Source organism: Marmota flaviventris, chromosome X (genome assembly GCF_047511675.1).
Source record: "Marmota flaviventris isolate mMarFla1 chromosome X, mMarFla1.hap1, whole genome shotgun sequence".
Classification (NCBI taxonomy): Eukaryota; Metazoa; Chordata; class Mammalia; order Rodentia; family Sciuridae; genus Marmota; species Marmota flaviventris.
The window spans coordinates 98,128,987-98,201,075 of NC_092518.1; the positions used below are offsets into that span (position 1 = coordinate 98,128,987).

A 72,089-nucleotide genomic window follows, 5' to 3' on the forward strand; every position below is an offset into this window, starting at 1 on the left:
AAAGAACAATAACTTGGAGGTCAAGAGCTAGAATGGAGAATCTTCTAAAAGCACACTGTGTAATATCCCAGATTGAAGGATTCTGTTGCTAAGGAGCTTGACACCATACCATTCTTTCTTCTTCATCTCAGTGCCTGCTAAATGGTAGGCATTGCACTTAGAGTGGATACTATAGAGCTAAGGGTAGGGGCAAGCTAAAGTGGGAGTGAGACAACTTAAAGAATGACATACAACCCTTGAGGATTGGAGAAGGAAGGCAGACAGGAAAAGGTCAGGATAAAATGAGGAAAATAGTCTAATTAAGGATGCTGTAATCTCAATAGTAACTGATATAAGTGCTCATTATCTTTCAGGCCTGATGTCAGTGTTTTACATATATTAACTCATTTAATCCTGCTAACTGTGTTATGAAGTATATATTAATATTATACTCATTTTTACAAATGAGGGGACTTAGAATCAAGAAGGTTAAATGACAGATCTCAGGTAGTTGGGAAGAGACAATACCCAGAGTCATACCCAAGTAATTTGTGTTGGGACCTTTTACCTCCTTTGGGACCGTGGCCATTATTGGGTGTTGGCTAAGGTGGCCTCATGGGTTCTTCCAGAGCATTTCCATATACGTGACCTGGCTGGATTGGCCCACGCGGGCTTTTGACCTTAGCCCTGCCTAATGGTTTAATCTGAAATCTGCCTAGGCCCCTTAGTGATAGTGGCGTAACTGCCCCTTATTAGTTCTTGCTACTGTCTCTTCTTACCCCCTCCTATCACTATATAACCTTGTCCCTGACACAATAAAGTTGAGATTGCTGCACCTCTATGGTTGACTCAACTCCCGACTCAGTGTGATTCTTGGCCAGGCTGGGTGGCGAGCCAGGTCGCGATGCTCATCATCTCGCTCAGCCCCGAGACACTAGCTGATTTAGTGAGCTTCACTACCTCTGTCGGAGGGCGGTTCCGACAATTTGGATCCAAATCTCATGGGCTTAGTTTTTCCAGGGATCATTATTTTACAATTATGTTAGCCAGCTTTTTGTCACTGTGATTTTTAAAAATGCCCAAGAAAAGTAACTTACAGGAGAAAAGATTTATTTTGGCTCATGGTTTCAGAGGTTTCAGTCAATGGTCAGCTGGCTTTATTGCACTGGGACTGAGGTGAGGCAGAACATCATGGTAGAAGGGCAGGGTGGAATAAAGCTGGTCAGCTCATGGCAGCCATGAAGCAGAAAAAGCGAGAGAAAGAATAAGAGGAAGGGGCCAGGAACAAGATATAGTTCCCAAGGGCACAGCCCAAAAATCCATTCCCTTCAACTAGGACCTACCTTCTACAATTTCCTTCACCTCCAAATGGTCCTCTCAAATCATGAATCCCTCAATGGATTAACCCATTGATAAGATTAGAGCCCTCATGATCCAATCACCTGTCAAAAGCTCCATATCTGAGCATTGCTGCATTGATGACCAAGCCCTCAACACATAAATCTTTGGAGGACACTTCAGATCTAAATCATGACAATGATTATACATTATATATACTGGATGTACATTATACACAGAGTAAACATTTTGGTAAGATTTGATTACAGCAGGGAAAGAAGAATTAGAGTGCCCCAGTTGGAGAAGAAGTGGAAAGGAATGACAGGCTAAGGGAATAAGTACACATAGTATGATCCACAAAGTGGTCTACACACGAGTTACTGAAGGCAGCTCATGGGACAGGGGGAGTTTTAGAATTTTCTAGAATGAGGCCTGGTTGTGATAGGCCTTCTCCGCAAACAGGGAAAATAAGCAGTAGAGATTTAGACATAAGTCACAGCATAGGTGATAGAAAGTGGTCATCCTTAGAGTAGAAACAAAACTCAAGTAGACAGAGGACTTCAACTTTGTTGATAATGTTTGCACTCAAATGCATTTAAAGTATTGTATGTGTGTATAACAATAAATAAAAAAATAGAATAAAAAGAAAAGCTAAGATTCAGTTAAGCGATAGCTACAAACAAGCTTCATGTAACTCTTGTTTTACCATAAATATCACTTTCTTATATTCAGTTGTTAAATAATCTGCACTGCTTCTTTCAAAAAATATTTTTAAAGGAAAGTAAAAGCACTAAGTATGAACTATATTTCTAAGTTTTAAAATTTGTTGGTTTTGGTTTTTAATAGATAAACACTTGAGCATATGCAAACTTATAACTCTACCTAGTGCCAGAAGGTTGACACTCAACATGAAGGCAGAGTGCCTGAATGGAAATATTCAGACACTAAAAGCTGACTTTGACAATGTAAAGTAATGGTAGATGTGAGTGACATGGAAACAGAAACTCAGTTGTAGGATCCATTTAGTTAAAGATAATTGACAGAAAGCTATACAGCTTTTTAAGCTAGTTGTCTTCTTCTCAAGAGATTGGCCAATCTTTGGTCAAATGTCAAGTAAGCAAAATTGATATTTTGACATCACTTGAAACCTCACTAACACCCTCATCTTTTTCTGGTTTCTTCTCCTCCCTTTCCCTGAATCCTAAGATTGCTCTGGTAGTTAATGAAACTTTTGATTAAATCTTTCATTTAGCAAACTTGCTTGTCTACTATAATTCAAGCAGAAAATACATGCTGGCAATAGATAAGTGAATAGTTCATATCCTCTTCTGTCAAATAGTTGTAGCCTATTGGAGGTTTAGACATAAAACTAAATCATCTAATGAGAGAAGTTGTTTAGAAACACAGATTTAGAAGTAACAGGCATGTTAGTGACCTGAAATCATGAATGTAGGTGAGCTCAGAACCATATGACCAAAACCTACTTTGGATAACAACACGTGATTTGGATATTTACTTTTTCCTTGTTTCCTATCAAAACTATCTGGAGTTACAGTCCATTCTTAACAGACTTATTTTTCATTAGGGTTAATTTGATAAGCAAATCAAGATTAAGATTGATAATGACTTTATATGTATCCTTATCTCAATGGGATATTCTAATATCTGCAAGACTTCCTTGATCTCACCATCTTCATTTGATTTGTGAGAAGAAGCTGTTCTGATCATTGATAAAGATTAGAGTTAAGCAGCTAAAATACTCAGTCTATTCATGGTTCACAAGAATTGGCCTCCATAGGGAAACATGTTCAGACAAGAACGAATATCTCAGCTAAGAAGAGCTGCCCCAAATTTTGTCTGGCCCAATTACATTTTCTGTTTTAGAATTTAGAATTTGTACCTGGAGAGAGATCAGTGAGCATCACGCATTGGATTGATAATGTAATGTTTGTGATGAAGTGGCAATGAGAGTTTTTGAGTAGAGAAGAGAAAGCATGGTTGCTAGAGAGATGGGGAGCAGGCAGAAAGAAGAGTCAAATGCCAATTGATCCTATAGTTTCAGACAGACAGGGAATGACAAAGAAGCTGCCCTTTTACTTGAAATTGAAATTCCTGATGCTATTTCCCCATAAGGCCTGATTGCTTCTGTATCTGATGGAATAAGATGGACGTGTACCTGCTTCCTGTTTGAGAAGTACTTCCCTGGTCTTTGGTTTGTCGAACAAGAGAAATGTTTGGTCCAGATGAAAGAAAATATTTAAGTGTTTAAGAGACAATGTTTTTAAAAAATGAGCTCATTTTCTGTGTACTCTCTTTTCCATAAATCATCTTGAAGCCAAGCTCCTGTCCCTGAGCTGTGGAATAGCAGTGCCAGTGAGCAGTGAGCATGGGCCAGGGATGCATGAAGCCTGTCATGCTAGTGCACACCTGAGTGAAGCACAGCAAACCAAGGTATGGCAAACCAGGGTACTTGGAGGCAGCCCTCCCTGACTATCCAGGTGCAGAAACCTGCTTTGCACTTTATATGTATCCTTATCTCAATGGGATATTCTAATATCTGCAAGACTTCCTTGATCTCACCATCTTCATTTGATTTGTGAGAAGAAGCTGCTCTGATCATTGATAAAGATTAGAGTTAAGCAGCTAAAATACTCAGTCTCTTCATCCTCAGCATCCATGATTCCACGACCTTAACCTCTTGCTTCCCAAAAAGCAGTGAGAAAATGGAAGTGGGGAAGACCTGAATGGAAGTTCAGACTTGAGGATTAACCAACAGTATTAGTACTTTTCCTGAACCTAATTAGCATAAATTTCAAACAATAACATTGGTACTTTTCCAAATCCTGATTACCATGAATTTGGACCAATAGCATTGACCTAAGTGTTTCACAAACCCCTAGACTAGCACACTTAAGCACCAACTTGCTATTAGGTCCCCTCATGCCCTGATTAGAGTTCTGCTTCTATTCTTCACACTTGAACAAATCATACTCCTTTCACTCACCCCTCCTTTTTTTGTGGTGCTGGGGATTGAACCCAGGGCCTTGTGCATGCAAGACAAGCACTCTACCAACTGAGCTATATCCCCAGCCCTCACTCTTCCCTTCTGTTGTCCTATGAACTTCATTCTTTGAATTTGTAAGACAAGAACCTGGAAAAAAGTTGGTAGTGAGCTTCTGGAGTCTATTGCAACACTGGAGAGCATACCCACATTTAGAGCTGTAACACACCACTAGATAGTAGTGGATAGTAGTGGAGAAGAATCCAGAGCTCATGCCAGTAGGCATCTCCTGCTGTGATTATTTGGTAACATTAAAATGAGCTTTCTCAGCTATAAAAGAACAGCTTACACAGACCTCACTCACCAGCAGAAGCAGAGAATTTTCATTTCAAACTTCAGTTTTATCTTTTACTGTCAGTATTATGATACTGTCAAGACAAAGGCTGTGGGAGAAATGATCAAGGAACTGATTTTAGACTGTCTCTCATTCAGGCCCTTAGCTGGAGGGCAGAAAGAAACTTGAACTCACATGTAGACCAGGCAGGTTCATCAGGATTATACCTGATAGTGTTTTAGGGACAAAGCCAGGAATATAAATAAAATATATTTGTCTAAATTATTCACACTGTGCTGCAAATGTCCCAAGGGAATGCATTATGATGTCTATGGTCACTAAGATTTGGGATCTTAGCCAACTCTTTGTACATCAGAAACTATTCTCTGTAGATAATCTTGTTCCTTTGCCTTAATAAAACTATATTTGAAGTACTGCATCCTTGAAAAACAATAAAGACAAACTAGATTGTTCCACAAAGAGCTACCAAGATGTTAAAGATGTTCATCTTAGAAGAAATAAGAAGTATGAAGGATATAAAATTGACAAATGTGTGGGGTCACAATATACCTCCCAGTATCAAATGGGACAACATATTGTATGCTTATATCTAGGCCAGAAAGCACTTTTTCCCCAAATATATTGAGCAGAATCTTAAATTCATTCCAATTGGACCACCTTTGCCAAAGGCAATTGACTTAACTAGGGTAGGCCAATCAGAGGGGCTATGTGGAGGATAAACAATTAGAGAGAGGAAATGAACATTTGAAAATATCCACCAAGAACTATTCTTTTGGCTATGTAGCCTGAATGCATACTCTCTTTTTTATAAAGTTATATAAAGTGTGCATGAAAAACATTCACATCCCCTCTCCAAGGGAAACTATCCAATATCTTATACAGTTACTGAAAACACAACCTGGATCTGAGTTATTACTGTCCTCACTATCCAGTCCAGAGGTAGTTACTTCATAGTGTGCTGACATATCCTAAAATTGACAATTTATTAATTCCTAGTGCTTTCAATATAGCAAAATATTGGGATAAGTAATAAAAAAATTCCCACTCACTCAGAAAAGAAGGGAATGGTAAACAACATATTGGTTCATGTCCTATATCATTTCTCATTGGCTAAATACTGAGGGTTCAATATCCTGACAAATGTCATAAATCCATTCATCAGACAATCTTGCACCTTATGCCTTAGGAGACTTTCCATGTCTATTGTCCTTCCTACTTTTTGTTTTACCTTTGTGAGAGAACTTTCTCTGTCCATTGTACTTCATAGGAGTGTCTATAATGGCCATTAGGAAGAAGTCACATTGGCAGGGGATAGGGGTGGGGAGGTTTGTACATCCTGTTGCCTTGTAGCTACTCTGAGGAGTGGGAAAATAGAGATTTACTTAGGGGTTGATGAGGTGATAATCAGAGTCAAAAATTATTTAAACCTGAGATTAGTTTCTGTCTCTTAAACATAACTCTGTATTCTGCTCACCCCGCAGTCAACCTGCAATCTTAGATTTAATGGTGTTGGTTTACATCTTGGCTTCCTTCTTCTCAAACATATTAGGACCCTTTTATTTGGAAAGCTCTTAGAATGCTATGAGGGATTTGCTACTAAGAATTCTCTCAGATATAGGTAGAATAACTAGACAAAAACTTAGTAAGAACATAGATGACATGAATCATGTTATCTTTCACTTGACTTCATTTACATTTATAGATCACTATACCCAAAAATTGCAGAATACACATTATTTTTAAGGGCACATGTTACATTCAACAAGATAGGTCATACTCTAGACAACAAGACAAGTTTCAATAAATTCTAAAGAGTTAGAATCCCTTGAGTATATTCTCTGACCATAAAGGAATCACATCAAACCTAAATAACAACATATCGAGGAAAATCTTGCATACTTGGATATTATACAATGCTCTTCTAAGATATATATATATATATATCCCAAGAGAAAATAGAAAAAAAAGTTTTATAATGAGTAAAATTATTAAATTGCTAAACAACAGCAACTTGTAGAATATTACTAAAGAAGTGTCTACAAAAGAATATGCAGATTTCAATACTTATACTAGAAAAAGAAGACCAATCTCAAAGAAAAAACATAAAGCAACAGTTAACAAATTACAGCCTATATGCCTACCCAAGCTTATCACCTATTTTGGTAAATAAAGTTTTATCAGAATGCAATTACCCATATGTTGTTTATGGCTACTTTTGTGCTACAGTGGGAGAGTTGAGTACCTGCAGCACAAACCGTATGGTCTTCAAAGCCTACAATACATAATATAAGTCCCTTTCAGAAAAAAAATGGTAATCTCTGACCTAAAGTTCTACCTTAATAAACTAGATAAAGAAGACCAAAATAAATACAAAGTAAGTAGAAGGAAGGGATTAAATATAAGAGCAGATCAGAACAAAATAGAAATCAGAGAAAGAAAAGAGAATTATCAAAAGAGTGACTAAATATTTGAACACTCAAGTCTGAAAGATTAATTTTGACAAGGTACAGGGGGCTGATACCCAAGTAAAATTCTTGGGTACCACTTGAGTTTATGTCCAGAAAACAATAACTGAGTCTGTTATAGAAAAAAAAATCCAGATGATTTCAATAGTTAATTCCTTCAATCTCTAAAATAAAAATAACACTAATCTTACACAAAAACTTAAAGAAAACACAGATAGAGAAATTCTCCCCAATTGATTTTGGGAGTCCACCATAAAACTAAAATAAAAAATCAACAAAGGTATTACCAAAATGAAATTGCATGCCAATATTTCTCATAAACATAGATGTAAAAATCTTCAAAATATTAGCAAATTTAATTCAGCGGTGTATAAAAAGAACAATATGTTGTGGCCAAGTCTGTTTTATCCAGGAATGCAAAACTGTCTTTTTCCCCCTGTTACATACTTTTTAAATTTTGTATTTCTTATTTTTAGTTATACATGACAGTAGAATGTATTTTGACATATCATACATACATGGAGTATAACTTCCTGCTTTTGTGGTTGTACATGATGTGGAGTTACACTGGTTGTGTATTTATATATGAACGTAGGAAAGTTAAGTCCAGTTCATTCTACTGTCTTTCCCATTCCCATCCCCCCTTCCCCCGACTTCTCCCTGTCCAATCCAGTGAATCTCCACACACTCCCACCACCACCTATTGTAAGTCAAAATCTGCAAATCAGAGAGAACATTCAGCCTTTGGTTTTTTGGGGATTGACTTATTTCACATAACATGATACTTTCCAGTTACCTCCATTTACTGGCAAATGCCGTAATTTCAATCCATTGTGTATATATACCACATTTTCTTTATCCATTCATCTGTTGAGGGCAGCTATGTTGATTCCATAGCTTAGCTATTGTGAGTTGAGCTGCTATAAACATTGATGTGGCTGCATCACTGTAGTATGCTTATTTTAAGTAACTTGGGTGTATATGGAGGAGTGAGACAGCTAGGGCAAATGGTGGTTCCATTCCAAGTTTTCTGAGGAATCTCCAAACTGTTTTTTCAGATTGGTTACACCAATTTGCAGTCCTACCAATAATGTATGAGTGTAACTTTTTCCCCTCATCCTTGCCAACATTTATTGTTACTTATATTTTATTTTATTTTATTAGAGAGAGAGAGAATTTTTTAATATTTATTTTTAGTTTTCGGTGGACACAGCATCTTTATTTTATTTTTATGTGGTGCTGAGGATCGAACCCAGCGCCCCGTGCATGCCAGGCGAGCACGCTACTGCTTGAGCCACATCTCCAGCCCAGTTACTTATATTTTAGATAATTGCCATCTTGACTGAAGTGAGATGAAATCTCAGTGTAGTTTCTAATTTGCATTTCTCTAACTGCTAGACATGTTGAACATTTTTTCATATATTTGTTGACCAATCATATTTCTTCTTTTTGAGTTCTTTATATATTCTGGAGATTGATGCTCTAACTAAAGTGAGGTGGCAAAGATTCTGCCATTCTGTAGACTCTCTTTTCACATTCAATTTGTTTCATTTGCTGTGAAGTAGCTTTTAAATTTAATTCCATCCCATTTGTTGAATCTTCATTTTACTTCTTGCACTTTGGGAGTCTTGCTAAGGAAGTCAGTTCCTAAGCCAAATGATTTAGATTTGAGCCTACTTTTTTCTTCTATTAGGAGCAGAGTCTCTGACCTAATGCCTAATTCCTTGATCTACTTTGAGTTTTGCGCAGGTGAGAGTAAGGGTTAAATTTCATTCTATTACATATAGATTTCAGCATCATTTGTTGAAGAAGTTATCTTTTCTCCAATGTATGTTTTTGGTGCCTTTGACTAGTATGAGATAACTGTATTTATGAGAGTTTGTCTCTGTGTCTTCTATTCTGTACCATTGTTCTACATGTCTGATTTTGTGACAATACTATGCTGTTTTTGTTATTATCACTCTGTAGTATCATTTAAGGTCTGGTATTGTGATGCCTCCTTGCTTCACTTTTCTCACTGAGGATTGCTTTGGCTAATCTGGGTCTTTTATTTGTCCAATTTACTTTTTCTATTTCTGAGAAATGTCATTGGGATTTTGAGCTTTAGGTGTCTTGTTAAGGAAGTAAGGACCTAATCTGACATGATGAAGATTTGGGTCTACTTTTTCTTCTATTAGGCACTTCCTTAACAAGACTCCTAAAGCTCAAGAAATAAAATCAAGAATTGTTGAGGGCCACAGCCAAAAAACCAAACTTCCAGCTGCCAGCAAACTTCCAGCTGCCAGCTGATGATTGGCTCACAGCGGCCCCAGCAAACTTCTAGCTGCCAACTGATTGGCTCCTCTGTGGTGATGCTCATTGGGTTGTTTCCCCGCCCTTTCAGACCACGGAGGTGCTCATTGTGCCCTCAACAAAGAATCAACAAATGGAAAGGATTCAATTTAAAAAGTTTCTTCTCAGCAAAAGAAACAATCAGTGAGGTGAATAGAGAGCCTACAGAATGGGAGCAAATTTTTATCACACACACACATTACATAGAGCACTAATCTCCAGGATATATAAAGAATCCAAATAACACTAAAAAAATAGCCCAATCAATAAATGAACTAAGTAACTGAACAGACACTTCTCAGAAGATATACAATCAATGAACAAATATATGAAAAAATGTTCTATAGCTTTAGCAATTAGAGAAATACAAATCAAAACTACTCTAAGATTTTATCTCACTTCAGTCAGAATGGCAGTTATTAAGAATATAAGCAAAAATACATGTTGGTGAGGATGTAGGGGGAAAAGTTACACTCTTACATTGCTGGTGGGACTTCAAATTGGTATAATCAATCTGGAAAGCAGTATGGAGATTCCTTGGAAAACTTAGAATGGAACCACCATTTGACCTAGCTATCCCACTCCTCAGTTTATACCCAAAGGACTTAAAAACTGCATACTACAGTGATGCAGCCACATCAATGTTTATAGCAGCACAATTCACAATAGTTAAATTGTGGAACCAACCTAAATGACCTTCAGTAGATGAATGGATAAAGAAACTGTGGTATATATACACAATGGAATATTACTCAGCATTAAAAGAGAATAAAATCATGGCATTCGTAGGTAAATGAATGGAGTTGGAGAATATGATGCTAAATGAAGTAAGTCAATCCCGAAAAACCAAAGGCTGAATGATTTCTCTGGTAAGTGGATGCTGATCCATAATGGGGGTTGGGGGGGAGCATGTGAGGAATGGAGGAAATTTGGATAGGGCAGAGGGGAGGGACGGGAAGAGAGGGGGCATTTGGGTAGGAAAGATGGTGGAATGAGATGGACATCATTACCCTAATACATGTATAAAGAAATGAATGGTGTGACTCTACTTTGTATACAACCAGAGAAATGAAAATTTGTGCTCCATTTGTGTACTATGAACTGAAATGCATTCTGCTGTCATATACAACAAAGTAGAACAAATAAATTAATTAATTAATAAAAAATGTTTAAAAATCAGTAGAAAGAAAAAGTGAAACTCTCTTTACTGACATATGAAATGATTCCTTGAGTAGATAATTCTAAGGAATTTAGCAAGGTCAAGGGATACCAAGTCAATAAATAAATATAAATTTAAGTATAAAAAATTATGCCATTCAAAAATTAAAAACACAAGATGCCTAAGAATTGACTGGAAATATTTTGTGTGTAGTCTTTATCCTGAAAGTAGTAATATGTTAAGAACAAATTATAGAAGATCTTAATAAATGAAATTATAACATTATTCATGGACTGAAAGTCTAATTTTTTATAAGAAACCAATTTTTCTCCTATCATAGATTCTACAGAATCCTAAATCCCAATTTTTAAGACATTTTTATAGAAATCTTTATTATCAATTCTGCATGGAAATTGAAAGAATAAAGAACATCAAAAAAATTTTGATAAAGCAATGCAACTAAACATGTAGATACTAGCCCAAGGACCTATGCATAAAGCCACTTATTTACTTCTGTGGTTGATTTATTGGGCACAGAAAATTCTACACCCACTCTATGCAAATTTATAATTATAATTTATAAGTAATTATAGCTTTTCAATTATACTATGCCTCCTTTGTATCTTCCTTTTGTCCTAGGAAGCAGAATACATCATATCTTCAGTCCCTTAGTTATTGTGAAAGATCTTTGTTCATTTTGGTTTTGGTTTTGTTTTAAAGAAAAGTATTGTTTCTCAGTGACATAAGGAAGGAGAGAGGGACTGATGCATTTGACAATATGGCAGAGAAGGCTAGACACTGAAAGTGGAACAGAAATAGACAGGAAAGCATAAGAACACTTGAAAATGCTAATGATAAATATTGCCTCGTTCAAAATTGTATTGAAGCCTAACCCTTGAAATGGGAGGAGAAATTTTGACCCTAAACAGTGAAACTTTCTGAAAATCCTCTTTGAACATCACTGTTCCTAGAATTGCACTCATCAGAACAGCTACTCAGAAAACTGTGTTGGGTGAAAAGATAGGCTTACTTACAGTTTATTTTTCTCCATTATCATCTGAATCTTTTTAAGTACTAAGTGCTAGGAAAATATTTATAGAAAAAAAATTGAAAGTCATCCTAAGATTCTTTTTGATTTAGAACTGTGGTCCTGAGAAACAATTAATTTTGTAAAAACACATTTCTGTCTTTTGACATTTATGCAATGACTTCTAGGTCAGTATCATGTTTTAGAAGACAAATCTATTCTGTTACACTACTACCTAAATCTGACAAAGATGAACACATACTGTGAAATAAAACACAAGGACTAAATATTTAATTGTACTGCATTTGTGTTAACCTTCCCAACTCTTTCATTTAGTATGGGATGAAATTTCAGTGTTTGAAAGTCCCCAATGTAATCTTATTTCATTTCCTTTTAGCAATATGTCTGGGTCTTGAATAAATAAAGCAAATTATAAGAATATAAGCATTTTGATGAGTGTGCCTCTAAATTTCAAAAATAGAGATGGCCATCTATAAGAATTACTTGATATTTCCCTATAAGAGTATCAGGGTAATGTTAATTAGTTTATCAGCCTAAAAAAAGACCTCTTTGGATGCTACATTCTGTTATGTTGAGAGGAAATTAGTGAGACTATTAAAATCATGGCAAATTTTTTTTTTTACCAAATACAATGTTTTTATTCATTTGAAAAAATATTTTCCTTCCTTATGCCTAATTTTAATTTATTAAAATTAATGTAATATCTTTATTACCTTTATGTTGAAAATAGATGTCATATATAATCATTTAAGATTTTACATCTTATAGGGCTAAAACTTATACTCCAAAAAGTGTTTAATAATAATTTAAAAAATTAACCAAACAAAATGGCACACACCTGTAGTCCCAGATACAAAGAAGACTTAGGAAGCAGTACTATTTGAACCCAGAAACTTGAGGCCAGCCTGGGGAACATTGAGGAGGCAGGGGGATGAAAGATTAGACTGAGTAATTTTTGTGTTTATTATAACTACATTTTTTTCTTCTCTGAATTTATATCCCTTGGCTTTTTCCTTGTCTTGTGTTTTGTCTCTTTCTTTTTTTTTAATTTTTAATTTTTTTGATACCAGGGATTGAACACAGAACACAGGGTGTTTAACCACTGAGCCAGATCCCCAGCCCATTTTATTTTTTATTGTTAGACTGGTCTCACTAAGTTGCTTACAGCCTCGCTAATTTGCTAAAGCTAACTTTGAACCTGTGATCCTGCTGCCTCAGCCTCCTGAGTTGCTGGAATTATAGGGATGGGCCACCATGCCCAGCTTTTCATTAGTTTTTAAGGAATTTTGTTTTACATTAGACATTTCTTTAGGTTCTTTTTGGAAGGGGCATAATATTTATGCAAAATTGCTGGTAAATAAATCTTCTGAAAAATTTTAAAATTTTGGTTAAACAAATGGTCCAAATTTGTGAATAAAAATCGTGTAGCATGAAATTGTAGATAATTTTATAAGAGGGAAATCAACTTTATTTTCCTTGGATGTCTGCTTTGTTTTAGAAACTGTTATGTGTTGTTGTATACATTTTCTGTGTAAATCCTTTCAAGAACCTAATGAGGTGGTTATTTTTATTCTCTAATTTTATAAGTGAGAAAACATCCAAATAATGTAGGCAAACTGCTCAAGGACAAATAGCAAGTAAGTAAAACTGGGAATTTAACCTGAGTCTTTCTTATTCTAAAATCCATGTGTTTAAGAGTCAACCATGATTAATTACCTTAACTATACCTTGCTCATAGAAGGTGATCAATGAACATTGCTTGAAAAACACCATGAATATTAAGAATATTGTCAAGTTGATCAGCTTGACTAAAAGTCAGCAATGAGTCTACTGCCAAGCATATGGACCATCTCTGAGACAACATGGAGCCAGCCACTGCCAAGCATTTCTATCCACTCCACCAAGTATGGTGAAAGGAGAGCCAAGGGAATTAACCACACTAAGGGACAAATTCACCACTGGAATTATCTAAGTTTTTTTCTAGTTTCACTGAGGCATAATTGACAAAAATTGTATACATTTATGGCACACAGTGTGATCTTTGAGTTATATATATACATACACACACACACACACATTATGAAATGAATGATTACCACAACCTCATTAATATCCATCATCTCCCATATTTACCTTTTTTGTGGTAAGAACATTTAACTCCTCTCAGTAAATTTCAAGTATACAATGCGTCATTATTAACAGGAGTTAGCGAGCTCTATACTGGCTGTTCAGAAACTATTCATCCTGCTAACTTTAACCCTGTGCACTTTGATCAACATCTCCCCATTTCCCCAATTATACAGGTCCTGGCAACCACCAATCCACTCTTTGCTTCTCCAATTATGACTTTTTTACATTCCAACTGTAAGTCAGATCATGCAGTACTCCCTGCCATTTCTTACCATAATGTCTTCTAGTTCATCCATGTTTTTGCAAATGGCAGAATTTTCTTCTCTTATTATGGGTGAATAATCCTCCAATACATTTTTAACCTATTCATCCATCCATGGACTCTTTGGTTGACTTCATATTGTGGCTATTGCGAATCATGCTACAGTAAACATAGAAGAGCAGATGCCTCTTCAAGATATTGATTTCAGGGCTAGGGTTGTGGCTCAGCAGTAGAGTGCTTGCCTCCCACCACATAAAAATAAATAAAGGTATTGTGTCCAACTATAACTAAAAGATATTGATTTGGAGGCCTTCTATTTCATATACCTGGACTTGTTTTTGTTTTGATGTTTGTCATTACTGATTCAGTCTCCTTGTTCAGGTTTACTATTTCTTCATGATTCATTCTTGGTTGGGTTAATGTATCTATTGAAATTTAATTATTCATAGTGCTCCCATGATCCTGTGTATTTCTGGGACATTAATATTTCCTCTTTTATTTATAATTTTATTTAGTTGGGCCTTCTCTTTTTCTTAGTCTAATTAAAACTTTATTTTTATTTACCATTTTAAGAAACCAACTAATTGTTTCATTGACCTTTCCTATGGCTTTGCTAATCTCTATTTCTACTCTTCCCTCTGTTACCTTTGGGCATAGTTCCTTTTCTTTTTCTAGTGCCTGGAGTTATAAAGTCAGGTTTTTATTTGATATATTTTTATTTATGTAAACAATTATCACTATAAACTTCTTCTTAAAAGTGCTTTTGTTGCATCCCGTAAGTTTTTGTATGTTATGTTTCCATTTTCATTTGTCTCAAGATTTTAAAAATTTCCCTTATAATTTCTTCTTTATCTCATTGGTTGTTCAGAAGAATGTTGTTTAATTCCCATGTACTTCTAAATTTTCCAATTTTCCTTTTGTTGTTAATTTTTAATTTCTTTCCATGGTGATCAGAAAAGATACTTTATTTGATTTCAATCTTCAATTTGCTAAGACTTTTTGTTTGCTAACATGCTATACACTGGAGAATATTCTGTGTGCACTTTAAAAGAATGTGTATTATGCTTCTGGTGGATAGAATGTTCTGTATATGTCTGTTAGGTACATTTGGTCTATAATGTTATTCAAGTGCACTGTTACCTTATTGATTTTCTGTCTGGATGATCTATCCATTGCTGAAAGTTGGGTATTAAAGTCCTTACTATTGTTGTATTGCAATCTGTTTCTTCCTTTCAAATCTGTTGACATTTATTTTATATATTTAGGTACTTCCATGTTGAGTTTATATATATTTATAATTGGTATAACATCTTGATTAATTGATTCCTTTTTTGTTCCTTTTTTAAATTTTTGTTTGTGCAGTATTGGAGATTGAACCCAGGGCCTTGAGCTTGCAAGGCAAGTGTTCTAATACTAAGTTACATACCCTGCCCTTTTATTATTTATTATGGATGATTGAACTCAGGGATGCTCTACCACTGAGCTACATCTCCAGCCTCCTATCTTTTTTAAAATTTGAGACAGGGTTTCACTAAGTTGCTGAGGCTGTCCTTGAACTTGTAATCTTCCTGCCTCAAACTGCTGAGTACCTGGGATGACAGGCATGAACAACTGAGCTGATCTTCTAATGATAATTTATCACTTAAAGTCTATTTTGCCTAATATGAATATTATTTTTATTACTCACTTTTGTTTTCTTTTGTTCAGCATTTGCTTGAAGTATCTTTTTCTAACCTTTTACTTTCAGCTATGTGTCCTTACAGCTAAAGTGAGTCTCTTATAAACAACATATAGTTAGATATTGGTTATTTTCTTTTTCCTTAGAAAATCTAATCCATTAAAGTGATTTTGAAAGGTAAGAATTTATTACTATCATTTTGCTCATTGTTTTCTGAGTGTTTTGTGGATTCTTTGTTTCTTCCTCCTAGGTGTCTTCCTTTGTGACATGATGATTTTTAGTACTGGTATGCTCTGTTTCTTTTTATTTTCTTTTGCATCTACTATACATTTTTTTTCATAGTATCATGAGTCTCACACTAAACATTTTATAGTTATAATAATATTTTAAGTTAACAACTAAATTTGACTACAAATAGAAACTACACTTTAACTTCCCCATCCTCATTTTATGTTGTTGACATCACAGTTTACAACTGGATAACTTCAAATGACCTCTTTGCAAACTCACTGATTCTTTTTTCTGCTTAAGTCTGCTTCTATGATTTAAGTCTCTTTGTTGAACTTCTAATTTTGTTCATGTATTGTTTTTCTGATATGATTTAGTTGTTTATCTGTTTTCCTATACTTCATCAAGTTTCTTTAAGAGGATCATTTTGAATTCTTTGTCAGGCAGTTCTTAAATCTCCATTTCTCCAGGATCAGTTATTGGTGCTTCATTTTATTCTTTTGGTAGGGTTATGTTTCACTGGTAATTTGTGATGCTTGCGGCCTTTGTGCTTGTGTCTACATATCTGGATTAGTTGTCATTTCTCTAATCTTTATAGACTGGCTTTAGGAGGGAAAGTCCTTTACCAGTCAGCATGTTCAGAGGTTCCAAGTGAGCTAACTAGTGAGATCCATGGAAAGGCTTTTTGTTGGAGTCTTCAGTCATGGTGGATGGGTCAGGCTTGGTACCTGGGATCACAGAGGAAGCCTGGAACATAAATATGTGGTGAAAAGCCTGAAACCTAGATTCATCAGGACAGGACTTGATCCTGGGTCTGCTAGAGCTGACATAGTGCCAAAATCCACTGAATTGGGCCTGCCACCTGGATCTATGGAGATAAGCCTGGAGCCTGGAACCTTGTAGGAGTGTTTCAAGACTGTGTCCATGGGGCTAACTTTGTGCTTTGGTCCACAGGAGCCATTTGGCAATGAGGTGGGCCTGTAGGCTGGGTCTATGGGTCCTGTCCTGAAGTCAGGTACTCTAGTGCCTAGGCTGTCAGGCCATGAAGGACAACATAGTAGTGGAACAGGCCTGGAGTCTTGGATCACTGGGACCAGCTTAGAACCTGGGGCTCTAGGGGCTGTCTTAGTGCCAGGATTCATTGGTGCCAGGGTTCTCAGGAACAAACTTGATGTGGGTGCCTACAGTGATGTTGGATTCTCATTTTACTCTCCTTTCTCCCACAAAAAGGATATTTCTCTTCACATTATGCTGTCAGGCTTCAGGGAGGCATGATGTGGTTAATGTGAAACAGTCCCTCCTGTCCTTTCCAATACATTTTTTATTTTGATGTTCTATTCACGTGCTATAATCTCTCATCTGGATTCCTCAAATCTTGAGAAGGTATTTTCTTGTGGATATAGATGTTAAAGTTGAATTCTATTCCCCATCCTGCTGACATCAATCCTGAAGTTGTCTATGAAAAAGAACTGCATTGACAGCATGTTTACAACATTTGGGGGAAGTTTTGGCTGTATTACAGCATAAAATGTTTATTTAGTACATTCAGTGCACTATCCTCCTGAGTAGGTTGTTGAACATTGATAAATACAGTTGTATTTATTTCAGTACCACTGACAAGTCTATCCATTAGTTTTGTAATAGAGAGACAGAGTCATGTCATTTACACATAAAAGAAGGCAGACTAATGTTTTCTTACTAAATTACCATAAAGTTGGCAGGTCATTGTATTCCTATCCTCATAATGTAACAGATAATCCTCACTTTTCTGCTCTTGCTATACTTTATTCCTGGCTCATACAAATTACATAAAGTATACCAGCAGATGTTTCTCTCGTTTTTCTTCCAAATGAAAATCCTTTGAAGAATGTTGTATGGGCTTGGAAACCAGGTACTACTTATTCCTCTTTTCTGTCTTTATTGTTTGACTTTCTGTAAAATGCTATTTATCTTTCATTCCAATTAGTAATAATTTCTTATTCATCAACTCCTTTTTGATGGTTTTCTCATGTACTGTCTACTGGTTCCAGATGGAGGGGTACAGAAGACACCATGAAGCACAAGATAGTTTTCCCTCCATGATGAAAGATCATATATAAAAACCACTGACATACCACATGTGCAATTAAGAACACATAGGCTGTTGATGAGCGAGATATCACAGAGGGGTAGCATTTTCCCAAGGTAACAACACTCATGCCATTATCAAGATAACCCATCTGGATCTATCTTTTCTGAACAGTTAGTGTCCTATAAAACTGGCAAATTTTATAACGAGTGGGCACCATGCCAAACAAACATATGGACAAAAAAAATGTAGATAAGCCAAAGATGTGCAACAAATAATTTGTTTAATAAGTCTGGATTTCTGCCAGAATTTCTAATACAATTGCCTTCTACTAGTTTATGCTTCCAAATGAAAAGAATGGTAGTCACGTAGTCTCAGAATTCAAGTTTGAACTCAGAGATGATAAAAGTTAATGGAAGGGGTGTGTGTGTGTGGGGGGGGGTACACTTAAAGGTGATAACACAGTTACATTTCTCTGTGGCTGCCAATTTAAATCAAAGCAGACAAAGTCTAGGATCACATGGAAGGAAAAAATGCTTTTGTCATACATGGTGAACAATTTTTCTTCATAGACAATGACCTAAACATTCAAATGCTTCTTTGAAATTTCAATTTAAGTGCAATATTTAGATAAAATTATCTGTCTACTCACTCAATCCTAAACTAAAAAGGAAAATAGGCTGCTTTTAGAAAACTATTCAATTTGAAAAATTAATTATACACAATAAAAATTTTATAGAGTCATAAAATGCAGGGTCACAGAGAGGAAGAGTCATGCCATATAATCTCCCAAAAATGATAAACTCAAGATTATGGTTTCCTGCTTTCAAATCCATCCTAAGCTAATCTCCGTCCCCCACATGCATAAATTGATGAATAGCATATTGAAAATTCACCTTCTGAAATTGTTAAAATAATTATTTATTATCATCACCAATCAAATATTTTGATTCATTTGGTACAGATGGGAATAATTATATTATTATGTTGCAGGAAATTTCATTGTTTACACATTCCTATTATTGTGAAGCCCATTGAGGACTATTATCAAATAAGATTGATCTCAATCATTATACCAAAAATTGTTTATTTGCTGTTTCTCACTATCTCTTCAGTAGCAAATCCAATAATAGTATTTGACCCTTTTAAAAAGAATTTTCCATGTTATTTGTCTTCCTTTGTCAAGAGTCTGATAAAGATGAAGGGGATGAAAATAATTTTTATCTTTGGTCTGTACACACATGCAAAACACAATTTAATTAATTTCTCCTTTACAGAAGTCCCAATTTGTCTTTTCTGGGCTCTGTGACTTCAAATAAATATTTTATGCCAAATTGTTTATTCTTCAATTTATTATTTTATTGTGGTTCTAAATTAGGATTAATGGGAAAGAAAAATCCACAGACATCATTCATATAGTTTGTATAAAGATAGGAGCATCAGAATCTGATCTTATGTTCTCTAGAATCATTCAATCTGAAGGAATAGACCATGAAATCTTTGATCGACATTCTATTTGCTTGTAGCACAAACATAGAAGAAATGGAACAGACAGTAAAATGATGGTTTAGACACATTTAAAACATCATAGAGTGTACATTTTTTAAAATAATATTAAATGACATATTTCTAAGATTTGTTAAAACTTTTCACCATAACATTGAGAATATAAATTATAAAACATAAATGATCTCATCAATCACAATAGATCAATACTATAATTGCTCCCAATTACTGGCTGGTAAATGATAATGCAATCATACATTTTGAGTGATAACTTTATATTTGTCTTCCTGACTTTTTTGTATCAACTCAGAGTTTTGGGGTTTTATTTTTTATATTAAATTTGACATGTACCTCTCAGAGTTCAAATTTTGTCTGAGACATGTCTTTGAGAAATGAAAGATTTGGCAAAGCAAAATGAAATTATTATACTTGTGAAACTATGTGAATTAAGCATTCAGCAGAAAAAATAAAAACAAAAAGAGAAGGGTCAAGATCGTTTTTCTCCTATTATGTAGATATTCTATGCCAAAACTCAGAAGCTAAGATGTACTTTAAGCTTGATTGTTTGCTTTTTAATATCTTCTTCAGAAGCCACACTTTGAATATATCATTTCATCAGGTATTGTGAATTTACTTGGTATCTAGCAAATTTCCTTCAGAGATCTCAAACAGCTTGACATTTTGTGTTATAATTGGTATAACAAATAAATACGGGTCAGGGATAGCATTAGGGTCTTTGAGGGAAATTTTGGAATTGCCCTCTTGAGATGTACCAGATATATTGTAGGAATGTTTATTACACTTGTTCTTCAAATTATAGTTATTTACAGTACTTTTAGCCTGTTATGTTCTCTCTCCTGCCATTAATTCCTTCCCTATCCAGGTTAGTTTCCATGCACTATCACTCTATTATCTTTACAATATCCTTGACTCCCCTTTTCACTCTATTCACCTGGCAAGAAGCCAATATTGCTAAAACTACCAGGTGTGCATATGAAAGTTGTTCAAGTCTCATGAAAGTTAGACTACAATGTGATTGTGATTGTTTTTCTTTAGGGTAGTTCAATGAACAACTTGCACAACCATTTACTATTGCCATACCTTGGTCTAACATACTATTCTCTGACTTATTTTCTGATTGCTAGACGTGAGAGAAAATTCACACTACTATCTGTTGTGGATACAGATTTAGTCTGCAACATAAACTAAGCCATAATGGTACTGAACGAATCTCCTTTCTTTATCAACTCTCTGTCCCACATTCTTCACACAGTGGGTATCCTCTATTCTCCTCAAATTTCTACTCCACTATCTGTTTCCTTCTCTTTGATTAGATAAATATGAATTCTTCCTCACTGAGAACATAGAAGAAATATATTTCATAAAGGGGCTGCTATTAGTTCCAAAATATTATCTGTGTATTTTCCTCTTCCCATTTTTAGAATCAAACAATCTTTCCAACTATAATGTGTCTCCTATTCTCTCCTTCACTTTCAACAGTCCTCTAAGTCCTCTGTTCACTCTGCCTAGTCTCTCTGAGCCATCTCACCCACTTTCATGCCTTCAGTATACTGATAATGCCCAAAGCTTAACACTACCCTACGTGCCTTTCCTCATTTATAGAGACAAGCATGCATCTCTCAATTGGACATACTCACTTGAGTGTTCCCTCTGCAGATGCATAATACTTAGTATGCTCCAAATTAAAGTACTTTAACTCTTATTTACCATTATGTTCCTCCTTTTCTGTAACACAAACAATAGCATTTTAATCCACCCCATAGGAAACCTGAATTCTTTGTCTTTCTTACTTTTCTCCCACAATGGTTAACCAAGCAGTCATCTTCCTTTTTGCTATCTACATAGTCTCATATTTTCTTCTATCATCCCCACTGCCTTCATTTATCTTGTTTTACCCCCAAATTATCCCAGGAGTCTTTTTCCCTACATGTACATTTTTTTTTCAAGACAGGGTCTACACTAAGTTGCTTAGGGCCTCTCCAAGTTGCTGAGGCTGGCTTTGAGCTTGCGATCCTTCTGCCACAGCCTCCTAAGTCACAAGGATTACAGGAGTGCACCACCAAGCCCAGCCCTACAAGTACTTATTGCCTCCAACTTTCTCCCCGCTGTTAGTGAGGTCCAGCATTTGACATCAGCATTTTAATAAAGCCATCCCTAGTTTTCTTTGTCGTAGCCACTCATATCTTCTTTCATTTCCCTGTTTTTATCTTCATCACATTTATGATAATTTAAAGTTGCATGCATCTAATTGGATTTGTCTATATGCTCCACAAAACTTTAAGCTCCAACATATGTCTAGTGTCCATCATGCAAATTGGTTAATTAATTAGTAACTAAATATATGCTTAGTTTACAGAAAACCTCAGTTAAATAAGTAAACATTATCAAATAAAGATGACATGTTAACTTCCAATCAAGTATAGATACTTTGATGCAGATTAATATATCACTGTTGAAAAATGAACATGCTCCTGAGATAATGAACAGAACCAAAACATTTGAATAGAAGTAGGAAAGACAACAAGAGAATCCAGGTCATAGATAACTTTATCAGTGGGAATTTGGTACAGATGGGAATAATTATAATAATACAATTGATATTGTATTAATTGCCTTGCTTTTCATTTATTATAATGACCACTTCTTGGAGTGGTCATCAGGAGGTAGGGCATCAAAGTGTGTTTTCTCTTTTGTAAAGTGGGAATTTTGCTAGTACCTATCTCAGAGGATAGCTGTGGAGATTAATGAATGCTTGGTAAAAAGCATGTAATTAAGTAAGCAATCAGTAAGTGTTATGCACTCAATTTCTTTCAATGAATATGAATTGTAGTGAGTTGAACAACATAATGGAATCAGACACTCAAGGTAAGTGAAGAGGAAGCTCCAAAGTATAAGAGAATGCTGGATATAAATCCTGTCCTTGGACTTTGGTCTCATTTTGAATAGTAAAAGCAGATCCTGGGCCCTAGATCATTCCCTCAAAATGCTGCTATGCTTTTAGATGTGGTTAACTTGTAATTTTGTTCATTCATAAAAAGCAGGTTAAATAGTTGATATTTCCGCTTACTCATTGTAGGGTCTTCCAGTTCCCCCTAACTTTCTTTCTGTCTCCTAACTAAAAATAGAGTTTCTTACCTGCTGTATGACCCAGCCAATTGCAGGTTTTTCCAAGCAAGCCTGAGTCCCAGCTAGGGCCCCAAACATTCCCAGGCACTGATAAAGTTATTTAGGTTGTTGCCCAAAACAATGAAAGAATCTGGCCTCAGCCCTGATCCCAAATTCCTGAAACCCTCATGTAAACTCCATCCACTAGCCCACTGTTGGCAAACTGCACCTAGGTAGAACATCGTTTTTTCCACCTGTCAAGAAGACAAGCTGCAGCACTCTGTAAGTTCCCCTAATAAGTGCTTTAGACTATCACTCTGGCATTTAGAGCTTCCCAACTGACCTCATCTAGGGAAATTTGGGGACACTCCTTTATGGGAAATCCCCTGCCACCACTTTTAGGGTGACTCCCACCACAAGTTAAACAGGATGAAATCCTCCTTGTTTTTAGCATAATTCAAATGGAAGAAGGACTAAGGTTCAAGCTTTGTTAAAACAGGCTTTGAAGATCTTTAAGAATTTCATAATCTTGCTCAATAGGTCTTTGCTTTGGCTGTACTTCTTGCATTTTTATACAACCTCCAGCAATAGGAAATTATCTTAACAAATGTCTGACACCATACACTTATATTTGTATGTGTGTACATACTTAATGTGGATAAAATTGATATTGTATTAATTTCTTTGCTTTTCATTTATTATAATGACCCACTTTCTATGCCAGCACACAGAACTCAGCTTCATCCTTTTTAAAGGATGCATACTATTCCATTGTAGTGATTGATTTTAATTTCATTTCCTTTCAGTTAGCTTAACCTGACCAATATGGATGGATTACATACAGTCTTTCACTATTTTTAAACAATGTTGCAAAATATAAGAGAATTATATCTTGTCATACTGGGTCAATATAATCAAAGAGTAGATTCTGGGCTCAGATTGTGGCTCAGTGGCAGAGTGCTTGCCTAACATGTGTGGGGCACTGGGTTTGATATTAGTACCACATATAAATAATAAATAAATAAATGTTCATCTACAACTAAATAATATGTATTTTTCTTAAAAAAGAGTACTAATAAATAAATAAATGTTCATCTACAACTAAATTATATGTATTTTTCTTAAAAAAGAGTACATTCTAAGCAATGGATTTATTGGGTCAAGGCATATATATTTCAAGTTTTTATTTTGAAGTGCATTCAGTAGCTTTGTAATCAAATGTCTAGTGATAAATGATTTGGGAATATATATAACAATTTTTGATGTAGAGTAGAAGGACTTCTGCATTTATCTCATTTTATGGTATGTTTTCTTTTAATTGTTTGTAAATTTTTGTAAATGGATGTGCAATTGACTACCTAGAAATTGTTCAAGCTCAATATTGGTTGATAGGCTGAGTATGGTAGTGCATGCCTGTAACCCCAGTGGCTTGGGAGGCTGAGGCAGGAGGATTGCGAGTTCAAAGCCAGCCTCAGCAACAGCAAGGTGCTGAGCAACTCAGTGAGACCCTGTCTCTAAATAAAATACAAAATAGGGCTGGAGATGTGGCTCAGTGGTCAAGTGCCCATGAGTTCAATCCCCAGTACCAAATATATACATATACATATTTATATATATATATATATATATATATATATATATATATATATATATATATATAAAATAAATGTGCAGTTATTGAAAGTATTTCACTACTCCTAGCTTCACTCACTTTTTAATATAATCTTCATTCTCCCTTAGGTCTGCAAGTCTGAAGGCAAAATAAAATTTCTGATGAATTTGAACATCAGTTTAGCTCTTAACATTTTTCATAATTTATTTTTGTAACAATGTTCATCTGCCACCACATACTCCATCCCTATATTTCCTAACCTCCAAAAATATGAGCATGTCCATTGTATGTATTTAGAGAAAATTTCTTGTGTAATTTTCATGGTTCACATTTTCCAAAATTATGTGTTATTTGAGTAGGTTGGGATAATTTGTTTAAAAAAATAGCAGATGGAAAGTTATCAAATTTATCTAATTCTAAGGAACAGTAAATATGGGCAACTGTGCTTTTCTAATTTGTAAAAAATGAATTCAGACTTTCAGGAGGGAAAAAAGAAGAAACTTTATGAAAAGGTAAGTAAAACATCTGGGATTCATATTAAAACAATCATCCAATAAACACGTCTACTGTAAAGTAACTGACGTAACATCCTGCTATGATTTGAATATGTCTCTTCCAAAATTCAGGCATTGCCAGTGTAATGATATTAAAAGGTGGGGCTTTGAAGAAGTAAATTAGGCCATGAGGGTCCATCCCTGTAGAATGAGATTAAAGCCATTATAAACGAGGCTTCATTCAGCATTGATTAGCTTGCCCTGCTACCTTCTGCCACATGAGGACACAACACTCCTTCCCTTCAAGGGTGCAGCAACAAGATGCCATCTTGGAAGGAGAAAGCAGACTTCACCAGACAACCAAGTCTGCTGATACCTTGATCTTGGACTTCTCAGCCTCCAGAACTGTGAGAAAATTTATTTCTGCTCTTTGTTTGTAGCCTACCTTGTCTCAGGTTTTCTGTTACAGCAACACAGACTAAGACAGCTTCCCTCCTTCCACATATAACACCTTGGTGCCCTTGATGATTTGTTTTGCAGTCCAATGTTGAACTTAATTTTCCTTTGAATCTAATTCATAGAGAGCAGTGTGTATTTGGGAGATAGGGATGATAGAGTAAAATGGTTGGAGAAAAGCTTTGTATAGTTTTCTCTGAGCTCTACCTCCCATTTGGGCAGATTTTTCTCCTAAATGAACATGGATACATTCCGTGAAGCAAATTTACCCATTCCTACTGAGTATTACTGACAGGTTTTACGTTCCACCTTCAGGGAAAAAAAGGCTCCAAATGTCCTCCACCAATTGGAGAAAGGGCGTGAGTCTGCAATTTCCAACTTTAGCCACTAGATGGCAAATGTGCAACAGTAAGCCATGAGGCTGCTGGGTTTTCAGAACCCCCCAAAGGAATTCTAATAGGATTCTAGGATTAAGGCAGCAAGAAGCGAAATATAGCTGTTTTAAGACATAATGCAATAGCCGTATCAGTGAGTTAAGAGGTAAATTGAACATAACCCAAAGAAAACGATGAAGACATCTCTGGCAATTTGTGAATTAACTGCTTTGACAAAAACAACCTCAATTTCAAAGTCAGAGTGCAATTAGTGGTTCAGAACAAAAGCCATATACTGCAAGTGAGTGACGGAGTTACTGTTGGATATTTCAAGGTTCATGTCATGAAGTTCTTGTGTGGATTTAAAATGGTATCATTGGCTAGATATCTTTAGAAGGCTTAAAGGTTAAGAATGTCTACCTTGCCTGTATGTTTTCAATTCTATTTGACCAACACCTGAGAGACTATCCTAATCAAAAATTGTCAAATACAGAAAAAAATATTTACAATTAGTTCTTTAAAGTGTCATATCTGAACACCACAAACAATTGAAATATCTAATGATAGGGTAAAAGTTCAGAAAATGTTGATGTCTGTTATGGAATATTATGCCTCTTAAATGTTAATTAAAATTCTATAAAAACACAGAAAATCTTTATCATATAAGGTGTTAGAAAGTATTTAAACTGTCTATCTGGTATATTTAAAAATATACCTTAGAAGAATGACTAGAAGAAAATATAACACTATGAATTACCTTTGAGGGGTAAATCTGGGGATTATTTTTTTCTTCCTATTTTTCCTTACTTCTCAAATGATCTAGCATCTTTCTAAAAGGTCTATCGTGAACATTTATTATTTTATTATCTGAATAATAAAGCCTATATTTAAGAAAGGAAAAAGTGTATTACTAGACAAAGGTAGTTCAGCAAATTGAAGATAGAATCAAAATAGATAGGAATTGCATATTTTAATTTTTCTCACATGACCCACTTTTAGGATCATATTTAGGCTGATAATTGGGGAATGAAGAGGACATAAAGTAATGGCATCTTGAGGTAACTAATTTGCACCTTTTCAAGTAAAACTGATTCTTCTGTTTGCATGAGTAGTCATTCACTCCAGATACATGGGAATTGATTTCTAGATAAACCTAAGTTGGGATAGAGTAAGAGGTAAATTATCACCACTCTGAATTATTGTTTTAAACCTATACTTTTATTGAAGATGGGTAAAAATTGTATTTGTTTCCTTTGCTGTATCTTCTTTTTATGCTCTTTTCTCATTTATTGGTTAATTCAAAAATAATTATGAAGCACCTACAGCTAATCAGACATTGTGTCACACACTAAGGGTATAGTAGCAAATGAAATGGCTCTAAAGGGACAATAATCATATACAAGTAACCAAATAAATATGCAATTTCAGATAAAAAGAGTTACTTATGTATCTTTTAAAAACTCACATTAATTATTTCCCAAAAGGAAAAAATAAATTATTTCATGCAATTTCAGAATTCTAAGCAACCATTCAACCAAATTCCTATTCATATCAATTAGGTAGAGTTGATAAAGTTTAAGGTAGTTACTCAGTATAGTTGATCTAGTATAAGCAGTTTGTTCTTATGATTTTTAATGGAAATTTTCCTTGAATTTTTTATGATTCTCTTAAAGCTTTATTGAATAATACCCAGATTTAATGAATTACAGGTTGATAGTCTGTTATTCACAATTCCAAAATCGGCGGGGCAGAGGGGTGGGGGGTCTCTGAAAACTAAAAAGTGTAGTCTTAAAGCATTTAGTGGCAAAATCTGATACTATTGAAACTAATATGACCAAAAAATCTGACCTGAGCTGTTATAAAGGTACTTAATGGTTTTTATTTATCCCATCAGGCATATTCACAAGTTCTGCTCCAGAAATATTTATGTATTTGATTATGTCGTACTGTTCCATGGATGATGGATGTCATTACATTATATTACATAGCATGTGCACCTATTACCTTTCTAAAATTCAAAAAGGTCTCAACTGTGAGAAACACATGTCCCTAGGAGTTTCAGACAAGCAACTGAAGACTTAATTGAAAGTTATGTTAGTAAATCCACTTGAACTTACTTCCTCTTATTTAAGTCATGCAAGACTCAAGTCACAGTACCCTAGGATCAGTATAAGTTGCTGAGCATTAGCCTAATAAATTTAATCAACTCCTAATACTTTTTAAATTTTATTGTCTTGGACAATTAAAAAGTGAGATCACAGATAAAGGGCTGGTCTCATAATATAAAATTGAGAAAAACCACAAAAAAAAAAAATAAAAACAGTACAAAAGGCATGAACAAACAATTCTTAAAATGATATCCCAGATAGCCTTAAATATAAGAAAAGAATTGCTAAACTCCACTTATAACAAGTGAAATGTAAATCGGAACTCTACTGAATACCATTTTTCACATCTCAGTTTGGCAAAAATTCAAAAACTTCGTAGTATGCTTGTTGGAATTTGTGGATAAATATTTTGCCCTCGTGCATTGCCAATGGGAATGCAAAACAGTACAAACTCTAGGGTGGAAAAGTCATCAATGTCTAACAAAATTTTAAATATGCATTTACCCTTTAAATTAACAATCCTACCTCCAGGCAATTCTTGACTAATTTGGAAGGGAAAGTCATATGCACATTTTACTCATGGTGGCATTATTTACAATCACAACATATTGGAAACTACCTAATTGTCCACATTTTGGCAGAATATTTAAATAACATCTGCTACACATAAACCATGAAGAATAAGGAAAATATCAATTGGTAAACATTGGGTAATTTTCAGAATATTAAGTGAAAAAAACAAGTTGCAAAAGATTATGAAATAATATGTTACATTTTGTGTAAGCAAAAACGAAAAGTATGTGTGTATCTATATGTGTTCTTATTTTTGCTAAAGGAGACACAGGAAAGATAAACTAGAAATTAATTAAATAAACATCTACAGCAGGTAGGTGGTGATGAAGTAAGAGTAGTAGAGAAGACAGTGAGACTTTTAAGAGTATCATGTTTGTATATAATTTTGCTTTATAAACCATACTATTTTACATACTCAAAAAGGTAACATTTAATTAGCAAGAGTAAAGAAAGCTAAAATTGAATATTAGGGCAAATATATAGTTAATTACTAATCATATTCATAACCAAACCACAAAACACATAGAATTAATCCAAGTAACACTTGAACATATTATTATAACTGTAATCCTCCCTAAGATATATAAAGACACAAAGAACTACATAGACATCAACAACTTTACTTAGTAGTTTTGTTATTATAGTATTCAGTAGTAATTATGAAATCATTTTGTGTGAACTATAAAACTGAGAAAATGAGTAAATATATTGGTAAATTGGTAAAAAATATACATGGAATCAAGTTTCAAAAGGAACAGGAAAAGACAAATATGGAAAGGGCAAAGAACCACCTCTGGCATTAGATTAGAATTACAGTTATCAGTGTGAACTCAGGAATTCAAAGCTTTGCCCAATGAAATGTCCTAGAAGCAGTGACATCCCAGGAACAATAAGAACATCTAGTTACAGGTCTTGGTCCCTAAATGTTTTCTTCACTGGAAAGAACCATGAGTCCTTAGAGAAATGGCTGATTTCAGGTCTGGAGAGGGAAAGTGTAAGATTAGCTAGGAGTATCATATTGAGTTAGAATGCAAGAAACTACTCGAATGTTGAAAAAGATATGTCAAAAACCATGAGAACCAGCTTGAGGAAGAACCCACTTGATCATTTAAAAAATTGATTATTAAAAATAATAATGAGGGCTGGGGATGTGGCTCAAGCGGTAGCTTGCTCGCCTGGCATGCGTGCCGCCCGGGTTCAATCCTCAGCACCACATACAAACAAAGATGTGGTGTCTGCCAATAACTAAAAAATAAATATTAAAATTCTCTCTCTCTCTTTAAAAAAATAATAATAATAGCATGCTGTGGAGATAGCTCAGTTGGTAGAGTGCTTGCCTTGCATGCACAGGGTCCTGGGTTCAATCACCAGAATAATAATAATAATAATAATAATAATAATAATAATAATAGCAGTGGGTTAAAGCACATTGAATAAAACATAACCCATGAGTACATGGTAATATTAAAAAGGTGTGTATGAAGTTCTTTATAGAAAATTCTATCTAATGAAAAAAAAACTGATGGAATTGGAAAAACAGCATTTTACAAATACCATAATAATAATTAATTCAACCAAGGATATAAAAAATCATCAATGGACAAAGGTTTAGAAACAAGACATTCACATAGTCTAAAAGTATTGATTGACATACAATTTACTAATTACAAAGGAGAAAGTTGCCTTTTACAATAGAAATCTGTTAAGTACCACATTAACCAAATAAAACATAGTCTATGTGACATTTTTGTCACAGATGTTTAACCTAAATCCAATTATAAAGATCAATCAGACTTGCCCAAATTTATAGCCATTACACAAAACAGCTGGCCTAGCTTTCTCAAAAATGTCAAGTTTCATGAAAAACAAATAAAAAGAGAGAATGGCAAGAGAGCTATTCTAGATTAAAGAGGCCGAACAGGTATGAGAAAGATGTGTAATTTGAGGTCTTTAATTGGACACTGGATCAGGAAGTGAAGATCTATAAATAACATTAATGGGACAATTGAAGAAAATATGGGTAATGGAGTGTATATTAGATAATTGTATCACATCATTGTTAAAGTTTTTGAATGTGTTAAGTATATTGCTTAGATGTATGAGGATATCTTTTTCCTACAACATTTATGGTAAAGAATATAGGAGTGTATTGTAATGAAATATACTAGTTATACTCAGCCTTAAAGAAGAATGAATTTATGGCATTTTCTGGTAAATGGATGGTGCTGAAGAACATCATGCTAAGCGAAATAAGCCCATCTTAAAAAACCAAAGGTCTAATGTTTTCTCTGATATGCAGATGCTAATTCACAATGGGGTGGGGGGTGGGTAGGGGGACTAGGGAAAAATAGAGCTACTTAAGATTAGACAGAGGGGAGTGAAGGGAGGGGAGGGGGATTAGGGTAGAAAGGATAGTAGAATGAATCAGACATTATTACCCTATGTACATATATAACTATATGACTGGTGTGATTCTACATCATGTACAACCAAAAGAATGAGAAATTATACTCCATTATATATCATGTATCAAAGTGCATTCTACTGTCACGTATAACTAATTAAATTCTAAAAAAAATTTTAAAAATAAGCACTAAATACATATAGTAAGAGAAGAAAGACCATTTACTTTTTTTGTATGTGTCTTTTTATGTTAATAATTAGTAGCTCTAGGTAACGGGTACATGGTAGTTCATTACATTTTGAGTAGGTTTGAAACTTTTTAAAATAAAAAGTTGTGGAAGGAAAATATAGGTAGGAACTATATGCATTCTGCTTGTATATATACCAGATGGTATATTACAACGAAAGCAAGTCTCCGGCTGCATTCCGCCACATTTAAAACATTAACGATCAGGCAAAAAATGTCATACAACCTGTTCTTCTATGTTCTTTGAATTCATCATCTATCCTTGGCACTTTGCGTGAACATTTCATTCGGAAATGGGTGCACCAACATTCTGATGGCAAGATCAGCAACTCTTATAATTACAACAGACAGCAGATTCCCATATTAAGAATGGAGGCTGGGGGTGGAAGGTTGGCATCAGTCCCAACAGTGTCTTGAATCTGGGAGTTTCTTTGAAGCTGTTAGTTGGCTGAGCTTACCAGATCCCTGTATACAAGGGTGAAGTTTCCTGTACAACTTTCTAGCCGACCATAAAATTTGAACTATTCTAAATTTACAAGTGAAGTATTGTTTCTTACTCTAATTTAAAACCTCTATTCTGTATGTTTAGAACCAAAAATTTTCATAGGCGCAGACTGGCATGTCCTTGAGCTACAAAGTGGGACATCCAGCTTCTGATTGGGAACCTTCTTTGCACTACTGATGAAAGAACAAATTAAAAATGGGTGATGTTGGGGCTGGGTTTGTGGCTTAGTGGTACAGCGCCCACCTCACATGTGTGAGGCAATGTGTTCGATCCTCAGCACCACATAAAAATAAATAAAGATGTAGAGTCCAACTACAGCTGAAAAAAAATGGGTGATGTTGAGAAAGGCAAGAAGATTTTTGTTCAGAAGTGTGCCCAGTGCCACACCGTGGAAAAGGGAGACAAGCACAAGACTGGGCCAAATTTCCACGGAGTGTTTGGGCGGAAGACAGGCTGCTGGATTCTCTTATACAGATGCCAACAAGAACAAAGGCAGCACCTGGGGAGTGGATACACTGATGGAGTATTTGGAGAATCCCAAAAAGTACATCTCTGGAACAAAAATGATCTTTGCTGGCATTAAGAAGAAAGGAGAAAGGGCAGACCTAATAGCTTACCTCAAAAAAAAAAAAAAAAAAAAAAGCCACTAATGAGTAATAGCTACTGCCTTATTTATTACCAAACAGAAATGTCTCTTGGCTTTTTTATGTGCACCATAATTTAATTGATGTGATACACCAGAAATCAGATCATGAATGACTGATAAAATTATTTCTGTTGGACAATCCTGATGTAAGTAAAACTGACTTGTAGTTAAATTAATATTTTGGTTATATTCCCACTTCAGTAAATTCTATCACTGTTTCCACTTTTTAAAGTTATGGTTGGACTTAATTAGTAATGTTCAGTATTTCACAAAAATGGTGAATGACATCTGAAAACTGGTTTTATATTTAGGTTTATAGAACTTATTATGTGAATATGTTTAAATATGGGGGAAATCCTTTCACTCAGAACCAAGCATGATTCACATTTGTTTCAATTTGTGTTCACTAGCCTATTAAAGGCAGTGGTTGAAGATAAGGAAGCAGTGTCTACTATATATTTTTGTTGACCATGCCAATTTAATTAGAATTCCCTGTATCTAAAATGCTGTTCTTTCCTTATGGAAAGGGATTTTAGTGTGGTTTATATATGATATTAAATAAAGAATATTTAACACTTCTCACATTTTATCATTGATCTATAAGTTCAGATGCTTTTAAGTCAGCATAATACAATAACAAGTTAGACTTTACTTTTTAATTCTTTATTTTGTAAGACTAAATTATCATTCAGGATTGTTTTTAAACAACTATTCAGAAACAATACTATGGAACATCTTGATGGTTGGTAGTGGTGCTTTTTGCCAACTTATTAGATGGAAAGATTAAGGTAAAAGAGATATACCCATCAGTACAAATTTGTAAAAGATGTTACCATAAGATTTAAGATAATTAAAAACAATCACAGATCATGAAAAAAAAAGAACCAAAAATTTGAAGAATTTGAAGCATATTGTTGGAATAATAACTACCCATCACAGGAATGTGGATCTCTGATACTTCAAATGTTAACTAACTGTGCCTGGATTATACATTAATATTGACTTATACCCATACCTTCATCATATTGTGTATAGCAAAGTGTTATAAAATACAAATTAATGTAAGCTCAATTTCTTCCTTTATGCAAATAATTATACTCTTTTGAAAATATGATATTTGCTGAACTTGGTTGTTCACTTATTCATGAATCTATTCATTTATTTATTCATGAATTCATGAATTCTCTCATTCAATATTTAACACATTTATTGAGTGGTTGTTATGTACGGGATGTTGCATTTTGTGTTAAAGAGGATACAAAGAGAGATAAGATACAATGCTTGTCATCAAGTTATTGGCAGAGACTAAGATGTATAATGTGCTAAATAAGTCCTAGAATGAGAAGTCACAAAACATTTCACAGAACAGCTGACTTTTGCTGTGGTTCTTCAAGGAAACAGACAACAGGTGGATAAGGTAAGGAAAAGCATTCTAGGAAAAGGAAATTTGATGTGCAAAGACATATTGACAAAAAAATGGGTGTAGCAAATTAAAGGAATGATGAGTGTATTGATGTGGTTGGAACATATGCTACATGAAAAAGTAAGTTAGAAAAATTAATTGGGGTCAACTTGTAATGTCCTTTTTTATTACTTAAAATCATTTGGACTTGATGCCTTCCTCAACCCCAAGTGTTCTGCAAACTTGCCTGTTTATTAGAATCTCTGGCTGTTATAGAAAATTCAACCTTGCTGATAAAAATTATACCTAAGAAGTCTAGAATGAGTCTGTCAAGTACTAACTGAAACAGGTTCCCATTGCATGGTAAGACTTTTCACAGGGTGTGTTTAGGTAATAACATTATATACCAATTTTTTAAATTTAGTTTTTAGTTGTAGTTAGACATAATACCTTTATTTTATTTATTTATTTTTATGTGGTACTGAGGATTGAACCAGGGCCTCACATGTGCTAAGTGAGCACTCTACCACTGAGCCACAACCCCAGCCCAATTTTAATCCCATTTTTTTCTATTTGATATACAGGGTTTCCACAGATATCTCACTTGACAGACAGACAGGAGTCTGCTGATTTTTATTTAATTTACTTTCTTTCTGCAAATCACTGCTTTAGGCATCAGAAGAAGAATGCAATGTTAAAAATTCACATTTTAGAAATGGCAACAGTGTGAAGGATATGGCAAATATGGAATAGACACAAACTTAAGAGCCCCCTACAACAAATGAAGTAGAACATAACTAGGGCTTCAGTTCAGTTCTCAGCAGTGAGGATGGAGGTGAGGGAATAGGTGTAGGCACTATTTAGAAGGTAGAATGGATGGGGCCAGCTTTGATTTTAAGTGAAGTGTGAAGGAGAAAGAGATTCTGAGATGACTCCTAGGATTTTACTTTTGGTGACCAGGTGGATGGTAAATTCATTAACTAGGAAAAGGAAAACAGGAATGTGACAAGTTTAGGATGACAGCTCAATTTGAAGTGACTCTAGTACACATATGTGACGTTTCTCATAGATAATTGAAAATAAAAGTCTGGACTCAGGAGAGGGGGGCTGAAAATATGCATTTATCCATCATTCATTTCTAGGTAAAGAGTTCTTAATCCAGAATTTGGGAATATGCAAAACTTTTAAAAATATGTGCAAAATATTATGTATGTATATTCATGATTTTGTTCATCTGATTACATATGTTTTACAGGTTGTATGAAATATATTTTTTATAATCAGATGAACAAAAGTCATGGATATTAGATGAAAAAAAATGTGTGTGGGCATTTCTCTGGGCAGATGGACCTAGATTTCTTCTGATTTTTAAAAAGATCTCTGACCCTCAGATAAGACCAACCAATTTTGATACTCGTTGAAAATAAACTTGTGTAAGAAAGTTGAGCATTGTTTGCACTTGGGTTATTATGTCTTTACTGCATGAAAGCTCATTGAATTTCTCCCCAGAATATAATGTCTATTTATGATATACAAATGAGAAATTTAGGTTTTAAATAACAATCTTTTATGTAAAACTCTAAATAGTAACATTACAGTTACTTGTAGAGTTACACTGGTGTCTTCCTATGTCTCTTGAATGTCTAAGATTATTTGGGAGAAGATTTAAGGTTAAACATTTTTGGCCAGTTCTTCAACTCACAGAAAAACTCAATGTTCTCATCTAGGATGGGCTTATTTGTAACTTAGAATAGAGAAGAAGAGTCTGTTTCATTCCATATTTTAATCTATGAATTAAAAAATAATATCTCTGAAAATGTTCTCAATTCTCCTCTATTGAAGAGGTTTTCATTTTTGGAAGGTTTTGAATTTTTTAATCAATTTGTTATTAAAGATGCTGTTTCTACCTTTCTTGTAAGTTCATCACAAGCAATTTTTCTATGAGAAGGTTGAAAGCATTTAAAGTTTAATATATTTAATAATAAAAGGAATACAATATGATTCTCAGTGTCTCAAAAATTGAAGAGTTCTATTTCCTGCTGATATGGAGTAACTATACTCCACTCGGCCTCCAGTCAATGAATGCAACTGAAATCCATGGATATATTGAGTACATCAGCTGTCTGAGGCATCTGAAAAGTTAATGTAGCAAGAACATTAGGAAGAAAACCAGAACTGAAAGAACAAACAAACCAGCATCGAGTTTTTTTTTTTTTTTTTTTTTTTTACTTCTATAGGTCCTAACTTGGATCAAATGCAGTCTACATCCTGAAATTATACCAAGTGCAGACAGAAAGAAGTCCAATGGAAGCCCTCACTCTCTTCTGGTCTGAATCAGGAAGGAGGATGCCCAAAGTATAGAGAGTGGCATAGATCCTTTGTACTTTTCCCCTCCTGAACTGGCCTGAAATCAAGCCCCATTCTTGGTGTTGCAATCCTACAGTAGTGGTACATCAGCAGGCACACAACTACCTTAAACTCTGAGGAAGGAAAATCCTCCTTCTAGAAGAATGATGGTCCAAAGAGCACAGAGGGAAAATCTGTTGCTTACTTTCTCCCTATTTTCCTTCCACTTGCCCCAAGAACCAGATGCAGAGAGTTTGTATCAAAGCGGGGGGCAGGGGGCTTCTTCCTTTTTAGTGTGATAATCATGAAACAGGATTTTGTGAGATGCAGAACATGAGGAAGACCAGGGAGTATGAGCTTAAAAATGGAATCCCACAAGGTTGCTAATGAATGCTGGACCCACATCAAAATTGTGTGTACATTAATATTTCAACACAAGATCTCAGATTGGTTCATGGGAGGTACACAATGGAAAGATCTGAATAATACCTCTAAAGCTTCAGAAACTAAACTTACGATAAAAGCACAGCCAAATGAAGGCATGATGAAACATGTAGCTCGATTGTTTATAAAAAAGCTCCCTTAATAAAGACGTTTGAAAAATTGTTCCTCCATTAAAGATAATGAAGGACACAGGCAAAAATGGTCAAAATTAACTTTTACAGAGCACTGAAAATTAAAGGTTTGCATCAGTTTGAGGAAACAGGTAGACCTTGGTAAGAAGAGTGAATTTTGTGCCATTTTAACATACACCTTTGAATACACTTTTGCCCACTTCTGTGTAATAGTATTCTGTTTATTTTCATTTCTATTTATTCTATTGCTTCTCCATTCTATTTACTTCTTAAAGGACATATGGAATTTTGTGTGTGTATACATATGATATATATATATCATACATTTTACATATGTTATATGATACATACGTGTGTGTGTGTATGTATGTGTGTGTGTGTGTGTGTGTGTGTGTATATATATATATATATATATATATATATATATATATATATATAATCAGACAAACAAAAATCATGGATACCAGATGAAAAAAACTTGTGTTAGCTTTGTAATCATGGTAGCTATGAAAATAAGCAACCTAGAAATCACTGGAGAAGGAATAGTGTGTTTGGAGCTCTCTAACAGGCCCCATTCCCAGAGAACTGTCATTATTTTACTTATGTGGGCAACTCCCTAGAACTCCACTCACAGGAGTTGTATTTGTCTTATGTAATTCAAAGATTTCTCAGTAGAAACAGTCCTTTTCCAGGGGACAAACATTGAATAAAATCAGGTAATTGTTAACATCATAGCTGACTGATGTAATGATAGTAAAGCAAATGAGCAGATGAAAAAATATTAAAGGAAACCATGGGAAATGACATGACCATAGGGGACTTTGAAAAGTTACAAAATATTCTTGGGTCTCTAAAAGACCATACAAATATGTACATGTCCAAGGAAAACCTGAAAAGATCATAATTTCTCACCTCTTGCTGACCTTGAGGATCTTCACAAGTAGGAAAAGAAAACCAAGACAAAAGGGTAAGGTGCCCCCAAACACTCATAGATTCACTCTGCAAGAGTGTGAGAGATATTAGTTCCAAACCATTTAAAAAAATATCTGTCCAATCACCTGAAAACCATGAAGCTAACTAAGCAGAGATTTCAATACTCACACAAGACAAAAACACAGAGTTCACAGAGCTAATTGAGGAAAGTCCTAAACAACAAAGAATAAACAAGCATCAAAATCAACAAATTCTGGGAAGAAGGGATGTGATATATACAATTCCTATATTATATTATTCAACATATACAATTTTCAGCAAAAAAAATCATGAGACATGTAAAGAATAGGGAATAAGGCCCATACACAGGAGAAATATCATAATGTGTATAAACTGTCTATGAGAACACCCAAATATGGTACATAATAGGCAACAATGTTAAATCATCCTTAAATATGTTTTTTAAAAAACTAAAGCACATCATTTAAGGAACTACATAAGAAGGGTAACTGATCAAAGAAATATTATTCATAAACATACAAATTATAAAAATGAACCAAATAGAAATTATGGAATTGACAATTACAGTAACTGAAATGAAAAATTCACCAGAGGGACTCAACAGTAAATTTGTGCTTGTATAAGAAACAATCAGTGAACCTGAAAACAGATCAGTTGAGATTAAAAGGCTGAAGAAAAATGAACAGAACCTCAGAGAAATGTAAAAAAACATTATATATATCAATATACATATTATGGGAACAGAGGAAAGAAAGGAGGTGTAGAAAATATTTAAAGTCTCACAATTCCCTCAATTGATGGCAACCAATTTGGGCAACCAAGAAGCTCAAGGAACTAAATAAAATATATGTATTAACCTGTATTGGACTTCATAAATGCTTTCTCAATATCTTTTGAGGTCATCATCTGGGTTTTGCCCTTTATTCTTTTAATACATTTTAAAATGATTAATTTTCACATGTCAAATCATCTTTACTTCTAAGATAAATTTCACTTGTTTTGGAATCCCACTATCCTTACCAAGATTCAGTAGATATGCTTCACATGTTTTTCTTACTGTATGTCCTTAAAATTATTTGCATAGATTTTTAAATGGTGGTTACTTTCAAAAATAATTTTCAATGAATATGAATGTTTTGCTGGGAAGAGAGACTTTGTAGCTCCTTACGCACCATTTTGTCTCAATTGATTTCTGGCAAAGGAGCAAAAGCAACTCAATGGAGAAAAAATAGCTTTGCCAACAAATGGTGTTGGAAAAACTGAAAATCCATGTGCAAAAAAATGAATCTCAAGTTATGTCATACATATTATATAAAAATTAACTGAAAAAAAATAGGTCATAGATGTAAGTGTCAAACAGAAAATTCTCAAAATTTTAAAAGAAACTGTAGAAAAATATGACTTGGGTTAGGTAGAGTTTTCAAATATGATAGCAATAGCATGATCCATTATAAATAAATAAATTAGAATTTCTTCAAATTAACTTTTTTCTCTGCACAAAGACACCTTCTAGAAATTAAAAAGACAACCCCATGCCTGGGAGAAAGTATGTAGAAATGTCAGATCCAACAGGACTTTTATATCTGAAATGCATAAAGACCTCTCATAATTCAGTGATAAGAAAATAAACTAATATTGTGCAGATGATTTTAACAGACATTTCACTAAATAATCTATATGGATGTCAAATAAACACATAATAGTGCTGTTCAATGTAATTAGGCATTAGGGAAATTTGAATTAAACCCTAAATGTGATATCACTACAGGCTTACCAAAATGGAAAACAAAATCTTCAAACATATTTAGTGCTGTGAGGATGCAGAGCAACTGAAAAACTCCTATATTGCTGGTGTGGGTGCAAAATGGTATAGCCACTCTGGAAAGCAATTTCTTGTAAACTTAAACACACAATTACCAAATGATGCAGAACTCTTAAGCTAAATATTTACCTTAGAGGAAGAAAAACTTCTATTTACATAAAAACTTTTACAAATATTGGTGAGAATATAAAGAATTCGGAGCTCTCATATACTGGAGGCAGGGATATAAAAGCATATAACTACTTTGAAAAACAGTATGACAATTTCTCAAAAAGTATAACAATGTATTACTTTACCTAGCAGTATACTCCTTGGTATAAAACCAAGATAAATAGAAATATGTCTATATAAAAACTTGTACATGAATGTCCATTATAGATTTATACATAATTAACAAACTAACATTCTTTGAAGAAATAAACAGAATGGAGAAACAAATGGTGATATAACAATTAAAAGATTTGAACCATTGACCTGTGAAACAGCATGGATGAATCTCAAAGACGTTATTCTAAGTGAGAGAAGCCAATTTCAAAAGGTTATATAATTTGTATGAATTTATTTATGTGACATTTTGGAAAAGGCACAACTATAGACAGAAAAGAGATCAGTGGCTTCCAGGGTTTGGTTAGTGGTGGGAAGAGCCTTTGACTAAAAAGATGCACTGTCAGGGAATTTTTTAGGGTGACTGAACTGTCTCATATACTAATTGCTATGGTGGTTACAAAAATATTTTCATGTATTAAGCTCAGAACTATAACAACAAAATGTTAGTTTTATATTACAGTAATTTAAAAATTTAATTGTTAAAGCAACAATTCTAATTTTTAACTGGTATACTAAGCGTATCAAAAAGCCAAGGTCTATAATTGTCAATTATGCTAACTGATGATTAAAACAATCTGTTGCTCCAATAAAGCTAATCATGATTCTAGTGCATTGAAATATTATACAATAAATATGCAAACAATATTTTTCTATAGTTGTACATAATCCCAAGGAGATTCTGTCATATATCCTTCCTTATCTGCTTTACTTGTTTCTATATAGTAAAGTTGCAGCTAAAGACCTTCCTATCAATATCTGGTATCAGGACTTTTAATTTTTTTATTTTTAATTTTTATTTTCAGTTGATATCATTCTTTTCTTATTTTTTAAAAATTATTATTATATTTATTTTTTAGACAGAATCTTGCTTTGTTGTGTTGCCCAGGTTGGCCTTGAATTTGCAATCCTCCTTTCTCAGCCTTCAAGTAGCTGGGATTACTAGCTGTGTGCAACTGTGCCCAGTTGGATATTAGGGCTTTCACAAACAGCCATTCCCCAACTTTAAGCCAACATGATAAGGCAAAGTATTGCAAATACAAAGTCAACTCATGTGAACTTTTTGGTTTTTTGCAGGATTGGGAGGAGTGCTGAGGATCAAACTCAGGGACTTACACATGCTAGGCACACTCTACCATTGAATCACAACTCCAGCCCTCATATAGACTTTCAATGAAATGATTTTTTTAAACTTAAGTCAATAAGAAACAAGCCCCAGAAGTAGATAGAGATGTTTTAACATGGAGATGAGACCTTCTAGTTTTAAAGAAGTGACGCTCGGGGAAGGGCTAAAAAGAGGAAGAGAGATAGGGAGACAAATGAGAATCTTGGGGTCAGGGTTGTGTTCATTTTGAGAACACACAGGAAATTCTAAATTATCTTTTTTCATTTTAAATTTGAAATGTTTAAATAAAATTAAGTATGAAATTTTTCACATAGATTCTACAGCATTGGTAGACAAGACTCAGTTCTGTATCTCCGTATCTTCTGAACAATAGTCAAATGTCAAAGATTAGGGGCTGGGGTTGTGGTTCAGTAGTAGAGCGCTTGCCTAGCACATGTGAGGCCCTGGGTTTGATCCTCAGCACCACATAAAAATAAATAAATAAAATAAAGGTATTGTGTTCAACTAAAACTAAAAAATAATATATTTTTTAAAATGCTAAAGATCTGTCCTATAGTATGGCCCAATTCAGAATCCCCAAAGCAACAAAAAAATATGTGGTAGGTATAATCCAATTTTCTGAGGTAGGAAAGACTTTCAGAAAAATTTTATTTATAAGTAATATGGAAAGAGAGACTTTACATTGGCACACATTAAACTAGAAATTCAGTTAAATAGAAGTTAATTCCTCAGCACTCTTAATGGATTTTCACTCTATGTGATATCAGTGTTTGTAAAATGTTTCTTAGACTCATTTAATGACCCTCAAACATTATGTTGCAACAGAATGAAGTTGTGTGGGGGTTGCGGGGGGTTGTGGTTAAAATGAAGATCCAAGGCTCTGTCTTCAGGAAATTCTTATTTTGCATTTCTGAGTCTAGAAAAACTGCTTCTTTAAAAATATTCCCCTGTGATTCTGATGTGGATGATCAGCAGACTACATTTTTATAAGATGTTTGCTCTTTATAGCAAATTTTTACAAGATTCTTTAAAGAACAAATCCCCTTCTGAAATTTTAAGGTGAATTTTATGTATTGTCTCTGTGCAGAAACATTTGTTCTCCCAAATAAAAGACCCAATTCACTAAAACTTTCAAGGTTGTTTGAGTATTGTTTTATTTCCACTGAATTTACCTGTGACTTTGGAGTTCTGAACATGATATAACCCTATGCCCCTCGTTATAAAATCCTGTTATGTAATTACACCATTCTAGTCTTTTTAACCCATGCTTCAGCAATCTCCTTTCCATATCAATTCTTCTTTGCTGTTTTCTAATTATAAATGAATGTTTTTCGGTTGTTATCAACTGTTTCCATTAGTTATCATGTAATAACAAAACAATAAACTGAGAGCCAGCACATATAAGTTCTGCCAAAAGATAAAATTATGACACATGTAATTTTAAGGATCTAATTGGCTTGTATTTGAAATTCTAGGATCCAGCAACACTTTCATTCTATGAAACAGAATCAGTATTACCATGAGTTGAGTAGAAGAGGTTGGCTTTGTAGGCAGAAAAAGGCTGAAGAAAGTAGAAACAGGAAACAACAAGCAGACTGGTATTCCAGTGATTTATAGAGTTAAAACAGAGAAGACTTTCTTATTATGCCAAGTCAGGTTGACTTGAATCTCCTGATGTTTTGTTGTTTAAACTGGTCTGTTTCAAAGTTCAATTTGATTATGTGACACTGAGCACAAATCACTCCATTCTCATTTTTTTAAAAAACGTATTTTTAGCTGTGGATTGACACAATATCTTTATTTTTTATGTGGTGCTGAGAATCAAACCCAGTGCCTCACATGTGCTAGGCAAGTGAGCTACCACTGAGCCACAACCCCAGCCCTCCATTCTCATTTGATCTGTCTGCTGGGGCCTAGTGCAGGAAGTGCAAAACAATTCATTTAGCAGTTTTGTTTTGACACTTGCCTACCAGTTTCCATATATGTGTACATTGGAATATATAACTTCTGACATCTTTTGTACATCTAAAATTCCGATTATCTGATTTATTTTAGAAAAAGTTAAACCGTCCCTTCAAACTTTTCATTTAAAATATTACTACAAAACTATGGACAAAGTGCAGCATTTATTTAGGAAACTATTCTTTTCAAACTCAGAAATTATAATTTATACTCTGGAATAGCCAAAGTAAAATAAGAATTCAAGTCTTACAAATCTTATAAAACCGTAAAAATTTCATATACAAATTTATATAAAATTCCCATTTCCCTCATCTTATAGAACTTAAATTGTTGGCCCTAACAAATCATTTTAAGAATCAACCAAGTGAGAAATAATAGTATATTGGTCTAAGTCTGCCCCAAGGCTAACCATTTATTAATTTTCTTTACAATAAATAACAAAAAAATCCTTCTGTTGTCAGCAAAGCTCTTACTCAAGCACAAGTTTTGGGATGTGGAGTTAGAGCTATCAATTATGCCTGTAGAAAGTTATTATGATCTCAAAATTCTGGTAGGCTATTCCCTAAAGATATTGTCTCAAAGTGTTGATGTGGTTACCAGGGCAAGAAAAATGATGTTTATTATCAGGAAACTCTGTAGAAACTAAACTTATTTTTCATTTGCGTCTATATTCTCACCAAAAATATTGTTTAAAATTCTGGTCCTCACACTTAGCAATGTCAGAGCTAGGGAAGATCCAGAGAGAAGAACTTCTAAAATGAGAGAGGGAAAGGAAAGGCATCTGTTACATTTAGACTAAAACAAATATGACTCCTTCAAGATGATAACTGAGAGGAGAGAAATAAATTTTTAAATGAGTAAAAGGATGATTTCACTAAGAATTGGGAAATAATTCTTGAAACATGAAAAAAATGATAGCTAATACTTTTTCAGGACTTGTTCTGTGCCAGGTACTTTTTGGACAACTTTATATGTATTTTCTCATTTAGTCCTCACAAAAATCTTAGGGAATAGGGCATTTTAATAGAACCATTTTAAAGATTAGGGACCTTAAGCACAGACATATTTAGGTAAATTGTTTGAGGTCATACAATAAGTAGCAAAGCCAGAGAGCAACCCAGAGATTCTGTTTCCAGAACCTATTTTTATACTATATTACACTGCATATTATTAATAGGTACAAATACATGTTATTGTTATCCATTATTCATCTATTCATGCAACAAGAACTTATATTGGGTACTGAGAACTGTGCTTGGCATTGGGGATATAGAGATCAGCAAACCAACTCTAGAAGAAAGGATAAATGAAAAATTTCATGACTTCATACATGCTATGGAGGACCAAGATAGTGTGGTTTGTTCTGAGTTCTGGGCAAATGGAGAGAAAGAGGATTGGTAGGAGAAATGGTTAAAAGAGAAGGAGTAACCATGTCATAAACAGTAGTATTGTTAGGTAGCTAGTTATCCATGTAGGGAAAGACAGGAGCAGCAAGAAGACAATGAAGGGTGACTGAAAACCACAAGGATCCTTATCAGATACACAAGTACCTGAAAGAGGTGGACCTGGCATGTCAAAATCTTTCCCAATGATAATTAATTATGTCTTCTTAAGAAAAACTACTGGGTGTCTATGACCCTTCCTTATCGCCAAAACTATGTTACAATCACTCCAATGTTACAACTATGTTACAACCACTCCTTGTGACCAGGACATCCTAGACCCTAACAAAAAAAGTTTTCTGAGGGTTATTCAAAGGGTAATAAACAGATTAAGGGAATATAAGAAATTGATTAAGGACAATGGGATCCAATAATCCTTAGAAACCTCTGACTTGGTAAGGGTCATTTTCCTTCTCCTCTCTCAGAGGACACACTCTCTCCATTGCTACTCTGAACAACATGTCTGAAATCTTCTGGCATGATCACAAGAACCAGTGAGAAAAGACCACTGTGGTTGCCTTGGCTCTGTGGTAGGACTTTCCCCTGCAACAATATGAGAATTTAATAAATGTAGACTTTTATCTTGGTGAGTATAAGAGACTCTTGAGAATCTCGAGTTTTAAGCAGGAAAATCATGACAATATTTGTATTTAGAATGATTACTACTGTTGTTTCTTGGTGAAAAATTTGGGGAGTGACCAAGAGAAACTAAGGAAATCTATAAAAAAGATATTGAAAATATTCAATAAAAGATAACAGTGGTTACTACTAAGATAGGACAATAAGAATGAAGAGGAAAGTCAGTGAATTTAAAACATAAAAGAGAGGCTGATGATAACTCAGTGGTGGAGCACTTGCCCAACATTTGTGAAGCCCTGGGCTCAATACTGAATATGGAAAAAAGATATGTATATGTCAAAGAGATAGAATTGACAGGATTAATAAGTGGATGTGGCTGACATAATCCTGTAATGTTTGGTCAAAATTAGGCTTCAAAAGAAGCAGTACAGGTCAAGGGAAGAGGGGTGCATGTGTGTCTGTATGTGCTATGAGTCAGGTGGAATGGTAGATATCCCTTTATGACAATGTCTCAGTTATATGAGATAAGCAGGTCTATATATAAGTCTGGATCTCAGAAAAGATTTTTGCAACAGATACAACTTCTGGAGTCATCAGCATTTTAATGAGCATGTTTGGCTTTTCTTAAAGAAGAAAGCATAAGAATGCATAAAGGGTATTATCAGAACCTTTATCCTTAAGACAGTGGTTCCTAAACTTTACTGAGTCTCATAATCACTCTGAGACCTGGAAAAATGCAAACCCCTGCATGAAGAGATTCTGATTTAATTCATCTGGGATAGAACTCAGGAATCTTCATTTTAAAGATATTTTAAGTGATGCTGATGCAAGTGAATCACAAAATTCAATATGAAAAACAAAATGAAAGGCCTAATATGTGTAATATTTGGAGGTTGAATGTCCTCTGAAAATCCATGCATTGTAAGGTTTCCAGGGTGGTGCTGTTGGAAGGCTTTTAGAAGGAGGGGCCCTACGGAAGGTTCTTAGGTCTTTGAGGATATGCCCCTGAGGGAGATTGTGGGACCCTGGCCCCTTTCTCTTTCTTGTTTTTGCTTCCTCGCAATGAGATAAGAAGTGTGCTATGCTACATACTCTCTGCCATTGCCATCTGTCAAGCCCACCAGAGGTCCAAAGCAACAAATCCACCAAATCTTAGACTGGGACCTCTAAAGCTGTGAGCCAAAATAATCTCTTTTCTTTATAAGTTAATTATCTCAAGTATTTCTTTATAATGACAGAAACTGACTAACACAATGTGTAAAGGAATAAGGAATCATTAAGTGGAGTGAGCAAGAAATATTTTGCTTATTTATATTCATATTATTTTGTCTAACTCTATTCTTTGGAAAAAACATGGAAATGTTATTATAAATGATTTACATTTAGGATTCTAGCTAACCCTTAAAATGAAAAAGTATTCATATTGATATTATAGAATTAACTCCTATGATCATTCTTTGATATCAAGTAATTAAATTCAGAAGCAATCATTGTCAGGACAAATACACTGTAGAAGATCTATCTGAATTTAAATCATAGTTTTCTTACATGGCAGCATTACAGCAACAATAAAATAATCTTATCCTCTACTGATAAAAATACTTTAAGATCAACTTCTAGGTAGCTCTTAATTTTTTTCAAGCCATAGCCAAATTTAAACAAAACCACCTCATGAGAATTTTTTTTATCAACTTTGATGCACACTGCCATTAACCAAACAAAACATTATGTTATTCCTACTTTATTAACAAAATGAACTATGCAATAAGAAGGTATTAAAATATTACTGATTCAATTTAGTCTGGGCAATGTTTGACAATCTTGGAAAAAGACTGAGATGAGAAACCTGGAACAATAATTGCTGCCTACACACAGTGACTTATTATTTCTGCTGCACTTGAAGTTCTGAACGCATAACAGAAAAATAACAAGAGAAAAATATAGGCCTGAAATTTACTTTAAGTCTTAGTAATTACTTGGTTGGATTATATATTATAGCATATATTGCAGGTATATTTAAATACTCACAAGAGATTTATATTTAATGCATTTTGCCTCATTTTAAAATTTGTCTTCAGAAATGTTTTATTCTTTTGCTTTGTAAATGTGAAATTGATGTGTCTTAGCAGTTCTTCAATTCATCTCTAAGTTATATTTTGTGATTAATGGTTTATAGTGGGAGCTTTTAAAAAGTTCTTAAGAGAAAGTGCTATATTGAATTAAGAAAATGCATAGATGATTACAAAGATAACACACTGAAACTTCTTCCTCTTGAATGATTTGACACACTAATAATATAATCATTTACTGTGCTAGGTGGAGCGTATATAGTATAATTAAAGTGGACATTTAGAAAAAATTCTAGAGGGAGAAAAAGAAACAAGTATGTCTTTTAGCAATATGCTATATGCCATTTTTTTTAGACATTTTCTACTTTTTAAAGTAAACTTTCTTAAGAACTCTTAAAAGGAAATTTGCTATTTGGAGACACTAAAAATTTAGACAATCATGTGCTTGAGTGAAGCTTAGAAGGCTAACTGGATCAGTTAATTATTTTATTTCAATTAACTTATTATAAAAGAATAAATGAACTAAGAGGGGGGGGATCTGATTGACAGATCAGAGTAGAACAGAGTTGAAAAGGAAAGGAGTTGATGGTGAGGGAAAGAATCCTATGTTACCAGAGAAACCTTCATTGTGTTCAATACAGTAGCTTCTATTGGTTTATTTGGATTTTCTTGTTTTCTAGAACTAGGGGGGAAAAAGTACAAACAGCCATTCAACAAAACAAATAGACATGTAACCAAGGAAACCCTAAAAGGTTCCAGTGGGGCCTTTAATCAGTTGGACAGGAACACCAATAGCTACAGGAGGAGAGAAAAGTTTGTTATAAAAAACAAAAAAAAGTTTACATAGCATGAAATAGGTGGGTGTTGATGGACATAAAATATGCATACAAACCCCTAAGAGCACTTACAAACAGCATAGAAATCAGTGAAAGAATTTTAATAGATCCTTTCTTTAGAGGTAAAGAAATGAAGATAAGAAAGGGTAAGTAGTAGCAATATAGTGAAGCTTTCCTCTGGCCTTTCACAGGTCAATCTCATTCAGCAAGGGTTTGGATTTATGCATTCTCATAAAATATAATGATAATCATATTTTCATATCTCCTGTTTCACAGTATGTTTTAAACTCAAGGTATCACTTCATGGTCTTTAAAATTGACTATTAATTCGATTGACTAGAAAAAATTCCTCAAGAATTTTTAGAAAAGAAGAGCATGAATGGTAAAGTATTAAACATCGCCGGCACATTAGTATATCACAGAAGAAAAACCATGTGATAATATTAGATAACAATAAAAACCTAAGAGATAAAATTTCCAAAACCTGTATATCAGGAATAAATTGTTATAAAATGTAGCAAATAAAGTCTCGTTTACATTAAACACACATTCACACACATACACACAAAGCAAGTCCCTAATATAAAGCTAATATGTACTAAATTCATGGCAGAGACCAAACAATTTTACTGAAAAACATTAATATTTTAAATATTTAAATTTATTTGGAATTAAAAATGACAAGAGAATCAAGAAATATGTTTTAAGGGGCTGGGATTGTGGCTCAGTGGTAGAGCGCTTGCCTAGCACCGGCGGGAACCGGGTTCGATTCTCAGCACCACATAAAAATAAAGGCAATGTGTTGTGTCCATCTACAAAAAAAAAGATTCAGTCTCATTCTCTCTCTCTCTCTCTCTCTCTCTCTCTCTCTCTCTCAAAAAAAAAAAAAGAAATATGTTTTAAGAATAATAAAAATTATTGATAGAAATTTAAAACATATTCATGAAAGGAAGTAAAACACCTAAAATAAAATCTTGTTGCTCCAAGGATAAATTTCTGAAATAGAAAAGAAAGACCCCAAACAAAATCAACTACATGCAAGTTTACAAGATAACATATGCTAAAGTCACATTAAAAACAGTGGGAAAAGGAAGGATTATTTTTGTATGTGGTGCTGGAAAAACCAATGAATTATTTGACAGAAAGTTAAGTCCCTTTCTAATATTTTAATCCAAATTAATTCCAGATAAAATAAAAAGACAAAGCTTTAAAGATAAAAATTTTAAAGGACTGACTGGAAAATATTACTGAATATTTATATATAAAGAGAGGGCAATGGAGATTCTAAATATGGATTTGAAGGCAGGAACCATTAAGAAAAAGACTGATGGATTCCATTATATGAACATGTTAAGCAGCTGTATGCTCTAGGTCCCCCCAAAAAATAGTGAGGATTCAAATGCAAATGACTAACTGGAAATGGAAAATATTTCCATATGACCGATCAGTTACATATTGTGCATGTAAAAATCCATCATACTGGTATAAAAACACTCAGTGGAAAAATGTGCAAAGGGCATGTACACACTACTTGAAAAAAAAAGAGAAAAATAGAAAAGACAAAAATAGTATAAGCTTGTTTGATTTCATATACTAATCAAATAAGTACAAACTAAATCAGAATTAGTTCTTTCACTCTATATTGGTGTAAGAATAGCGAAGTGAATGATCTCATGCACTACTGGCTGGAACGCAATATGGTATGACCTTGCCATGTAACAGTTTGGCAATATGTGTAAAAATTGTATAAGTCCATCAACTGAACAATACTACAACTAGAAATTTACCTTAAATAGATAATTTCATTAAAAGGACAACTTCAATTGTTTACAAAGATGCATGAACAAGGATATTCAGATGACATATTGCTTTTAGTAGAAAAAATATAATCACCCTTAGCCTTTATCAATGTAGTTCCCACGAAATAAAACATATACAAGTCCTATGCTGCTATCAAAATTCTTTATACACACATGCACACACACACACTCAGACACACACACACTCTCACACATACACCTTTTCAACATTTTTAAACGTTTATGAAAGTGTAAATAATATAAAATTAAAATCACCCATCTTAAGTGACTGTTTCAATAAATTTTAAAAAGTGCTTACAGTCAAGTAAGCATCATCACAATTAAGATGTAGAACATTTCCATCATGGGAGAAAGTTCTCTTATGCCACTCTTCAGTCAAGTTTCCTCTTGTATTCTGGCCTATGGCAATTTGGTCTTCTGTTATTATACCTTAGATTTACCTGTTTTAGAATTCTTGTAGACTGAGTCATGAATTATGTAGTCTTAAGGGCTTGGATTCTTTTACTTAGCATGATACTAACAAATGGATATACCTTTATTTGCTTTCTTTTTACCACTGAGTAGTATTCCATTGCATGAATGTATTCTAATTTGTTTATCCATTCACCCAATAGAATTCCATCATATTGATGGACCATGATTTATTTATTTACCTATTGAGGGATATAGGCTGTTTGTAAATAAAGCTGCTGTGATTGGTCACATATGAACCTTGGGTATGCATGTTTTCCTTTTTTAAAGGGGTAATTAACCAGGAGTGAGATGCTCAGGACCATATAATGGGTCTTTTATAAGAAACTACCAATTCTTTCTCAAAGTTACTGGACCATGTTTCCATTCCTACTCACAATTAATGAGATTTTCACTTGCTCCTCAAGCTTACCCATGGTTATTGATCACCTTTTTAAAGGTGATTCTAGAGGGTTTGCAGCCACTTTTAATTGTGATTTAATTTGTGATTTCTTTAAAATCTATGATGTTGAGGATCTTTTCATGTGATTACTTGCTATTTGTTTATCTTCTTTGTTGAAGTGTCTGTTCAGTTTTTGCCATTTTATTGGATTCCTTTTGTCTATTTTTGAGCTTTAAGAGTTCTTTCTATATTGCAAGTTACAAACCAGTTATCATATGTATGTATATATATATTTTTCTCCTAGGATGTGGCTGAAATTTTCTTTGCTTAAGATTATTTTTTGAAAAGCAAACACTTAATTTTCATGAACTCCAACTTTTTAATATCTTCTCTTGTGGGTTCATGCTTCTCATATCTTATCAAAAATGTTTCCCTAACCCAAAGCAACAAAGATTTTCTATTGTGTTTATGTATAATTAATCTATAGTCTTAGCTCTTATGTTAAAGTCTAGGTCCACATTATGTTAATTTTTGTATATGATTTAAGGCATGATTGGCAATTTTTTTTTATAAAAGAGCAGATGATATTTTGGCTTTGCAGGTCATATAGATTTTCTCCTAACTACTCAACTCTGCCAATATAGTAGGAAAGCATCCATAGACCACACTTAAATGGCGACTGTGTTCCAGTATAAATTTATTTACAAAAGCAATCATTAGGCTTTTGTTTGCTTGTCTCTGATATAATGTAAAGGTCAAAGCTATTTCCATCCTCTTTTCTAATTTTGCTAACTAGTTGTCATCACCATTGTTGCAAATATGTTCCCATCCCTGTAGGATTATCTACACATTTGTTTAGTTACTGTATACACATAAGTATTTTTCTAAGATTTCCAATGTTATAGCCACACAATGGAGTAGTATCTAGTCATAATAGGAAGTAAAATACAACACACACTACAACATGGATGAAATATCATGTTGAAAATATCATTCTTAGTGAAAGAAGCTAGACACAAAATCACTTACTGTGTGATTTCATCTATATAAAATTTTTAGAATAGGCAAATACATAGAGATAAAAAGTAACAGGAAGGGAATTTAGATAAACGGGGAATGATTGATAATTGGTACCAGGTTTATTTTTAGATAATAGAGTGTTCTGGAATCATATAGAATTATATACTGATGGTGGTATCATAATCTTGTGATGTACTAAAACCCACTAAAATTATACACTGTAAAATGGAGAATTTTATTGCATATGAATTTTATCTCAACAAAAATATTTAAAAACAATATTCATAAGATGATACGTCCACATTCATGCACATCACAAATTTACTAATTTTATTTCTGAGTAATATTTTAACATGAAAGTATTACAATTTATTTACCCAGTCTATTATTATTGATGGTAACTTTGGATCTGTCCAATTGTAGGTTATTATGTATATATAAATATACACTTCTAAGATGTTACTAAGATATTTTAAAAATTAATAGGAGTGGTCAAGACGTTCTTTTTCTTTTTCTTTTTTTTTTTCTAGTGCTGGGGATTGAGCCCAGGGCCTTGTACATGCAAGGTAAGCACTCTGCCAACTGAGCTATATCCCTAGCCCAAGACATTTTTAACATGACTAATAATCATTGTTCTTTTGTATTGTATGGTATTATCCCAAAACATATAGATTTAAGATTACCTAACTGGTTCCTAGTTTAGCCACTTATGGATGCATATTACCCACAATCTAGTAACCCAAGCAGAATTTCTATGTGTTCCATAGTTCTCATGTTGAGAGTTTTTTTTAGTTTTTATAAATGTAGGGATTGGGGTTGTGGCTCACTAGTAGAGCACTTGCCTAGCATGTGTGATGCACTGGGTTGGATCCTCAGCACCACCTGAAAATAAATAAATAAAGGTATTGTGTCCATCTACAACTAAAAAAAAAAAAGACATTTTTTAAAATGTTGGCCTGCACGGTGGTGCACACCTGTAATCCCAGTTGCTCAGGAGGTAGAGGCAGGAGGATTGTGAGTTCAAAGTTAGCCTCAGCAATTTAGCAAGGCTCTAAGCAACTCAGTGAGACCCTGTCTCTAATAAAATACAAAATAGGGCTGGGGATGTGGTTCAGTGGTCAAGTGCCCCAAGTTCAATCCTGGGTACCCCCACCCCCAGGCAAAATAAACCACCTGTAGTAAAGAAGATTAGGAAGGGAATGTCCAAGATTAAAAACTAGCAAAGGCACCTTGTCCTTAAGTATATATACACTTGAAAAAAGACAGTTGGAAATCAGCTAAACAAAAAGGAAAACAACACACAATATTTATTTGGGGTCTTTGAGTCCTATTTTCACTGGTCTGGAAAAAATAAACAAAAAATATATTTTAAAAATATCTAAGGCTGGGAACAGTGACACAAGCCTATAATCCCAGTTACTCAGGAGGCTGAGACAGGAGAATCAAAAATTTGAGGTCAGCACCCTGGGCAACTTAATGAGACATCATATCAAAATAAAAAAGGCCTGTGGATATAACCCAGTGGTAGAGTGGCCCTGGGTTCAATTCCCAGTAACAACAACAGCCAAAAAAAAAAAAAAAAAAAAAAACAACCTTAGGAATTATCTTCTAGTTCATTTACAGTCACACATAGTTGGTAGGTTTCACTTATTGAATGATGAATAATTGGACAAATTTGAATTGGCCATGTAAGACTAGCAAGTATGATGAGCAAAAGGAATATTTTCTAGGTATATAGTAAATGCTTGTTACATATAATTTTTTTAAAAAAAAATTTCTAGAGACTTTAGGAACCTGGATTAACTAGCAAAGTCTCATATTACCTTTTGAATATAGCCCTCTGCTTATTTTTAAAGGAACATGCTTTTCTTTTTCTCTTCTCCCTCTCCCTGCCCCCCAACCTGGGGCAGTAAACAAGATTACCTGGAGTTAGCTGTGCTCCACAGAAAGGAGCTACAGGAAGATCTAGGAAGTGACTATCAAATTAAATTAACAAGTGAATTTCAATACAGCATCAGGGCATACCTGGGACACCCTACACGTGGAATGCAGTCTTTGAATAGTTCCTTTAAAATCCCCCTGTTCCTCTGGACAGGCAGAATCACACCTCTGGGATGGGAGTCCCCTGTGTTTCTCCTTTGCTAGCAAAGCAATAAAACTTCTTTTTCCTTTTTCTCAAAACTATATATGGCCTTGTTATTGGATTGACATTGGGGACAAGTACAGAGCTTTTGGTAACACCAGGAAAAGAAAAAATAGAAAGTAAGGCTAGAGAGGCAAGGGTTCTAGGTTGTGTATGCACATTGAACTCCACATTGAAAAGATTGAATTGTACCTAATAGGTACTGGGGAGGCATGGTTAGTTAAATAAAGATAAAATAATTTCCCATTAATTAAAATAACTAATGTGTGGAAACTCATCAAATGTGAATCCATTAGGCAGATGGGTGAATCAGTTAATTTTCACACATACTGCTTCTCCACCTGTAGTATTAGCCTTCAATAGCATTATATAAATAAGAGACATTCAGGGAGAATTGTAGGTCCCCAAAATAGTGACAATTTGGGAGAAAAGCTTCCATCTGTCTAACACTGTATATAGCTCAACCCCACCCAAAGTCAGTAATGGATATGGACTTTGGTGATTATAGATCTTTAACTTGGCTTTTTAAAATAGAATTATTTTTCAAATGAACTAAAACCTTTCTCAACATCAATGCCCACATTTATACACATACATGTATATATGCCTTTGGAAAATTAGGAAGCATAGAATGTCATAGACTACAGAGGCACGAAGGATCAATGTAGAAACTAAAGAAATTTCTGGTACTATATATATTACAAAAATTATAATTCCATTATCACTGCTCATAATAGCATTTTATAAAAGGATACTGAGAAAGCAATCAATAAAACCGAGGCCTCCTGTGTATTTGCTGGTAAGCACTGATAATACATGATTCTATGGAGACCCAAGAGTGCAGAAAACATGTAATATCTCCAAAAGTACATGGTGACTTTTAACATCCAATTCCCAAAATCAGGCTGAAAAGGATCATATCTTCCTCTATCCCACTAATTGATCACTGACACTTAACTCCAAAATTACATGGCAATGTGATTTTTTGCCACAAAATGTAAAGTTCTATTAGTCATTGATTGGCTATTGGACAATAAATTAGACATCTACAAAAGCATGGTAGATAAATTCATGACACATAATAATTACCAAGGATTCAATGTGAGAATCTTTAAGTATCAGGAAGAAATAACTGATGTTCTTCAGATGTCAAGCCTGATCAATCATTATGATTTAAGGTTACCCATGATATTGAGGGTTAGAAAATGCTAACATTTCAACATATGATTTTGTGGGAAACACAAAATCATATGTTGAAATCCTAATCCCCAAAGTAAGGATATTAAGAAGGTGATTAGGGCTCTGATGTCATAAATGAGATTAGTGTTCTTAAAAGAGGTCTAAGAGGACTCTCTTATTCTTCTGTCTGTCATAACAGGTTACAGTGAAAAGAGGGTCATCTATGAAGCAGAAAGTAAGCCCTCAACACCCAAGGTGCGGCTCCCAACCTCCAGAACTGTGAAAAATAAAATTTTTGTTGTTCTATAAACTACACAATTTTTGGAATTTTTCTTTTGTTTTCTTTTGTTTAGTAGTCTAGGTATACAAAATGAAATCCTAAGAAATTAAATTTGCCAGATTGGATTTCATATAATAAAAGTTGGGGGAAACATATTAGTAAAACGTACCATTGTTGGAATGGGGATAGTACCAACTTGAACAATGATTAGCTGAGTTCAGCTCTGACTGTGAATAACCTAAGGATATCATGATTATCTGCTACAAATGGGATTACTAAATCTCATCCTTTTTTTTGTATATTGAAACGAAATTTTATACTTTTAAGCCATTCATTTTTTTTCCAGAAATCAAGCCTTATTTATTACTTGCTTAGATTGTTATAACAGCCTCATAACTATTTTCTCTACTTTTTTTTTGCTTACATTAAAATAGCTCTCTCCAATTCAGCCAGAATTACCACTGAAGTGTAAAAATTTCAACATATAAACCTCTTGTTTAAAATCCTTCTATTAGCCAGGGTGTGGTAGCACCCACCTGTAATCCCAGCACCTTTGTAATAGTGTTACCTTCACCTTCTGAATGTAGCTTTCATTGCTCTAAGGCTTATTTTTTTTTCTCTCTTCTCCCCTCTCCCCCTCCATAACAAGATCAGGGAGACAGTGTTTTCTTTTATTCCCCTAGTTAATTGCCCTTGAACACAACCACTACAGGAAGGAGAGGCCTGCTGAGGATCTGGGAAGTTAATATCTCCCAATTAACAAGTGAATCCTAACATGCCATCAGGGCACCATGGGTTCCCCTACCAGAGCACACCTGGAATGAAACCCTTGAAATTCCTTTAAAAGCCCCCTGTCCTAGGGCTGGGGTTGTAGCACAGTGGTTGAGTGCTTGCCTTGCATATGTGAGGCACTGAGTTTGATCCTCAGCACCAAAAATAATTAAATAAATAAAATAAAGATACTGTGTCCATCTAAGACTTAAATAAATAAATAAATAAATAAATAAATAAAGCGAGCTGCCCCTGTCCCTTCTGATTGAGAGTTTCATAGCCTTTGGGACTGGATCGTCCTCTGTGTTTCTCCTTTGCTAGCAAAGCAATATACATTCTTTTTCTTTTTTCTCAAAGCTATGTCCTCATTATTAATTTGGCATTGATTGTCATTGGGGACACGAACTGAGCTTTCTGTTACAGCTTGTGAGGCTGAGGTAGGAAGATTGCAAGTTCAAAGCCAGCCTGAGCAACTTAGCAAGGCCCAAAGCAACTTAGTGGAACCCTGTCTTGAAATTAAAAAGGAAAAAAAAAAAGGCAAAGGGCTGGGCATGTGGCTCAGTGGTTAAATATCCCTGTGTTCAATATGGTACCCAAAGAACACAAAAACTACAACAAAAACCCTTCTGTTGCTTCCCATCATACTTACTGAGGGACAAAAAACTTCATTCAGTACTAAGGCCAGACCACTTGAATTGTCTCTCCTTCTTACCATGACTATGGGCAAGTCACTTAACCTCTCTGGTACTCACTTGTCTTATCATTAAAATGAGACCCTACCTCCCAGAATCTTTATGAGGAGTCAGTGTGATAATATGAGTAAAGCACTTAGAACAGAATTCTTGATAGTTTTATGTTCTTATTATAGGTTAAGCATTTCTAATTTAGAAATCTAAATTCTGAAATGCTCCAAAACCCCAAATTTTTGTGTACTGACATGATGCCACAAGTGGAAAATTCTGCACCATAAAACTTTGCTTCATGCACAAAATTACAAAAAATATTGTACAAATTACCTTCAGTCTATGTGTATAAGGTGTGCATGAAACAAATAAATTTCATATTTAGACTTGAGTTTTCTCTCCAATTTATCTTATTATGCACATGTAAATATCCCAAAGTCCAAAAATCCTCCAAAATCTGGAATGCTTCTGGTCCCAAGCATTTTGGATAAGGGTACTCAACCAGAACTCTAAATACTAAGACATTTGCCATGACATATAAGGTCTTGTATGACTTGAAAGTTGTTAACCTCTCAGACTTCATCTTGTGCCACTCTCTGACTCATCATACTCAAGTGCCTATGGTCTTTCTATTATGTTTCTCCAAATTCATGTAGCACGTTACTGCCCAGTAAAGTTTACTCATGTTCTTCTATCTGCTTAAATATTCTCCCTATATTTCCCCTGCCTGGTCCCTATTAATCTTTCCAGTTTCAGTTTAAAATTTACTTATAAAAAAAGAGGCACTTTTTTTTGGGGGGGGCACCTAACTAAAGTAGATCACATGATCGTTCTTTCTCGATGCACCTAATTGTTTTCTTCATAGAATATATTTATATTTGTATTTTTTACATGCTCGTTTCAGTGACTCTAGTGTCTAATAAGCTAGAAAATCTTTTTTTAATATTGTTTAGTTGTCAATGGATCTTTATTTATTTATATGTGGTGTGGAGAATCAAACCCAGTGCCTCATACATGCTAGGCAAGTGCTCTACCACTGAGCCCCAGCCCCAGCCCTAGAAAACCTTTTTAAAAATTTATTTACTTTTAGACATAGAGTGGCATATTGGGGGAAAAATACCCAACAATATGCTGTCTTCAAGAGACTTACCTCATAGGCAAAGAAATCCACAGACTGAAAGGATGGGAAAAAACATATCACTCACATGGATCATGTAAACAAGCAGGGGTTTCCATCCTCATATCAGATGAAGTAGACTTCAAAACAAAGTTAGTCAGAAGAGACAAAGAAGGACATTTCATACTGCTTAAGGGAATTATACATCAACAAGATATAACAATCATAAATATATATACCCCAAACAATGGAGCATCTACATACATCAAACAAAACCTTCTCAACTACAAGAATCCAATAGACCACAGCACAATAATACTGGCTGACTTTAACACACCTCTCTCACTACTGGATAGATACTCCAAACAAAAGCTAAGTGAATAATCTAGAACTTAATAATGCAATCGATAACTTAGACTTCATGAACATATATAGAATATTTCATCCATCAACAAGCAAATATGCTTTCTTCTCAGCAGCACATGGATCCTTCTCTAAAACAGACCATATCTTATACCACAAAGCAACTCTTAGCAAATACAAAAAAGTAAAGGTACTACCCTTCATTCTATCTGACCATAATGGAAATAAATTAGAAATCAAAGATAAAATAAAAAATAGAAGGTGCTCCAATACCTGGGGACTAAATAATATGCTATTGAATGAACAATGGATAGCAGAAGAAATCAGGGATGAGATTTAAAAAAAAAAAAACACTTAGAGGTAAATGAGAACACCAATACAACATATCAAAATCTCTGGGACACTATGGCAATGCTAAGAGGAAAGTTCATTGCATTGTGTTCATTCATTAAAAGAATAGAAAGTCAATGAATAAATGACCTAACTTTACATCTCAAAGCCCTGGAAAAAAGAACAAGTCAACACCAAAAGCAGAAGTCAGGAAATAAATAAAATCAGAGTTGAAATCAATAAAATTGAAACAAAAGAAACAATTCAAACAATGACAAAACAAAAAGTTTTTTGTTCCTGGAAAAAAATAAATAAAATTGATAAACCATTAGCCATGCTAACAAAGAGATAAAACTCAAAATTACTAAAATTCATGATGAAAAATGAAATATCACAATAGACACTACTGAAATACAGAATATAATTAGAAACTATTTTGAAAATTTATACTCCAATTTTGAAGACATCAACAATTTTTTAGAGACACACGACCTACCCAAACAGAATCAGAAGACATACACAATTTAAATAGATCTATTTCAAGCAATTGAATAGAAGATGCCATAAAAACCCTACAAACTAACAAAAGCCCAGGACCAGATGGCTTCTCAGTCAAGTTCTACAAGAACTTCAAAGAAGAATTAATACCAACACTCCTCAAATTATTCCATGAAATATAAAGGAGGAAAGCCTTCCAAACTCATTCTTTGAGGCTAGTAGCACCCTGATACCAAAACCAGACAAAGACACATCAAGGAAAGAAAACTTCAGGCCAATATCCCTGATGAACATTGATGCAAAAATTCTCAATAAAATTCTGGCAAATTGCATACAAAAACATATCCAAAATATAGTGCACCACAATCAAGAGGGGTTCATCCTAGTGCTGCAAGATTGGTTTAGCCTATGGAAATCAGTAAATGTAATTCATCACATCAACAGACCTAAAGAGAAGAATCGTATGATCATCTCAATAGATGCAGAAAAAGCATTTGACAAAATACAGCACCCCTTGATGGTTAAAACACTAGAAAAACTAAGGATAGTAGGAACATACTTCAACGTTGGAAAAGCTATCTGTGCTAAGCCCAAGGCCAACGTCATTCTAAACAGAGAAAAATTGAAAGCATTCCCTCTAAAACTGGAACAAGAAAGACAAGGATGCCTTCTTTCACCACTTCTATTCAACATAGTACTGGAAATTCTAGCCAGAAGAATTAGACAGGCAAAAGAAATTAAAGAAATGTGGATAGGAAAAGAACTCAAACTATCACTATTTGCCAATGACAGGATTCTATATTTAGAAGATCCAAAAAATTCCACCAGAAAACTTCTAGAACTAATAAGTGAATTCAACAAAGTAGCAGGATATAAAATCAGCACCCATAAATCAAAGGCATTTCTATACATCAGTGATGAATCCACTGAAAGAGAAATTAGGAAAACTACCCCATTCACAATAGTCTTAAAAGGAAAAAAAAAAACTTGGGAATCGATCTAACAAAAGAGGTGAAAGACCTCTACAATGAAAACTACAGAACACTGAAGAAGGAAATTGAAGAAGACCTTAGAAGATGGAAAGATCTCCCATGCTCTTGGATAGGCAGAATTAACATTGTCAAAGTGGCCATACTACCACAAGTGCTATACAGATTTAATGCAATTCATATTAAGTTTCTGATGACATTCTTCTTAGAAATAGAAAAAACAATCATGAAATTCATTTGGAAAAATAAAAGACCCAGAAGGGCAAAAGCAACCCTCAGTGAGAAAAGGCAGGACACATCACAAACCAGGACTTAAACTATACTATACAGCTATAGTAACAAAAACAGCATGTTAATAGCACTAGAACAGACACATAGACCAATGGTACAGAATGGAAGACACAGACTAACTCACATAAATGGAATTATGTTATACTAAACAAAGCTTCCAAAAACATTCATTGGAGAAAAGACAGCCTCTTCAACAAATGGTGCTAGGAAAACCAGAAATCCATATGTAGCAAAATGAAATTAAACCCCTATCTCTCACTCTGCACAAAAAAATCCACTCAAAGTGGATCGAAAACTTAGACACTAGATTAGAGACCCTGAGCCTAATAGAAGATAAAGTAGGCCCAAATCTTCACCATGTTGGCCTGGGACCTAACTTCCTTAACAAGACTCCTAAAGCACAGAAGTAAAATTAAAGAATCAATAAATGGGATGGTTTCAAACTAAAAAGCTTCTTCTCAGCAAAGGAAACAATAACATGAAGAGAGAGCCTAATGAATGGGAGAAAATCTTTACCACTTGCACCTCAGATAGAGCTTTAATCTCCAGGATATATAAAGAACTCAAAAACTTAACATCAAAAAACTAAATAACCCAATCAATAAGTGGGCTAAGGAACTAAACAGATACTTCAAAGAAGAAGAAATACAATTGATCAACAAACATGAAAAAATGTTCAACATCTCTAGGAATTAGAGAAATGCAAATCAAAACTACTCTAGTATTTTATTTTACTCCAATCAGAATGGCAGTTATCAAGAATACAAGCAACAATAAATGTTGGTGAGAATGTGGGAGAAAAGGTACACTCTTGCATTGCTGGTGGGACTGCAAATTGATGTAGCCATTATGGAAAGCAGTATGGAGATTCCTCAGAAAACTTGGAATGAAGCTACCATTTGACCCAGCTATCCCACTCCTTGGGTTACACCCAGAGGAATTAAAATCAGCATATTATAGTGATGAAGCCACATCAATGTTTATAGCAGCTGAATTCACAATAGCCAAACTATGGAACCAACTTAGATGCCCTTCAACAGATGAATGGAAAAAGAAAACATGGGATATTACTCAACCTTAAAGAAGAATGAAATTATGGCATTTGCAGGTAAATGGATGGAGCTGGAGAATATCATGGTAAGTAAAATCAGCCAATTCCAAAAAAAAAAAAAGGCTGAATGTTTTCTTTGATATGTGAATGCTAATTCACAATAAGTGGTGGGAGGCTAGGGGAGGATAGAGGTACTTTGGATCAGGCAGAGGGGAGTGAAGAAAGGGGAGGAGGAGTGGGGAGGAAAGTAGGAAGGATAGTAGAATGAATCAGATGTTATTATTCTATGTGCATATATGATTACAGAACTGGTGTAATTTCACACCATGTGCAACCAGAAAAATGAGAAGTTATACTCCATTTATGTATGATGTATCAAAATACATTCCACTGTCATGTCTAACTAATTAGAACAAATTATTATTATTTTTTTTACTTTTGAGATGAGTTTTGCTATGTTGCCCAGGTTAGTCTGGAACTCCTGGGCTTAAGTGATCTTCCTGCTCAGCCTCCCAAATAGCAGGGTCTACCACTGTATATGAATATGCCCAGTGAAAACAGTTCTTTTTAAAAGTGTATTCTCAGATCTTTCTAAGTTATCTGGAACAAAGCAGGGTTTCAATAAATGTTTTTTGAAATGGAAACATATACTTAAGAGAAATAAATATATGGCTGTTTATATAAGCTACCAAGGGGGTATACTCCAGAATAATCATCTAAACTGTACAAGTTTTTTTTTTTTTTTATTTTCAGAATTGGTCAGATCCTGATTAAGTACTGGAGCAATAACAAATAGCTGTGCATCTGGGGCAGACAGCAACAAATTCAACCATAACTTTACAGAAAACTATCGGAGTAGGAGAAAGAAGTAAGGGAGGAGAAAAATGGAATCAAAGAAGCCCTCAGACATCAGTTTTTCTGCCCTTGATCTAGGCTGTCTGGCTCATTCATCACTACTGGCTGCCAAATGGACTGGCTTAGAGCCAGGAACAAACTTACCATGTGCTGGTATGACGGGAGAATCCTGATAGAGGGGAAGGTGATACTTGTTGAGGAAATAAAAAGCTTAGTATGTAGAGACACTTTAAAAAACAATAATGAACTTTATTTTTAAAACAGCTTTAGGTTTACAGAATTAGTGAGCCAAAAGTACCCAGAGTTTCCTTACACCTCCTCTCTCCCAGATCCGTTTCCCCTATTGTTAACATCTTGCACTATTTGTAACAACAGGTGAGACAATATTTATTTATATACTTAGAGTGCCTGGGTCCATGTGGTTTTGTTTTAATCATGGTAAAATAGACATACCATTTGCCTTTCTAACCATTTTAAGTGTACACTTTTGTTGCATAAATAAATTTACATTGTTGTGCAACATTTAACTACCACCCATCTCCAGAATGCTTTCATCTTCCAAAACTGAAATCCTGTACCCATTAAACACTAGCTTCCATTCTCTGAAAACACCATTCCACCTTCTGCCTTTATGAATTTGACTACTCTAAGTACCTAAATTAAGTGTGGTATATTTGGTGGTTTTGAATGGCTTATTTCACTTAGGATAATGTCCATAAGGTTCATCCATGTTGTAGCCTGCATCAGAATTCCATTTCTTTTTAAGGCTGAATAATATGCTATTTTCTGGATATACAACATTTTTTTGATGGCTTGTCCATTGATAGATATTTGGTTTGCTTCCACTCTTTGGCTATAGTGAGTAAAGCTGATATGAGCATGGATTTACAAAATCTGTTCTAGTCCCTGATTTTAACTCTTTGGGCACATACCCCAAAGTGGAATTGCTGGATCATATGCGATTTCTATTTTTAATTTTTTGAGGAAAACATATCATTTTCTATGGCAGCCATGCCATTTTACATTTCCACCAGTGGTGAACACGTGTTTCAATTTCTCTACATCCTCACTTGCACTTTCCTGTTTTAAGTAATAGCCATCCTAATGGGTGTGAAGAAGGATCTCATTATTTTTGAGCCTCTTTTCATGTGCTTATTGGCCATTTGTATATTTTACAGGGGGAAATATCTGTTCAACTACTTTGCACACTTCTAAAATATTGTTTTTTTTATTGTTGTTGATGTATTAGAATTCTTAATTATTCTGGATATTAACCTCTTATCAGAGATGTTTGCAAATATTTTTTCACATTCTGGGGATTGACTTTTTACTGTGTTGATAGTGTTGTTTGATGCATAAGAGTTTTTAATTTGAGTAATTTATCTATATTTTCTTTTTATGCATGTGCTTTTGGTGTCATATCCAAGAAATGACTGCCAAATCCAATGTCACAAAGATTTTTATCTATGTCTACCTTTAAGAGTTTTATAGTTTTGGCTCTTATGTGTAGGTCTTTGATCCATTTTGAGTTAATTTTTATGTATGGTGGAAGGTAGGAGTCCAACTCCATTCTTTTGCATAATTGTACATAGTTTTCACAAAATATATTACAGAATATTTTTCAAATTTCTAGCCCTTTGTGTTTGAATGCTTTTAGGAAACTTGACAATAATCCTGCTTGATTTATAGCCCTGCATATGCCATTCATTTCCAAGCAACCTAACTGTAAAGATGAAGAGATCTCTAAGCAGAAGCCAATGTTATATAGTTTGATAGTTGGTACTTTGAAGGAAAAATTCTAGGAATTAGACTTTTTAATGCAAAAGAAGAAAAAATTTTGGCACTATTATGAAATTAGATTTTGTTAAAGTCATCAAATAAACTAAAAAATATGGCTTTAGCTATATATAAAAAATAAGAATATAGAAGAAAATGTTTTAATAGTTATTAGCCATTATAATTTTTCTTCCCTAACATTCAGTTAATCTTTTGATTATGTAAACTTTCCCAGAATCCATGGACTCTGCAAGACCCCATAATACTTTTTTTTAATTGGTTGTTCAAAACATTACAAAGCTCATGACATATCATCTTTCATACATTTGATTCAAGTAGGTTATGAATTCCCATTTTTACCCCAAATACAAATTTCAGAATCACATCGGTTACACATTCACATTTTTACATAATGCCATATTAGTGACTGTTGTATTCTGCTACCTTTCCTATCCCCTACTATCCCCCCTCCCCTCCCCTCCCCTCCCATCTTCTCTCTCTACCCCATCTACTGTAATTCATTTCTCTCCTTGTTTATTTTCCCATTCCCCTCACAACCTCTTATATGTAATTTTGTATAACAATGAGGGTCTCCCTCCATTACCATGCAATTTCCCTTTTCTCTCCCTTTCCCTCCCACCTCATGTCTCTGTTTAATGTTAATCTTTTCTTCCTGCTCTTCCTCCCTGCTCTGTTCTTAGTTGCTCTCATTATATCAAAGAAGACATTTGGTATTTGTTGTTTAGGGGTTGGCTAGCTTCACTAAGCATAATCTGCTCTAGTGCCATCCTTTTCCCTGCAAATTCCATGATTTTGTCATTTTTTAGTGCTGCGTAATACTCCATGGTGTATAAATGCCACATTTTTTTTTATCCATTCATCTATTGAAGGGCATCTGGGTTGGTTCCACAGACTAGCAATTGTGAATTGTGCTGCTATGAACATCGATGTGGCAGTATCCCTGTAGTATGCTCTTTTAAGGTCTTCAGGGAATAGTCCGAGAAGGGCAATAGCTGGGTCAAATGGTGGTTCCATTCCCAGCTTTCCCAGGAATCTCCATACTGCTTTCCAAATTGGCCGCACCAATTTGCAGTCCCACCAGCAATGTACAAGTGTACCCTTTTCCCCACATCCTCTCCAGCACTTATTGTTGTTTGACTTCATAATGGCTGCCAATCTTACTGGAGTGAGATGGTATCTTAGGGTGGTTTTGATTTGCATTTCTCTGACTGCTAGAGATGGTGAGCATTTTTTCATGTACTTGTTGATTGATTGTATGTCGTCCTCTGAGAAGTGTCTGTTCAGGTCCTTGGCCCATTTGTTGATTGAGTTATTTTTTATCTTATTGTTTTATTTTTTGAGTTCTTTGTATATTCTGGATATTAGGGCTCTATCTGAAGTGTGAGGGGTAAAAATTTGTTCCCAGGATGTAGGCTCCCTATTTACCTCTCTTATTGTTTCTCTTGCTGAGAAAAAAAAAAAACTTTTTAGTTTAAGTAAGTACCATTTGTTTATTCTTGTTATTAACTCTTGGGCTATGGGCATCCTATTAAGGAATTTGGAGCCCGACCCCACAATATGTAGATCGGAGCCAACTTTTTCTTCTATCAGGCGCAGAGTCTCTGATTTGATATCAAGCTCTTTGATCCATTTTGAGTTAACTTTTGTGCATGGAGAGAGAAAGGGGTTCAGCTTCATTTTGGTGCATATGGATTTCCAGTTTTCCCAGAACCATTTGTTGAAGATGCTATCCTTCCTCCATTGCATGCTTTTAGCCCCTTTATCAAATATAAGAAAGTTGTAATTTTGTGGATTGGTCTCTGTGTCCTCTATTCTGTACCATTGGTTCACCTGCCTGTTTTGGTACCAGTACCATGCTGTTTTTGTTACTATTGCTCTGTAGTACAGTTTGAAATCTGGTATCGCTATATCTCCAGATTCACACTTCCTGCTTAGAATTGCTTTTGCTATTCTGTGTCTTTTGTTTTTCCATATGAATTTCATGATTGCTTTATCTATTTCTACAAGAAATGCCGTTGGGATTTTGATTGGCATTGCATTAAACCTGTAGAGAACGTTGGGTAATATCGCCATTTTGATGATGTTAGTTCTGCCTATCCATGAACAGGGTATATTTTTCCATCTTCTAAGATCTTCTTCTATTTCTCTCTTTAGGGTTCTGTAGTTTTCATTGTATAAATCTTTCACCTCTTTTGTTAGGTTGATTCCCAAGTTTTTTTTTTTTTTTGAGGATATTGTGAATGGAGTGGTTTTCCTCATTTCCACTTCAGAAGTTTTGTTGCTGATATACAGGAATGCCTTTGATTTATGCGTGTTGATTTTATATCCTGCCACTTTGCTGAATTCATTTATTAGTTCTAGTAGTTTCTTTGTAGACCCTTTTGGATCTTCTAGGTATAGAATCATGTCACTGCAAATAGTGATAATTTAAGTTCTTCTTTTCCTATTTTTATGCCTTTAATTTCTTTTGTCTGTCTAATTGCTCTGGCTAGTATTTCAAGAACTAAATTGAATAGAAGTGGTGAGAGAGGGCATCCCTGTCTTGTTCCAGATTTTAGAGGGAATGCCTTCAGTTTTTCTCCATTTAGAATGATGCTAGCCTGAGGCTTAGCATATATAGCTTTTACAATGTTGAGGTAAGTTCCTGTTATCCCTAGTTTTTCTAGTGTTTTGAACATAAAGGGATGCTGTACTTTGTCAAATGCTTTTTCTGCATCTATTGAGATGATCATATGGTTCTTATCTTTAAGTCTATTGCGTCTCTCTGACCCCGTTATTGAGGAGGTACTGAAAGTGCTGCCTCCCCGCCTGCCACCATGTTGGATCTCCCCCATAATACTTTTTTAAAAGAATGATTCTATAGTGTAGTTAGTGTAGTTTTATAAGAACAATTAAGTGAAAGGTGCAGATATATGCACATACACATAGCCTCCTCCATTACCAACACCACTCATCAAAGTGATACATTTATTACAACCAATGACCCTCCCATTGGCACATTATCATCATTCTGAGTCCATAGTTTACATTAGGGTTCACTTTTAGTGTTGTATTCTATGAATTTGGATAAATGTATAATGACCTCTATCCACCATTATATTATTCAGAATATTTTCACGGCCCTAAAAATCTTCTTTGCTCTGCCAATTTACCTCTTCCCCCTAGCTTTTGGCAACCACTGATCTATATACTGTCTGTATAATTTGTCTTTTCCAAGATGTTGTATAGTTGGTATCATATAGTATGTAGCCTTTACAGATTAGCTTCCTTCACTTAGCATCATATATTTAAGTCTCCTCCCTGTCTTTTCATTACTTGATAGCTCATTTCTTTTTATTGCTGAATAATATTCCATTGTTTGGATGCACCAGAGCTCATTTATCCATTTACCTACTGAAGGTCATTGTGCTTCCAAGCTTGGCAATTATGAGCAGTTGCTATAAATATCCATGTTCCAGTTTTTGTGTGGACATAAATTTTCAACTCCTTTGGGCAAGGAACTCAATTCCTGATTCAAATTATAAGATTATATTTAGTTTTGTAAGAAACTGCCAAAAGTATTTTCCAAAGTGCCTGCACCATTTTTCATTTCCACTGAAAAATAAATGAGAGTTCCTGTTGGCCCACATCAGCATGTGATGTTGTCTCTGTTCTGGATTTTGACAATTCCAATGGGTATGTAGTGATATCTAATTTTTATAATTTGCATTTCTCTGAACTTATATGATGCAAAGCATCTTTTTTGTTATTATTGTTGCTGTTACTAGGGATTGAACTCAGGGGCACTCAACCACTGATCCACATCCCCCGCTCTATTTGTATTTTTATTTAAAGACAGGGTCTCACTGAGTTGCTCAGTGCCTTCCTTTTGAACTTGCAATCCTCCTGCCTCAGCTTCCTGAGTTGTTGGGATTACAGGTGAGCGCCATCATGCCTAGTGATGCAAAGCATCTTTTATTTACATATTGCAAATATATATGTATATATCATATATATGTGATGCAAAGCATCTTTTATGTTTATTTGAAATACATATATCTTCTCTGAGAAAGTGAAGAATTTTTAAGATCTTTGACCCATTTTAAAATCAGGTTTTTGTTTTCTTATTGTTGCGTTTTAGGAGTTTGTTGTATATTTTAGATAAACAATACTTCATTACATATGTCTTATTATTTCTCTGTTTGTGCCCTTTTTTCTTTTTCTTGGTAATAAGATTTTTCATTGTAATGAGTCTAGTTTAATTCATTCTTTCTTTCCTGGACTGTGTATCAGTCTTCTGACTTTGTTCTTTCCCTTCAATATTTTGTTGTACATTCTGAGTCTTTTGTCTCTTCATATAAAGTTTAGAGTCAGTTTGCTGATATCACAAAATAACTTGCTGAGATTTTGATTGGGATAGCACTGAATCTATATATCAAGTTGGGAAGGACTGACATCTTTATGATATTGAGTCTCCCTGTCTATGAACATGGACTATCTCTTCATTCATTTACTTCTTTGATTTCTTTTGTTAGACTTATAGTTTCACTTATAAATTGTGTACATGTTTTATTAGATTTATATATAAGTATTCCATGTTAATGGAATTGTGTTAAAAAACAGAATTGTGTTTTCAACAAAATTTCTTAATTAACTTCTCTTTTTATACATGCTTAATGTTATCTATTATTTTTTAGAGATGTTTTCATACTTACTGTGTCTGGAGGTAGACTTTGAAGTGTATATAATAACTTTCCTATGTTCATATATGAATCTCAAAATCATGTACATCAACAAGAAATTAATTTTAAAAAATAACTATGGGTAAGTGGCAGAAAGATGAATAGAGCAGAGGGAAGAGAGCAGAGGTGGGAGAATGGGAGGGGAATTAAAGGTACTGGGGATTGAATAGGACAAGATATATTCCCTGCTTTAATAATTATGTCAAAATGGATTTTATTAACATATATAACTAAAAATACAAAGAAATATAAAGTGTATGTGAGTTATTGCCTTATACAATATATTAGTTTGAAATTCAGCTATTACATATAAACATGATGTGTGCATATACATGTATAGCATATAATTACAAATATTTGTATGTCTATATATTTATCTATGTTTATATACAGCAACATACACATAGTTACACAAGATAGTCAATTAGTTTAAACCAATTATCTATCTCATTTTAAGACATATGCATCCATTATATTCATAAAACTTATATAGTGAGAGAGACTATAAGGACATAAACAAAAAATAAACTATAAAAACAATTGTTCAAATCACCAAGTCAAAGAAATAAGGTAATTAAAAAGACCATAACTCTATGCACTTTCTACAATTACAAATTTGTAGGACATTTGGATTAGCGGGAGAAAAAAATCACATTCTGAGTGTGAAACAAAATTTTCTTTGGCAAATATCATTACAGTAATTGCCTGAATTGATGTCTGTTACCCAAAATATTCCTAGAATCAATTTTTTTTCTGTTTGTGTGCCTCAACACATTTTCTTTCCTACTGCAAAATGTGTTTGCTCTGTTAAAAATAAGAAATAATCTTATATTGGGGAGACGCATTATTCTATCCTAGGAATGAACTGTGTTCCCCTACTAGAATTTCTAAACCAACTTTTAAAATATATGTCAATTCTGGTAGACCTTTATAAGCCAGAAAACCAGATACAAAGTGATTATAGATGAATTACTAGTTCAATGGCTCACTAGTTTCTTCATTCCCCAATTAAAAACTACTTGTATTTGTATTTCTACCTAAAAGTCCCTCCCTTTGTTCAATCTTCATTCATCTTAACAAACTGTAGCTACCTCTTAAGGCCTAGTTCTAATGTCACTCCTATGATGGCTCCCTTGACATGCACAACCTAAAGATCACCAGTTCTCTGGGATATCACAGCATGCTGCAATTTTACATATTTTTTCTCACTTTTAGTAGTATACTCAAGTTAGTTATACATCTATAGAGTTCTTCATTTGACTTTGGGCTTTTGAAGGGGCAGAAACTTGATTCATCCCTCAACAACACCAACCCCATAGAAGCATAGTAAGTATTTAATGCATGAAACAATGAATTTCATTTTTAAAAAAGAATGAATTTTAGCAGGTGGAATATTTATAAACAAATGTTGGGTAACATTATAAGGTATTAAGGGAAAATTCTTGGAGGTTTGTCTCTGGATGAATTTAACCAGCTAGAACATGTTCCCAAAAAAAGAAAACAATATTTTCAAGCTCATAAAATAATCATTGTAAAGCCTTGTACTTTGAAGTTAAAAATTATAATTCAGGGGCTGGGATTGTGGCTCAGTGGTAGAGTGCTTACTTTGCACATATGAGGCACTGGGTTAGATCCTCAGCACCACATAAAAATAAATAAACAAAATAAAGGTATTGTGTCCATCTACAACTAAAAAATAAAAAAGAACTTTACACAAACATTAGTAAATAAATAAATGAAATTACAATTCATTCCCTTCCTCTAATATTTTATTAACTTTTAATGAATAAAAATTCTTACATTTATTTATCTGGTCCCTGTTACACCGAAGAAAAAAATCAGAAATCAGGGACATAGGGACTTAAAGACAGACTCTCATCAAGAATATTATAAAAGTGGGAGAAAAGACATAACAAATTGCAGACATTATAGAGTGATGATATTTATAATTATTAACCCAAGTGTAGGCAAATTATGTTTGATGCCATTTGTTTAAGAAAGCAAGAAAATATATATAGATTTTAGGTGTATAAAAGAAGTATAATAGGGCTAGAGTTGTGGCTCAGTGGTAGAGCGCTTGCCTAGCATGTATGAGGCACTGGGTTCGATCCTCAGCACCACATATAAATAAATGAATAAAATAAAGATCCGTTAACAACTAAAAAAAAATTTAAAAAAAAGAAGTATAATAATTTTAGATAACTTTCTCAATAAAAAGTTAAACTGTTAAAATTGTTCTGGCATTTCCATGATAAATTACCTTGAAAAGGGACTTTCATGCAAAAACTTATTCCTGAAAAATAATGGATACTCTTATACTACTCAGCTCTCTTTGTATCCATGACAACTTCCCACAGAATTCTACTTAAAAGAGAAAACACACGTTATTTTTTTAAGGATACAGGGAGAGAGAGGAGTACAGTATCAACCTAGTGACCCAAAGCAATGCAGACAAAAGATTCTGCTCAAGAATATGTTGAGAAGTTGAAACCATTGATAATGCCTCTCAGAAGATGTTGTAGAAATTACCAAAGGCAGGACCAGGACATAAATGGATCCTTTCTTTAACATATGAAACAAGCAAATTTCTTTACTAAAAAAAAAAAAAACCTTGAAGACTACTATTAATCTGCTGATAGAATAATGTTGTACATTAATATAAAATATTATACTAGTTATATCTTATTGTGTATCACACGCACACTTTTTTTTTCCTTTATTTTTGATACTGAGGCTTTAACCCAGGAGTGCTCTACCACTGAGCTACATCCCCAGACCTTCCTATCTTTCATTATGAGACAAGGTCCTACTAAGTTGTCCAGGCTGGCCTTGAAGTTGTGATCCTCCTGCCTTAACCTTCTTATAGGTGGAAGTCACACCGCCTCAACCCTCCACCCCTTTTGAAGTCAATCTGCCTTGCTGACAACTATACAGGGATAGGGTGTATGTTTTTCCAATTGCCTTTCCTCATTCTATTGTTGAATGGACCAAGGGTTCAAATTTGCCCTACATGTGGCCCATTCAAAGGTTTGCTAATGATCCATGAGTTCTGATAGAACAAGAGAGATATGGACAATTACATTTTTTTCTCAAAAACTTTCAACTGGAAAACCATGAAGCTGAAGCAATTACCAGCATGAGATGAAGCTGAGAGAATGCCATGAGGGAGAATAAGGGACAAAAGAGTCCAAAACATGGTATGATGCATGCATGTACAAAACAAAGATATAAAGAATAAAAATTATGTAATACAGCTGGTTAATGAAGTAAGCAAAATGAAGCCAATTACCAAATATCTATTTGTTAGAAATCATTTAATTAAAGTGTCATGTTGACCAAACAACAATGGTTTTTACAATAAATACATTTATTTTATACTCAACTACAAATCCAGAGGTTGGTTTCCAAAGTGGATTCAGAAGCTCTGTAATGTCATCACAGACCTAGCCTTATTCTGTTTTTAACACTATTGTCCCCATAATGGTTTCCACCTTTTGGTTCATTCTCTCTGTTTAATGGAAACAAATTTGGCCTAAATCAACCTCCATAGATGAATGATAAGTTTGATCCAAAGCAACCTCTGTACATAGTGAATTACAACCTAGCTTGATATGTAAACAAATTATAACCTAAAGGTGTTCCCCTGTAATGTAGTGACTGAAACTTAGCCATAGGAACTGAATTTCCAGCCAATCAGAGTCTGAAAGGTGTGAAAGATGGCCATATATGGAAAAGGCCAAGTGCAGCCAATCCTATCATTTATTTCTCTGTCTCTTTTCTCTGACTATGACTACAAACT

The 72,089-nt window shown here is 34.3% G+C and overlaps 1 pseudogene; it reads left to right on the forward strand.

Moving 5' to 3' along the window:
- Positions 1 to 31,774: 31,774 nt before the first annotated feature.
- LOC114090924 (cytochrome c, somatic pseudogene) lies at positions 31,775 to 32,203 on the forward strand (annotated as a pseudogene).
- The last annotated feature ends 39,886 nt before the right edge of the window (positions 32,204 to 72,089 follow it).